Source organism: Nelumbo lutea, chromosome 6 (genome assembly GCF_056320005.1).
Source record: "Nelumbo lutea isolate HS-2025 chromosome 6, American lotus-T2T, whole genome shotgun sequence".
Classification (NCBI taxonomy): domain Eukaryota; kingdom Viridiplantae; phylum Streptophyta; class Magnoliopsida; order Proteales; family Nelumbonaceae; genus Nelumbo; species Nelumbo lutea.
The window spans coordinates 12361571-12422518 of NC_142689.1; the positions used below are offsets into that span (position 1 = coordinate 12361571).

Below are 60948 nucleotides of genomic sequence, written 5' to 3' on the forward strand. Positions count from 1 at the left end.
GTGGGTAAAATAGTATTTATGCTTAATACCTTTTAAGTTGAAAAAACAAATGAAGACCTGAATTAATAAAGATATTTTAATCATACAAAAGTTCCACATTATCATCATCATTTTTTTGATGTTGTATTTTAATCAATGTTTATTATCGGTGAAAGTTACACAAGCGTCTCAACCAGCACCACACCGATCCCCGTTCATCTTTTCCTCATCCCCACACTCTTCTCCTCCCACATGCCAGTTCTCCAATTGGTAGACCCCTCCTCTTGGTAAAAAGCTGAATGGTGAACATGGAGTGGATTCAGGAATTTTTTTTTTTTGGTGGGGTTATGGATGGGCCTAAAGGGGCAAACCATTGGGTGGGAAGCATGGTTTTTAAAATTGGACCGGACGGTCAGACCAGAAAAACCAGGAACCGGTCAGGTGATCGGTTCCGGTTATCCCCAAAACCGGTTTCTCCATAAAAACTGTTGATTTTGGTCAGCAATCCGCTGACCTGGGCGATTAACTGTTTGAACAGTTTTAACCGGTTTTCATTTTTAAATTTTTTTTATTTTTTGTCAAAACATCATTCGAATCGAACAATCAAAGCACTCGACCCAATAACCAAACCCCTGATTGGTTCGATCTCTACATCAATTTTAAAAACCATGATAAAAAATGAGAGGAGGGAGAAAACTCAGAAGAAAAATTGTATTAAGTGTGAGGATTTCTTGACCATAGGCCCGTATGGCCAGATCCACCCCATCATCATCATTGTATATTTACACAAAAGGTGCTTATATCATAATAACACTGACAGTATGATAATCACATATGAATTCATACTGAAGTGCAATGGCTTTTTTTTCTTCTTTTATTTTTTAATAAAGGGGGAGAATGGCATATGCATAACGCATTGGTGATTGAAAGTTAAAACAGTAAAATGATTTCTTTCCCTTTCCAGCATGATGTGCCCCATTTATCAAAAGTTGGGATGTGTCCAAATCAGTCCCTTCTCAGTGATTTTCACATTTGCATTTACCATTGCTTTAATTTAATATTTTGGGGTAAACTTCCAAACGGAGACATCCGTGTAAGCAACATTATCAGCTGCTTGGTCTTACTAGTGGAAAGCTAAGCAAAATTCTCTTCTGCCAGAAAAGGAATAACAAGAATGATCAATAATCTGATGAAAAAATATAGTCGGTTTCTGACCAAACAAAACCAAAATAAGAATCATGTTCCACATCTTTCAATGTGTGGACACGTTTGATCATTAATTTTTCATATTTGCAGCATTAGAAATTTCTACGGCAACAATTGATGGAGAAAGGTTTCACTTTTTTCTAAAACACTAATTATAAACCCAAGTAGAAACAAGGAAACTAATTGGAATTAACAAGTCAAGAATCCTTATAATTGGGTATGGCAATTTTTTTTTTTTTAATTTCTTCGATTCCTACTGTACCCATCCCAAATAAGGCAGGGATGAAAATGATTTCTCCTATAGGGATGGGATGGGGAAATTTTCATTTCCATTGGTGGAAATGGGGAGGACACTCCCTGCTCCGTGGGGATCTCCACTTATGTATATATGCATGTCAGCATTCAAAACTTTCTCACATACCAGCTCTTATCAGTCGATATGTTTATCGATACACAAAATAGAGGTGTTTTGGGGTCTTGGTCTATTTCAGGGGATGGACAAGCCTAGGACTTGCCCCCTAAAATGTTTTCAAGGAAAAAAAGAAACTGAAAAAAGGGTGGTGCTAGGTTTAAAATATTGATACACCATTTGCATTAATGGTTGTGTGGGCAGATTGGATTGGATTAAAACAGGTTTTGGTTGAATTCAATCCATTTAATTTTATATAACTGGGTCATTAATGGGTTGACGGATTAGATTGATTGAATTAAAGATCAACATAAACTAAACCCAATCTAACCCACCCAATTGCCACCGCTAACAACAACTACAAGTGCTTCAAACATATCTGGCTATAGAAAAGGAAGGTTGTCTGGTTGTGTGTCTGCTACGCCTTCACACTTCACAGAATTAATTTGGAAGAATTTGTGATGTTAATAAGTAAAATTTACTTTTAATTTAATCTGGATTTTTGAAAATTGCTGGAAATCCATTCTTTTTTTGGGCTTAAAACTCATTCCAAGAATTTATTAATTCCCTGAAGATTGAAAAAAAAAAGATTAATAAAGAATAAATTTGGGTTCAGAATTCATTCTTCAAGTAGTGATTCTTCGAAGAAGTTGATACCATAAAAAAGATTCTTCGAAGAAGTAGAGTTTTAACCAGACATAGTTAGGTCTTTATGTAGTTCATAATATATATATATATATATATATATATATATATATATATATATATATAGATATAACTAAGTAATTTATTTGTCATTCTCACTTCTTGATTACTACTTATTTCACTTGTTATTTTCACTTCTTCTGACTTGCTTGAAGTGCTCAATCGGATCTGACCCATATATGCAAACATGTATATATATATATATGTACACGGAATATATATGGATGCATGTGTATAAAGGGGTGTAAACGGATTGAATTTGAATCAAATCAGGTAATACCCGAATTCGAATCTAATTAGAAAATTTGATATCTAAATTCTTTTCGATATTCGATGAATATTGAAAATTAATATACAAATTTGAATTTGATTAAATATTCGAATATTCAATTGGATTCGGATTCAATTAATTAATTATTTTAGACAATTAATAAATATAAAAATAAATATTTTATTGATATAAAGTATATAAATTATATTATGTATAAGAATTAAATAATTGGTCAAATTCGGATATTTATTGAATTTAATCAGGTCATATCTGAATTCGAATCCAATTAACTATTCGATAAGAATAGAATATCCAAATTCAACCAATTATATATTCAAATTATCCGAATTTGATTCGATTATATCGAATATTGAATCAGAAATCAAATTTTCGAATACCATTGACACCCCTATGTCTATACATGTATATCAAACATGTGCATCCACAATTTTAATTAATTTTAAGCTTAAAAGCTACGATCTCTTAATTAGTGCAACACGTAAGTATAATGATGGTTGAGGGTTGAGGGTTACGTACTCAGGTTGGGTTATGATTTACTTCAACCCAACCTAATTAACCCTGACAGATTAGCATCCCTGCCATGAAAGCCTTATTGCATCCTAACTCAACGTATCTTTATTTTGCCAACAGGAAACCAATTTGCCAAAATCTCTAAGTACAGTGACTGTTCTCAAAACAAGGCCTGCACCAGTGGTGGCTTCGTTTTCTTCAAAGGGACCAAACTTAATAACACCTGGCATAATTAAAGTAAGTCGAAGCACTCAAATGTCAATATAAACACTACTAATAATTTTTGTGGTACAGATACCTGTTTTGTCATATGATATGGGTCTAGCAACTAGCAACTAGCAAGCATTGAAGAATATTAATATTGTGCATTGCAGCCAAGGCCCAAGTGTGGTTTATGGGGTATAACTTTTACACCCGGATTGTGTAAAAAATATAGCCTGCTTTGCGGCACTTGTTAATAAGGGTGTCACCTCTGGTGGGTGTATTTGTTCTATTGTGACTTCGTTGATGAGTCGGGATTCAGTGGACCATTGGATTCATGGGACGCGTGAACCCTCCAATATTAGGCATGTACATCGCCCTTTCGAGACTCTCTTATCATCGTTATGTTAAGTACTCGTTAACCGGTTCAACCGGACAGCAAGAAAACAAAAACCAAAAAATTGAAGATACCTGACAGTATTCCTTCGTTTGAATTCCCTCTCTCCCCCATTTTCACCCGAACCCTAATTCAAGAACACAGGGACACTGGCGGCATCTTCTCTTTCTCCAGCGGCAAGCAAAAAAGCCAGCGACATCTTCTCCTTCTTCAATGGCAAGCAAAAAACCCACCGGCGCCATCTTCTCCTTATCCGGCGGCAAGCAAACAACCCATCGGTAGCAAGCAAAAAACCCACCAGTAGCATCTTCTCTTTATCCGGCAGCATCTTCTTCTTATCTGCCTGCAAGCAAATACCCTCGGGTAAGCATCTTATATATGCCGATCATGCTTGATGGTCTTGCCCACCTATCTGGTTGACTGAACAATGCTATAGAGTGGGTTTCGCATCAATCCATGGTCAAGATTCATCACACGAGTACAGTGGGGGTAAGAATTCTAAGGTGGGTTAAACAATTATTCTCCTGTTATCCATGTGCGTGTTTGGTCCACACCCTATAAATGCTATAGAGTGAGGCCTATTTATTCTTATTTTACATAAATTTTTAATTTTATATGAATTTTGGTGTATACAATTGCTTATATATACAAAAATTAAATAAATTAGTATAATAAAATTGAAAATAATTGTTTATTTTATTAATATATTATATATTATATATTATTATATAATTATAATTTATAAAATATATAAATATTATATATATATAATATAAATAATATATGGGTCATGTAGACTCAGCCGCGGACCTAAAGCCCTAAGCCCAACAAGGCCCACACGATCGTGTCGGGCCTAGCATGGCCTAGGGATCTTCGTGTTAGGCCGGTCCAAATTTGTTTCGGGTCACATGTGGCACGACCTGATTTACACCTCTACTGTCGCTACCACTACTTCTTCGTTTGTCGTTGCGACTCCGACCAATTTGATGCTTGACTTTTAGTATTTTTTTCATCCCTTAGACTTTTAAACTCTTTAGATGTAGTTGGAACCAGGTTAAACTCTTAAATTTTATTTATGGTAAAACTACGGACTTAGAAGAAATCAACATTTTTTTTTGGATTGCATATATCATGCTATTTGAGCTTGCATGAAAAAAGTAATAACATTCAATTGGATAAATGTATATTTTATTATTTATTATTTTACATAAATAAATAGTAGTAATGTCAATAATTTCATAAAATAATATTAGTAATATTATTAATAATATTTTTATTAATTAATGTTTTGAATATTATTTTTATTAATATTATTAATCATTGTTAATTATTAGTAATCAAAACAATATCATTAATTATTATCAAATATTATAAATATTATTATTAATATTGTTAATATTATTTTATTAATAATAAATTATTATTGATATTATTTTATTAATGATTAATTTTTGAATTATTACTAATTTTAGTTAATATTAATATCATTATTTGTTATTAAATATTATTAAATTAATTTTAGTATTATTAGTTATTATTATTATTATTTTATTAATTATTAAAGTTTTTTATAATTTATTAATATTTTTCTATTTTATATAATCTATATATATATTACTAAAAAATAAAATATTGTTTTTAATGATTAACGACATAGATAATCTTACATGTTGTAGATGAGATGCATGTAATCAAACACAAGGTGTGGACAGAATTTGCCACACCTTGCCGAACGCCCATTGAGGTGTGGGGTGGATCGGCCCACACATTTTTGTCCATGGTGCATAACAACTATCCTGTTGGGGTGTGATGTATTTTCATCCACACCACGTAAAACACACCACCCAATATCTCATATATGCTAGAGAACACCCCCTTAATTGGCCAAGTTGCTAACCAACAAAAAAATATTAAAACCCATGTTTTGCTGATGGATTAATGAGGGCCATCTCAACACGGCCCTATGTCTTACAAATCTGCTTTTTCTCTTATATAATAGGTTTGTTCATTTTAAGTGAAAACTTGTAAATTTTGTAAATATGATTTGCGTTCTTATTTCATACAAAATTTGTATATTTTGCATCACAAAAACCGATGTAAAGTTCTCATCTTCCTTTTCCCAAGTCCGTTATCTCTCACATAAAGTGGGGATTTTATCATCATGCTTCCAATCTCACTCCCAAACTAACAACCCTCCTTTCACCTCTATTCTCTTTCATGTAAAGTAGGTATTAAGTAAATTATATTAATTAGGATAATTAAGTAAATTAAACCAATTATGTAAATTAAGCAATTGAATAAATAAATTAAATAAATATGCAAATTAAACTAATTAAGGAAGCTAAGTTAATTAAGTAAATTAGATAAACAAAGCTAATCGATCAAAATAAGCAAATTAAGCCAATTAAGCAAGGTTTTAAAAACCAACCCAAAAATAGAACCACTTTGACCACCAATTTTTGGCTCAGTGGTTCAATCATCTAATCCAAATGGATCAGCCTGTGACATTTTAGAAAATAAAAAATAAGAAAAAAAGGCCTAAAAAAACATTCACTAGGAGCTTAGCAGCACAACCATCTCAATCATCAGTTTGCTAACCAAGTTAACATTTTTTTGGAAAATTCCAAACCAAGTATAAAATGGAATCAAGCAACTAACTAATTCATAAGATGAATGGTTCAACCGCCAGATCAACAACAATTTTAAAACCATATAATAAAGTGAATTAACTAATTGATTAAGTAAAGTAAGGATTTGTTTGGTTCGCGGGAATAGGGGTCTAGAATTGGAATCAGAATGGGCTATCCCTATTCCAACTATTTGGTTGGGTGGAATCAGATTCCCATTCCCATTCCTCAATCCTTCTAGAATGGCATTCCCCACCCCTCCCTTGGGAATGAAATCCCATTCTAGTTAATTCCAGTTCTCATTTCCATTCCTATCTAAACCAAACAAATCATGGGAATAGACCATTCCAGTTCTGATTTCGAAGGATTTTGATTCCAATTGTGAACTAATTGGACCCTAAGTAAATTAAGCTAAGTAAACCCTCTTAATAATGGGATACACGAGCTTATGTGTTGTAGAACCTAATGTTAATAGGTAAGCTAATTCATAACCCTACTAACTTAACACTTAAACTAGTGGATCAAGTACTTAAATCAATTCACCTACGGTCCAATTTCTAAAAACTTGACACCTTGGATCCTTACCATCCTAAAGGCCCAAGTCTAATTAATTCAATCCATTATGTGATTATTAAGTTTAATCAACCCAATATATCACTTGTAATTAATCTCTTTGCTAGAATACTTAGATGGCATTTGATTTCACTTTTAGACATCTAAATCTGAAAATGTTGCTTTTCATATGCCACCTTTGTTTGGTGTTGCAGCTTGAAAATTTTTTTAGATCTGAAATTTTTAGACTAAGGCCAGTCTCTCTCTCTCTCTCTCTCTCTCTCTCTCTCTCTCTCTCTCTCTCTCTCTCTCTCTCTCTCCTCTGTATTCCCACCACTGCCACCGCCGCAACAAGTTGCAGCAGCGGCTCTCTCTCTCCCCTTGTCTTCTCTCTCTCTCTCTCTCTCTCTCTCTCTCTCTCTCCCTCCCCTATCTGTCCCACTACTGCTGCACAGTGGTTCAGTGAATAATAATAATATTTTTATTAATTATTAATTATTAATTAATTTTATTAAATATTAATTATTTTAATTTTTTATTAAATTTACTTGTGTTATATATTAATTATTAATTATTTTTATTAACTAGTAATTTTTAATTATTTCATTAATTTTTAAAAATTATTTTAATTTTTATTTGTGTAAATTATTAATTATTTTAATATTTTTATAGTTATTAATTATTATTTTTAATTTTAATCATTTGATTTATTAATTAGTAATTATTAATTTATTATTTTTTATTTGTATTGTTTTAATATTATTTTGAGGTTGAAAATTATTTTTATGAGATAATGCAAATTGAATTCAACATTTCCAAATAGTATGTTCTAGGGGTAAAATAGTAAAAATAGTAAATTTGATATGGTAAAAGATTGATCCAACACAAACAAACTTATGGATTCAAATCCTCTAAAAAGTAGAAAAGCATTCATCCCTCTTTTCAAATTTCAGACACTTTTAATATCTTTTTAACTATTCAAATCTGAATTTTCAGATTTATAAAACGCCACCTCAAACATTACATATAGGGGAAGACTTTTCCCCTCTTAACCTCTATGACATGGTGCCTAGGTTCCACCTCTAGTGGACCTTGAGGATTCATGTAATCCTAATATCTGCATATTTACACATCTATCATGGCAAACTATACAAAGTGTTCTCTATGTTTTAACATAACAGTAGATCATATCACATTGATAATTAGCTTGCATATCATTCTTGATTGTCCCAACATGCCCAAATTTTTAACTCCAAAGGGATCTCACTGTTTGACATGTCAAAGGCAAACAAACCTATTTATTCCACATATAAAAAAGTACATGAAGACACTAAATTTGGTCCATTTCAATGTTTCTTACATACACAATCCTCACACCTTAGATCACAACTTGACTAACTTAGTTCCACTACTCCATTACATGGGTAGTGTGAGAATGACAACATTATCAAGATAAACTCCCCTAATTTATCCATTACTTGTGAATATTTAAGTTCATATTGAAAAAATTATGTTGCCTCATATATAATACTAATATGAACTAAGAGGTAAATTAGTAGAATAAGCCCATGATACATGAAATAAACGAACTTTTATTCATAACAAAGTTATGTACCATACATCAATTGGGGTTGGGGGCATACAATGTCCAACATTTGTGAAATCCGGTTCATCCTCTCTACTTTTAAGTTTGAAATTGAATTGAGCAGATTGGTATAATTGGGCAAAGAGAGAAAAGAGAGAGTTTTGATATTAGAAACTTATTTCACCAAAAAAACAAAAAAAAAAAAAGATATTAGAAACTTAATTTCACAAAGAAAAAAAAAAAGATGTTAGAAACTCAGTATATGTTATGTTTTCCTTTCTTATAAATGTTTAGGCATTGAAGACTTTCCAAAAATTATAAAGAATGGCGGGAAACAAGGGCCGACAATGAGAAAGGAGAGGATTATTGATAATGGGTCAAGTAGAGAAGTGGGGAAGGGGAAAAGAGCAAGGAAAATGCTGTTAACCTAACTCAATTATTTTAGTATATAATAATAGATCTGCTACCACCATGGTTACAGAACTCAAACAAACCGTCAACGGAAATAAATTCAAAACATAATGTGAATCGCTTTTAAATTTTCACCATTGGTGTGCCATTTTCACTGGAGGGTTGCAAGAGAGTTTTATGACCATGGTTGCAATTGATGTGGTTTTCTCTAACCCAAATGGCTTCACATGTATTGCCACATTGCACTTGTCCAACATAACTTTTCTTGCCCTGTATAGAGTAGGGTTTCAAGAAAGGAGTTTTCTTTTCTTCTCTTTTCTTTTTTTTTTTTTTTTGAAAAAATGAGAAAAACCTGGAAAAGGATAAGGGGGGAGAAAGAGAAAGAGAGGTTTCATTAGGAGAAGAATGCCCTCAAAGCGAACCCAAACATTTTTAATTATTTAACACTTAGGCCATGTTTGGGAGTGCTTATGTTAAAAATAAGTATTTAAAAACAAGTGGTTATTTGAATAAGCACTTATTTGCATTTGGCATCCAACTTTTTCAAGTGCTTATTTTAAAATATATGCACTTGTTTTATATGGGGTGTTTGGTGGTCTTTTCCTCCAATAAGAACTTAAATAAGCAATTGTAACTCTTTTGTCCTTCACTTTGTTTCAAATTTTCAAAATATCCAATCCAAAGTGAATGAATAAAACTCTAAAAGTACTTTGATATAAGTGCTTTCATAAAATACTTTTATGAAAGTGTTTTTGTAAAAGTGCTTTTGTAAAGTGTTTTCATAAAAGTGATTTTATAAAAGTACTTTTATGGAAGTAATTTTATAAAAGTGCTTCATAAAGGTGCTCTTATAAAAGTACTTCATAAAAGTGCTCTTATAAAAATACTTTTGTAAAAGTACTTTCATAAAAGTACTTTTATAAATGTTCTTTCATATAAAAGTACTTTCATAACAGTGCTTTCATAAAAGCAGTTTTTGTAAAAGTGCTTTCATAAAAGTACTTTCATAAAAGTGCTTTCATAAAAATACCTTACTTTTGTAAAAGTACCTTTCATAAAATTACTTTTATTAAAGTGCCTTTGTAAAATTGTTTTTGTAAAAGGGTATAATTGATATTCTAAAAATTCACTAGGTACAATTTTGGGAGAAAAAAATTGAATAAGTGCTTATTGTATGAGTACTTATTCTAGGCTTATTTCCCAAACACCAATAAGTGCTTAATGGTATGGTCCCCACCCAAATAAGCATTTATTTTTAAGCACTCCCAAACATGGCCTTAATCTTCATCTAACTGCTCTCTAGGTGCAATCTGGCATGATATTATCTGCATGCCAAGATCTTTTGGGGACTCCAAGTTTATTTACACCCCTCATGAGTTTAACTTCTTGGTGGTTGATTTCCCCAAGAAAGTTTTTAGGACCCAAGTTCTAGGAGCCGTTGTTGATGTATTTAACTTTAATTTATCTAATAGTAGCTCCTCTTAATTACCAGAAAAATCTTCATCTAACTCCAGAAATATTACCATTTCTATAGTTAAATAATGTTTATAAATGATTTTTTTAAGTATATATAAATAAATGTCCTTAAGTTATAAGTTATTACCCAAATCTAAGGGGGTGTTCTTTTTTTTTTAGATTTTGAGAGGGGGGAAAATTGGTCAATGGGATTTTGGTTCCCATTGACCAAGAATTCCATGTTTTTTTTTTCAGATTTATGTAGGGACTAGGGAAAGTTTATTTTCCCACGTATCACTTACCCGCGTAAGTGATACCCATCTCCTAGGTGGGTAAATAACTTTCCCACCTAGGGGGAAATTGCCAACACTTGAATGGGACAAAATGCCCCTTTTAATAATGGATTTTCATGGCTAACATGGTCATTACCTTATTTACATGAGAAATTAAAGAACATGGGTAAATGCACTTACCCAAGTAAGTGTTTCCCAAGAAAAACTTACCTAGGTTGCATTTACCTGGTTAAGTAACTTATTGAAAAAGTGAACAAAGCTTAAAAAGTAAACTCTTTTTTGGTTCATAGGATAAATGGGTTGAGAGGAAATTCTCATTTACTTTTGTTTCAGGTTACCTTTTTTATCTACTTGTTTGCATTGCAAATGAAGCAAGGGTTCACGCAAAATGAAGGTGCCAACAAGCTTGCTAGTCAAGTTTCATTGTTGGAGCAAAAGATTTGGGATTGAGCCACATTTTTAGTAGGGTTAAGGGTTTAAGTCCCACTTTCACTAGGGTTAGGGATATGGGGAGGGCTGCCCCTTGTTGTGTAGCTCTTTTGCCTTCCAAAAGACACACACACACATATACTTTGAATGGGCTTCAGCCCTAGATCATGGATTGGATAATGGGAACTGATGGTGCACAATCTAGATGCTCCTAGCTGGAGGGTAGTTCGGACGTCGGATTGCTAGGTTGGCCAGTTGATCTGCAAGAGAGCAAAATCAGAGAACTCGGGGTGGCTTACCCAGTGTATGTACTCTGATGCTTAAGTTAGCGAATGGAGTATGCAAGCTAAAAGATTTAGTAAGCTAGAAAGCTAGTGAGCAAATAATCGTGCGTACCTTATAACGTTGGGGTTGAAACCCTTATATAAGCGAGCTGTTGTAGGTCTTACATATCACCTCCGAGATCCCTGGCCTATGCTGCCAAGAGTCTGTTCCATACTCGGAGGTGGACTCCGTGTGAGCTGATAAGGCTTATCAAGTCCATCTGATCCGGGTGGGATAAGGATAAGGTTTGTGGACGTGCGATGTAACCCCGAGAGATCAGGGATAACTGGCTAGCTTCTAGAAGTTGGTTACGTGTCACCTCAGTAGGTCGGGCCATCACGAGCTGCTCGGACCTTGGTCCTGGCCAAGGTGCCCGAGGTACCCGAGCTGACATAGCCTGGTGAGGTGGTAGGGAATGCTGAGTCATCATCCATGTCATCAGGTCGATCCACACTCTGGGTGTTGAGAGGTCGGGCCAAATTACTCCTCATCATGAACCATTATAATTAGGGTGGTATGTAAATGTGAGATAGACCTTGTGGATATAATCTCAAAATCAAAAGGGTATGGTGTACTTGCACTAAATTACATACACCACCCTCTTCCTCGATCCATATATATCTACCTTCCTTAGTTAAAATTTTTCTTAATTAATTGTCATTAACTAAGGCTTCGTTTGGCGCATCTTTTTGCATAATTTATCAGTTATTTAGAAGCTTGGTAGATCGTGTTGTGGTCTTTTTCCATTTGGTTTAGAGGAGATCTAGCCGCCAAAAGACATTGCACCAAAAAGACACGTGAAACTCATTTAAGCTATTTTCGGAAAGCTCCAAATGGAGTTTTAAGTTTTTTTTTTTTTTTCAACTCGTCTTCACACAAAAGGATGCGCCTTAACCAAACGGTCTTCAAGCTATCAAGATCTTAGCGGGTGTTCATTTTTGGGATTTTGAGAGGGGTGAAAGTTGGCACAATCCCATTGACTAAGAAACCTATGTTCTTTTTTCAAATTTATGTGGGGACCAGGGGAAGTTTATTTTCCTGGGTATTTAGCTTTCCCATATGGGGGAAAAGTTGCCAATACTTAGATGGGACAAAAATACCATTTTTAATAAGGAAATATAATGGTTAAAATGGTCATTATATTATTTACTTGGAGAATAAAAAAACATGGATAAATGCATTTACTTGGATAAATGTTTCCCATAAAACACTTACCCGGATAAATAACTTATCGAAAAGTGAATGAGGGCTTAATGCAAAAGCTCACTATGTCTTTTGAGTGTTAGAGCTTCTAAAAAATCTTTTAACAAAAGACTTGCCAAATGGCCCCTAAAATGTTAGAGGAAACTCCAAGCCACTCCATCATCTCACTTTGAATTGAGATATATATTGGTATATGATATTTTATTATTAGTATATAATATTTAAATCATTTTTTATTCATTATATTAATGAAATATATTATTTTGTCATTTTTTGTTTAGTTTATTAAATAATCTATGAATCTATGATTTCCGATTAAAATCCGAATTTGATAAAAATCCGATAAGATTCAATTTGAACATTAGCAAGATGAAATTCAAAATCCAGAATCCGACCCGTTTACAGACTATCCTCCTGCTTGATGGGTTTTGTTTTGTTGTCTCACACTCAGTCCCCCCACCCTCCGATAGGCCCCACTTCTCATGGTGATACACGCAAGCACCTACTAAAAATCGAATCAGCAAATCGAACCTGGGATGGAAAAGCTACATTCTTAATTGCTAAGAAGTCAAATCGGAGCATCCATCGAGAAATTTCCAATTATTGACCAATTAGCTCAATGCGCACCGTGCACCTTATAGTCGAAGGTAGCTGTAGTCCACAGTCGAACTCGAACTGTAGAGCTAAGCTCTTGCATGACATGGCTTATGGACTTTCCGTGTGAGGCCTACCTCGGAAAGCCAGAAGCTGCGCTGCAATTCAGCCCTCCCGAGAGAGAGGGTTGTCAATGGGTTGGTTCTGTCTGACTACTCTAATGGAACCAAATTGACTATGTTGGTTCTGATTTCATAATTTTGTCTCAATTAATAATTTGGTCAGTTCCAATTCTTACATATAGGTAAAATTGATAAATAATATATAAGTCGAAATTATTATTTTATTATTTTATTAAATATATATGATTTTTTAAATTTATTTTATAACTTTTATCATATTTTATGTTTAAAATGGTAAAATTGATAAGTAATATATAAGTCAAAATTAATTAAAAATGTTTTATTTATTAATGTAATGAATAATTTAATATTATCAAAATCTAAGTTTTAGGTATTATTCAAGTAAATAAATATATTTTTTAATATAATTAAGACGGTTCTAGATATGTGATTATGTCCAATTAATAATCAATTTAGGACTATGACCACCCCATCTCGACCCAAACCCAACCTCTTGATAGTCTCCAGGGAATGGCCATTCCACAATGAATGAAGGGATTTTTAGACTGCACTCCACCTCAGAAATCCTAGCTCCACCGTATGGTTGGAGGTAGATGCCACTTCAAAATTGATGCGGATTCATGGGTTGGTATGAATGCTATTGGTAAAGCTGTTTATAATATTGAATTGTTGTAGGTCCGCAGTTCAATCAGATTTCTAAGGTGGTGCAGTCTAAAAATCCCATGAATAATTGAACGGGAATCATAGTCTGATTCCACCAAACCAATGGTTGAATCAAAATAAGCCATTCCAATTCCACACCCCTACTCATGGGAAACCAAACGGATCCTTAAACTCACCGGATACCTTCACCAAAAAAATAAAGAAAAAAATACCGGATGCGAATTATTGGAAACCAATTTTCCATGTATCGGACCGTTAAGATTATCTGATGCGACAAAGTGGACTGGCCTGCTCTAGGAGAATCGGATCGAACCGTTCAGATGAAGGGATGAGGTTGGATTGTAGCGCTGCACAACATCCTATTTTATTCCACACAAAATCGAAATCTCTTTCCTTTCTGCGTGCTGTTCTTCGTCGTTTTTGTCTCTTGCCGATGGCACGCCATTAAAACCCCGACTCATCTTTCTTCAATCAGCTCTCTCTCTCTCTCGCTCGATCTCTCTTGCTCGCGCTCGCTAGCTTGCTTTCCCACTTTCTGTGATCTTGGTTACAATTTCTGATTGGAAACACGGAGGTTAGAAAGGGATCGACAAACAAGTTACTTGAGGAAAGAGTTCAATCTGCGCCTCCTTTTGTTTCATTCCAACTAAAATTCGCTAAATCTAGGTCTTTTTCCTGTAGTTTCTGCTCTTTCCCTTGGTTTTGATTAGACGCTTTTTCATTGAAGACATAGGCAAAAGTATCAACGAGCTTCTAGGGTTCGTCTGCAAGTTATACTTTATAAGATCATCGATTGTAAGAGGTCGAATTCTGGAATTAAGTGACACTTGGGACTTATATATTATATGTTATGTTCTGATTTGGTTGAGGATTATATGTATTTATATAGAGAGGAAGAGGAAGAGAACGGAAAAGAATTTTTCTGAGAAATTTAGGATCTTTTTTAGGTTAGGTTCTCTTGGTGGGAACTTTTGTCCTGTTTAGGGTTTGCTTTTTATGAAATTCGTTGGAATCGGAAGATGTATAGCAATTTCAAGGAGCAGGCTATAGAATACGTGAAGCAGGCTGTTCAGGAAGATAATGCGGGGAATTACAGCAGGGCTTTTCCTCTTTATATGAATGCCTTGGAGTACTTCAAGACCCACTTGAAGTACGAGAAGAATCCTAAGATTAAGGAAGCAATTACTCAGAAATTCACTGAGTATTTGAGGCGAGCTGAGGAGATTCGGGCTGTTCTTGATGAGGGGGGGACTGGCCCTGCCTCGAATGGGGATGCTGCGGTTGCTACGAGGCCAAAGACGAAGCCCAAGGATGGAGAAGGGGGAGATGGAGAGGACCCCGAGCAAGCAAAGTTGAGGGCAGGCCTTAATTCAGCTATTGTAAGGGAGAAACCAAATGAGAAAAATGAAGAGAGAAAAAATAATCTAATTTTGTATTGTATCGTGTGGAAGGGAAGTGGTTCCTGTGTCAGATACTGGCGAAGAACAACCGGATTGTCTATGATAGGAAAGACATCTGTTTTATGTTTTAATTATGTGGATACAATTTAATTCTATGCTGTTAAACAGAAGAAAGTGTTTATCTTGACTTGCCTTCTATGCCCTTTTTCCTTGTCACTCTGGATATTCTTATAAGTTAAGCAACCCTAAGTAGTGAAAGCATTAGGAGGAAAATCACTACTGGCTGCTCAAGCTTTTAAATTAACTTGGTGCTACTTGGCTTTAATTATTCCTTTTTTTTTTTATGAAAAGGTCTAAGTACAGATAATGATGGGGATTAGCAGGATTGATGGTAAAAGGGTAGATGCCACTGTCTATGGTTTATTAATAATAGTTGAGGATTGACATCATAACGGCCTTTTGTTGTATAAACTTAAAATCCACAGCTTCCTATTAATTATTATTATTATTTTTGGGTGAAACTTAGTTTTAAATAACTTGCTGCTATGTGGGTTATTATTTCATACCATCATGAAGTATTGCCTTTGAAGTCTTACCTGATCAGACATTCTCTTTAGGAAAGAGACGACCATGGAGGGCTTTTCTGTTATATGGTCCTCCTGGAACGGGAAAGTCTTACTTGGCAAAGGCTGTTGCAACAGAAGCAGACTCAACCTTCTTCAGGTAATTAACTCATCATCAGGGTTTAGCCTTTCTGTTTGATTTTTTTAGAAAACTGAATCTGATCCATTGACTTCTCTTTTTGACAGATAATGAAATTTTAAATTAATAGGAAAAAAGAGAATTATGAGTTACACTTGGACATTGTGATTACAACCAATATACAAATAAAGGATCTATGCAATATTTCCCACAATCTCCATACTCAAAAACCATCTTGAAAAGAACTCTACCCCTTCAAAGTCTTTTAAAATAAAATAAAAAAAACCTCCATTTCCCTTCATTTGTACTTAAGCGTCTAAGAGAATGCTTTTTCCTCTTTAATGTCTTTCAATTTGTCTATTTCCATGTCCCCTAAGAAACTGTTTATCTGTTTGTTGCACATAATGGACAGTTGCCTAGCTTACCTTTTGCAGGGTGTCTTTATTATCAAGCAGTATTTCAATTACCTTTTGCATTTCATAGCACTCTGGCATCTATCAGTTTATTTAACTTGTTTCTTCTACTTATCTTGTAACTTATTTAAGTTTTCCATTCATCATGTGCCTTGGCCCATTAATTGGTGGAATAGCAAAACATAACTCACATAACAGTTTAGCCATTTGGAAGATTTTGGATAAGGTTTTGTTCGTAGAATCCTTGTCTTTATTTCTTCCCTTTTTTTCTGTCGGTTGAATCTTTTTGATGGTTCAGTTGATTATATGGGGTTTAAGAATTTATTTGTATGCCTAAATGAATCAGGTCAGGTGTTGATTTTATGTCGTGTTCCCTGGTTGCAGTATGTGACTGGGATACCTGAAACGTAGTAGGTTGGGACTTGTCTTTTGAATAAGAACATGTCATTCTCAGTTTCAAGTTCTTTATAACCTTTCTATTAGGTGGAGGTTTCTATTTCTTTTTGATTGTCTATGAGCCAATCGATCGAATGAAAAAGAAATCAATGGGAAGCAATGGCTTTCTGTTATTTTATTATAATTTCAAAAGGAAAGAAGGCTGCTTGGATTTCAAATGATCTTTTATGTTTTTGGATTATGTAATTATGTTTTATATATGTAAATCGAAATTATGTCCAAGAATGGTGCAAAGTTCCAGGGTTCAATCTGTTCAACGGATAACCTGGAATGGCCGACCACATTTTTTTATTCATTTTACAGTGATGGCAGTTACTACAATTGCCTCGGGGTTGTTGTGTTAGCGTACCCCTTTTAGTCTATGGCTCTCATTGTGTTCATGTTGTTCCTTATAGAAACTTCTACAGCTACCTCCTGGTGTAGATACAGATGTTGTGCCATTGTGTTCTTTCTTTATTTATCATGATCAAAATCTCCATGATTTGTCTATGGTAATTTTTTATTAGATTATGTCCTGGTGGTGTGTGCACATGGTCTCAAAGTGGATGGGTTAAAGTGAAAAGCTAGTTTGATAAATTGACATTTGTGGCTTCCTTCAGTGTTTCTTCATCAGACCTAGTCTCAAAGTGGATGGGTGAAAGTGAAAAGCTAGTTTCAAACCTTTTCCAGATGGCTCGTGATAGTGCTCCTTCCATCATCTTTATCGATGAAATAGATTCCTTATGTGGTCAGCGTGGTGAAGGAAATGAGAGTGAAGCTTCTCGTCGTATAAAAACAGAACTTCTTGTACAGATGCAGGTATCTGTTCTGGAATTAGAGTTGGCGAATGCATTGCCTTTCTAACTGATATACAGTATTTTATTGTATCTTCTATTGTGTTTCTTTTGATTTATTTCCTAATATTTCCATTTCAATGAGTAATTGGGTATTGACATGAAATGTTACTGGACATGCTATCCAATGAAAACTACTGGACCAGTACTACCTGAAGTACACAAGATGGTATAACATGATGAGTTTGCTATAATATCATAGATGTGCAGAATACTTGTATTATTTCTCCTAATGAAACTGGTATCAACTTCGAGTTAGGTCAAAATTCTAATCTTAGTTTTTGTTTGTGAAACTGATTATTTGGTTGATCTACTAGAATCATCTGCACTTTCTATGAGTTTTGTGTTTTGCTTGAGCGTACTCTTTTATGTAGTTTTAGCCCTTAAAGTTTACAGGACAACTTTGTAACATGTTATTTCGTCTATTAATATTAACTTCTTAGCTTTATTTGATGGCTTGTAACATGATAACAATGTAAGAGGCTTGTAACATTATTCAAAAAGATACATAAATTTTAAACTAAATCTTTTAAAAAGCTAATTAACTCAAATTTAAATATATAAACATAACATATAACACATATTCAAAGTAAAATCATAAAAACAAAATTAAATATACCATATAAAAATATTCGTGCAGTCAACAATTTTTTTTTTGATGAATGAATGGTATTTTATTAAATAGATATAGAAATAGTACAAGCATGGAGCACCCTAAGAGGAGGCACGAGGTGTTACCTCCCCTTAAAGGTGGTTCCAAACCCAGCTCTTTTCAAATTGCAGTTACAAATTAGCCAAAAACAGAGAATCCCTCGAAGCCCCTTGTTTAACTAAAGAATCTGACAAAGCATTTGCCGATCTACTAACCCATTGAAAGCTAACTGACATTGTGCTCGTAAGCCATTTGACTTTTTTGATGATGTCCCTATATCTCCAAACCATAGTTTCTGTAGTCCTTGTACCACAGCTAATATCTCAGCCTTTGTAGAGTCTCCATAATCCACTGGACCTGAGAATAAGGGCAGAATGTTGCCATCCTTATTCCTCAAGATCCCTCCTATACTTGAAGGTCTTGGATTGCCTTGACTGCTCCCATCTTTTTTTGATGAATAATAATAAGTTTATTGATTCAGAAGCAAATTAGAGTGAGTTCATACATCATCCCAACGAGAGGCGCGAGCTGTAGCCCCTCCTTGAAACTTACAAGTAAATTAGGAAAGAAAAACAAGAATCACAACTGAGCCCAAAATAATTCTTCCCTATTTACCCCTTGCTTAGCTAGCACATCTGACAAGGTATTTGCTGATCTCCCCACCCACTTTACAGTGACCAACATATTCCTTGTCAACCAACTACATTTCTTCATTTCATTCTTGTATCGCCACATAGCCTCTTCAGAATTTTTCAACCAACCCACCACCAATTTGGAATCCCCCTCGATTATTAGGTGTTATACCCCCAGCTGGTTTGCAAATTGGACCCCTTGTACAGCAGCCAAAAGTTCTACCCTGATGGAATTCCCAATTCCCAAAGGACTTGAGTAGAGCAACAAAATCTCTCCCTTCTCATATCTCAAAGCACCCCCCACTCCGGATAATCCTGGATTACCCATGCTGCTTCCATCAAAGTGCAACTTAATTGAGCCTTCGGGTGGAGGAGACCAGCTTGTAATTGATTTGACCTTTAAAGATGAACACCTTGCTACTGCTAACCAATTTCTCCAAATGTCATTAAAGGAGAATTGATGAAAGATTTCCAAGGTCTTCAGCCAATGTATTGCCCTGTTTAACATACAGTCTTTCAAATCTTGGCTGTTCCTTTCCTTATCTTGAAAAATTCTGAGATTCCTTTCTTCCCAAAGAGTCCAAGTCAAGGCAGCACGAGCACATCTCCACATAATTCTCCCTATTTTTGTAGGCCAATAAAAGGTAGAATGGTTGAAGAGCATGTGAACTTCTGCTAGTAGACTCCAATTACCCCCAAACAACGAAAGTAGCCAAGCCCAAAGGTCTGTAGAAAAGGGAAAAGATACTAATAGATGGTAACAATCATCACCATGAGCTCTACAGAGGATACACCAATTAGGAGAAATATAGAGAAAAGGTCTTCTCTTTTGTAGGTTGTCTAAAGTGTTTACTTTCCCATGGAAAACTTCCCGACAAAAAGCCATAATTTTTGGGGGAACTAGCCTACACCAAATTTCTTTTGACGGAAAGGGTTTGTGAGTAGATAGTTGAGAGATGGACTTGAAAAAAGAAGCACAAGTGAAGGTTCCATTGGGTCTAGGAGTCCAAACCCTCTTATCTGGCTTGGAGGGATCCAAATAAACCTGATTAAGACACCCAAGCAACAAAGAAAGAGACTCAATTTCAGCATCCCTAAGTCCTCTACGAAACCCAAAATCCCAAGTAGGATCTATGGGTGTTCCCAAAGGTGAGACATTTTGAGACCACCTCTTTTTTGTACAAAGAAATAGAAAAAAGCGAAGGGAACAAATCCTTTAACGATGAGTCTCCTACCCAAATATCCTCCCAAAAAAGGATAGAGTTGCCAGAACAAACTTCATACTTGATAAGATTGAGGAATTGAGGAAGGGTGTTATGAATAGCCTTCCAAGGTGCTGCTAGGTTAGCTTGCCTCGATACACCAGCATCCCATCCATTCTCTGACCTCCCATGAATGCTTTCCACCACCTCATGCCACAATCTCTCTCTTTTCAAAGGCCATCTCCACAACCATTTCCCTAACAGAGCTTGATTCTTTCTAGTTACCCTCCCAATTCCTAAACCCCCCTCTTCTTTACTTCTGCAGACAATTTCCCAATTAACCAAGTGATCCTTTCTCTCTTGTCCCGGCTCCCATAATAAGTCTCTCATCAACTTCTCCAGCTTCCTAGCATCCCTAACTGGTATCCTAAAGACAGACAAATAATAGGTAGGTAAGTTAGCCAAGGTAGCTCTTATTAGGGTAATTCTTCCTCCTAAAGAGATATAGTTCCTCTTCCATGAGACTAATCTCTTCTCAAACTTTTCTAACACTGGGGTCCAAAATCTACTCTCCCTAGGATTTGCCCCTAAAGGAAGCCCTAAATATGACATAGGCCAAGCAGAGGTGGAACACTCAAGACACTCCGCAATAGCCTCGACCTCCCCTACCTCCAAATTTATACATGCTGTGCAACTCTTTTCCAGATTTATTCTCAAATTAGAGACACTTTCAAATCCTTTTATTAGCTCCTTTAGATTTGCTACATTTTCACTAAGACCTTCACAAAAAATCATTAGGTCGTTTGCAAACTGAAGGTGGGTGATGGGGACTTGGTGTCTCCCTATTCTCCAACCCTTAATGGCATCTTCGCTGTCAGCCTTAGTAATGATCCTACTAATCACATCAGCTACTAAGGTAAAAAGGAAGGGTGAAAGTGGATCCCCTTGCTTGACACCCCTGCAAGCTGGAAAAAAGTCCCTCACCGTACCATTTACCAGAATAGAGTAGTGACAAGCACTGATACACCCAAAGATCCAACTACACCACTTGTCCCCATATCCACCATTTCGCATAACCTCTAATAAAAACTCCCAGTCCACCAAATCATAGGCCTTTTCAAGATCCAATTTACAAATGAATCCTTTCCTACTAGATCTTTTCACTTCCTCCACACACTCATTCGCAATTAAGATCCGATCTGTTATTTGTCGCCCTTGAATGAAAGCCCCCTGAGTTTCACTAATGATGGTAGGGGTGACTGTTTTGATCCTCAATGAGAGCATTCTCCCATCACAGTTCAACTTCACAACTCCTTCTAGAGGGGGTAACCAACTTGCTTGTGTTCTATTTTTCTTGGATGATGTAGAGGCCACTGCTGCCCAACAATTCAAGCACGTGAAACTTTTATTCTCTTTATTTCTTTCCCAATCACATTACCCTAATTCTACAAGCCGCTTTATACCAAGCCCCTGGAGGCAAGGCCAAACAAAAATCCATGCTAGAGTCTAAATTGGACAACACTGTTATTTTTTTTATCAATGACAACACTGTTATCTCTTGATGGAAGAGTGCAAATGTCTATTTTGCCCCCTTTTGATCCATGAAATTTCCCAAGAGAAATCTACCCACCACAAATCCAAATCTGCCAGCTAAATCTTTCAGGTTTATAACCTGTGTCATTATGAGATTTCATTATAACCTCTCAAGGTTGACAAGATTTAAACTTTGATATGGATCCACAGTAAGCAAAAAATCAGAAATACGGCCAGTGCACATAGTATTCAACTCCTAGTAACAACTGCTAATAGAAACAGTATATCCATTATGGATTAACTAAACCTTCCCCTCCCCCGCTACTTCCCGGCTCATGAATAATCTCAACTGTCAAGAAAAATGGCTGATGATTCCACTTGAATTATCTGCTGTAACATAGAACACTTACATACACTGGCACATTGGTCTCAACCACCACATGGTTTCAGGTACATTCCTCAATGCATGAAACCAATAGTCATGAGCTTTCTATTCCCTTGTGTCATTTCATTTGCTACTATTGCCTTGTGCCATCCTCCTCACATTGTTCCGATAAACAATGACCTGATCAATGCTTCTGCAAGGCCCATTTGTTTGATCCAGTTAAACAATGCCGACCCCTTGATTTGCTTCCTATGTCAACACCACTCAGCCCACCCTTGACAGACTTGAATAGAATGGAAGCACTGCCTAGAAAAAAGGTGCTCAAGACATGGAACTGAACTGGGTCCTAGGCCACAATTCCTATGTATTCTGTGTAACAATTCATGATCCAGATCTATGTTAATCTAGGCAGATTTTGATAAATTCAGGTGCCACTGAAGCTGGTGGCTTTCTCATAGCAATATACTCTGGCTCAGTATGTGCTCTAACATGAAATCCAAAAACAATGGCCTTCAAAGAAACCCAAGACTCGAGATCGGAGATGAATTCTAGATAGAATTTTGGATCTTCAATTCACAACAAAAACATGCTGAAGTTGTATTTCACCCCAATAGGGGAATCGGAGAAATCCAATGACATAAGATCTTCTTTTAGTTGTCATGCAGGCACTGACGAGATTCAAGACATGAAGATTGTTGTTAGGCATCGAGATCAATAGCTGGAATTAATGCTGGCATCCTTATCAAGAATATGGATACTCACCTTTCTTTTTTCTTGCTCTTGCAGGTTCAGCATACTTACACAATCTGTACTCTTTTTTCTACCTTGCTTGTTGCTTGCAATGGCAGAAAACAATTTGTGGAATATATGTGAAACACAGAGAATGAAACAAAGATAGTTACAAAAATAGATAGAACAGAGAAAAATAAATAGAAACAAACCCTTTGCAACCTGGGTAGGAGAAGGAAATTTGCGAATTTAGATGGTTATGCAGGGGAGTCGGAGGTGTTGAAGAAAGCCCAGGTTGCAAATAAATCTCATAAGTGCATGTTACTAAAATTTTTTCTAGACTGAAAGAAGGCCTGATTGGGGCTGGTCCAACAATCAAATATAGGAGAATTTATAAGAAAAAGGGGTCAAAATTCAAGGTTCAAAGGTGGCAGTGGGGAAGAAGGGTACCAAATCTAAAATGTCAGTAGGGGTGGAGACCCAATCATTGGAGGTATCTGAGGAAAATCTAGAGCTAATTGCTGGGTCAGAGGAGAGGGAAAAGGAGGGTGAAGTTTGCTAAAGAAGAGAAGACCAAGGAGGTTATATCAGACAGCAAGGAGGTAAAGGGAGGAAAGTTGGAGCTTGAGAATCTGGCTGAAGGGATATATACAAATGTCTTTGTAAAGTGGGATTGAAGTAGGGTGACTATGTTCACCTATAAAGATGGTTGGGAAACTTTGTACATAATCTATACTTGTTTCAATTAATGAAATTTAAGTTACTGAAAAAAGTTCTTTTATTAATTGGTTGCTGGTTAGCAAAACAATGCCAAAGTGATATCATTCCCCTGAAGAACTTAACTATGCAAAATCAATGCAAACTGTTGCTACTTGAATTAAATGAGTTAATGCATCATCTGTCAAGGACTTAAAATTGGAGACCTTTTGCGGCCAGATTATTATTTTGGTTCATGTGTTTTTTAATATGAATGGGAGAATGTTGACAATCATATTCCTTGTTTCTTTTTTGTTCTTTTTCGTTTTTTTTTCTTTTTTGGCAGTAAGGTCTAATTTGATCCATATTTTTTTTCCAGGGTGTTGGAAACAATGATCAAAAAGTTCTTGTTCTTGCAGCAACAAATACTCCCTATGCTTTGGATCAGGTAAAAAGGCTTTGTAATCACCGCTAAATGGTACAGAAGTTTATTTTTCTTCCTCTAGGGTGTAATGTGTACTGTGGAAGTGTCGTCATGCAATATTGCAAGCTTCTGGCAGAATTAGAGGAGATGCACCAAAAATTTAGAAATGTCATTGCAAGGATTAGAGTTTGTTGTATAACTAGATTGTTAGTATAGGGGGCTAAAAGAGGTGAAGTAATAAGATGATGAGATCTCTGGGTCTGGGCATACAAGGATGGAGTCAGTTCGTTTTTTTTTTTTTTTCCACAAAAGTTATAAGAAATTGCAAAGCATTATTTAGAGTTTTTCAACTTGGAAAAGATTTATTTGATTGCCTTCATGATTGGAATATGTGACATTTATACTTGTTTTGACTATTATTCCCATGCCAGTTTATATTTTTAGCTGCTTTAATATTCTTTGTTCAGAAAGAAAAATATAGTAAAAACCCAGAATTGTCAAGATGCATCATTTGAAATATTGAAAATGTACTTCAACATTGAGAATATGTCATGCTATCTTGCCAAACTGCCCAAGAAACGAGGGTGTAGGTAACAGTTATTTTCATTTGAGTGATTATGAATTTGTATTGCTGTCACTGATGATAATTTATTACAGGCCATCCGACGACGATTTGACAAACGGATATACATTCCTCTCCCTGATTTAAAGGCTAGGCAACACATGTTTAAAGTACAAGAACTCTCTCTCTCTCTCTCAATTACTCCGATGACTTCTGATTAATTTATTATGCTCCACTGATCAGGTACATCTAGGAGATACCCCTAACAACTTGACAGAAAGTGACTTTGAGATGCTAGCTCGCAGGACAGAGGGATTCTCAGGTTCAGACATTTCTGTTTGTGTAAGTGCAAGACCTTCGCGTTGTGTTTTAGGTGCTATTCTTGCTTGGCTGCTGTTGAGTAATTCTATCTATTGCTGTTCTTATTAACTTGACAGGTAAGAGATGTGCTCTTTGAACCAGTACGTAAAACCCAGGATGCCATGTTTTTTGTAAAAACCTCTGATGGCATGTGGATCCCGTGTGGACCAAAGCAAGCAGAAGCAGTTCAGATTACAATGCAGGAGCTTGAAGCAAAAGGCCTTGCTTCAAAGGTATGAATGGATGGGCAAGAAACCCAAATGAGTGGAGGAATTATGACCTTTTGCTTGATTTTTGCTTACCCATTGAAGTAATATAATCTCCCTTGAAAATCTGACACATGTACAGATCCTTCCTCCACCAATCACAAGGATGGATTTTGAAAAAGTGCTTGCAAGACAAAAGCCAACAGTGAGCAAATCTGACCTTGAGGTGCACGAGAGATTCACAAAGGAATTTGGGGAGGAAGGTTGATGGATTTGAATTGGAACAAAACACTTGCTGGCTGTGAGGACAGGTATTATATTTTGTATTTTTATTACCATTGTCTTATTGAAAGAAATATCATCTTTATAGCTGTCAAGTGCAGAAGTTTCATAGAATTCCTTCGCTGCTGTATGAGTGGGAAAGTGCTTGTTTTGAGATGTGATACTTTGTCTGAAAGTTTTCTTGTTTCAACCAGAGAAGCAGAACTATAAGACTAGATAATTATATCGTTGTATATACCATTTTTACTCCAAGAACACAAGACTGCGAACTTTCATGGGTTCATGGACAACCACCATTACATTCATCACAACTTCAAACTTAACTCGATGGTTAACCATTCAACTTCAATCTTCTCTTCAATCCCTTTGTGGGACATTTCCTGGCGGTTTGTTGGAATTAGCAAACTAAGCTTAATGTAATTAAAGAAATTCCAAGCTGCGTTTTTTTTAGCTACTCAAACAGTGTCGTTTATCGATAATAACTGTGGACTCGACCAAGACAATGAGTAAGAACATAAGATGAGTTAAAACATTACGAGTATGATGAGTGTAAGAAAATGAGAACATAAAATGAGTTAAAGCATTACACATGCCATACCTGCAATCCCATTTTTAAATGTGCTATCAAAATATACAAGAATATCTGCAATAGGGGAATTAGTAGGGGCTGAAGAAAACATCATCCGATCCTATCCGAGATCCGATCTTATTTGGTTGAATTCGGATCATCCTTAATTGGATCTTCGGATTGGATAGGAGAATAGGATCTTATCAAAAATCGGATTTGAGAAGATCCGATCTGATATATATGTGTGTTATTTATTTATTTATAAATTATAAATTTGTTATATTATTTATTTTTTCATAAAAACATGTATATATAATGGGAATAATTAAAAAATATTTGTATTTTTCATTTTTATTTTATTTAAATTAGTATATTTTATTTTTCTTTTAATAATTTATTAATCTTTAAAAAAACAAGTCAGATCGGATCAGATCCAAAGATTCAGCTTACCAATAGAATTTGAACAAATCAAATCTTATCAGATCCAAACAGATCTTAGGCTTGGATTCGAATATACCTTGATTGGAATCCGATCCAATATGTTTGCATCCCTAATTGGCGCTTCAAGTAAGCATCTTTCCACGCTTAATATTAGATTGAGTAATTTATAATCAAATCCATGAAATTGTGTCTATGAAGGTAGTATGAAACTTCCATACCAAATTAGAGCCAAACTAGACTTCTTGCATGACTGGGCATAAAATAAAAAGATGGTCAATGTCTTCATCCATAGCATAACCAAAGACATGACTTCTCTGAAGTGATGCCCAAATGCTAGTGAAGAGTGAGACCATTGTGTCATAACTTTCAAATGAACAATCTAATATGTTGTAGTAGTGGTATTCTCTAAAATTTACTCCATGGGAAATGGGCAGCATTGTGTATATATATCATGTCACCACCTGACATACCTCTGGCAGTCCTGGCAATCCAGTACCCCAATTTGAAAGTATATTTCCCTTTCTTATCAAACACCCATATCCAATAGTCATTTCCTTGAGCACCTTAAAGGTATTTGCATCTTTTTAATTGCTTCACACACTTCACTATTAAACAGTCTCCACAATAGCTCCAACTTCCAACTACTTGAAGAAAGTTGAAGATGACAACTATAAAACAAACGATAATTACTTTGAGTAGTAGGCACCCTAAGACCATTCAAGTATAGTATCCAAGGCTCATCCCAAATCCTTGTATGAAGCCCATCATGTACTAAAATACAAATTGAGTTCACAACCTGTGCACATTTCAAATGTTTGGAGCTATAAAACAGGCTGTATTGGACTGGCAAAGCGTGGGCCGTCCTGGGCCGTCCCTCTCTCCCCTGGGATATTTTGGGGGATCGGCCTAGTACGATCCATGGCCCAAGTTCCCATGGGCCTTTAACGTGCCACCACCAGAGCTGGTCTGTGGGCAGAACCTTAGGCCAGGTTGGGCCATGGACCAGGCCAAAACTATGAAAGGTTTATTTGAAATTTTTAATAAATTCTTAAAATTTTTATTTTATATGAATTGTTTATATATACAATTGTTAAATAAAATAGTATAATAAATTTGAAAATAATTGTTTATTTTATTAATATATTATATTCTATATATTATTATACAATTATAATATATCTAATATATAATTTATTATATTATATATATATATATATATATGAATACTGTTGGCACGGGCCGACACACGGGCCATAGGTAGCACAATCATGTCGTGTCTGACACGGCCCGCATACCATCGTGCCGGGCTGTGGGCTTCACGGCCTGATTTACACTTCTGCAAATGTTCTTTCATGACCAAGAGGAAGATTACATGGAGCTTCCAAGAAAGACACGTGAAAATTTTTTTATTTGAGTAGAGAAACCCGTAAGGAGTTAAACTCAACAAACGCTAACCCAATTTACAACTAAGAGCTAAGTTCTGTTCATGTAGCTACTTCACTCCAAGTCTACCAAGAGCTATGGGTACAGAAATATTCTCCCACACCATAGTAATGTGTACTAGTGTGCCTTCATCCCTAAAAAATGATGCAGAAGTAAGAACGAATTTGATTAATGTAAGTTTACCAGCTTGAAAGATCAGACTAGCCCAAGGTTTTTAAAATCGAACCGGATAACGAACCATTCAGGGGTTAGGTTCCTGGGTCAAATGGTCTGATTGTTCAAACTGAACAGATGGCCCATTATGACAAAAAAATAAAAACGGCCAAGTGGCGGTTTGAACTAGGGGTTTCAATGGTATTTAAAAATCCGAATTTGAATTCGATATCCGATGTAATCAGTTTGAATTCAAATAATTTGGATGATGCAAATAGTCGAATTCAAATATATGCTTTGTACCGATTAAATAATCAAATCGAATTCGAATACATGTCGATTTGAATCGATAATTATCCGGATTAGATTATTATAATAATATAATATAAAAGAAAGATGTGTCTTAAAAGTTAGAACCTCGATCAAGTTTCTTTAACTTTTTATATTATATATTATTATATACTCTTATTTTGATATGCAAAATAAAAAAAAAAAAAGAACTAATTGCTTTTGCCATGATAAGACCACTCAGTTCAGACTTATTTTCATTAGTTGACAGGTGATAAAAATGCATTAATTACTTCAACCTATTCCGTCTCATCTCCCCCCATTTTCCTCTCTTGTATCTCTCATTTTTTCATTCCCCTACATTGACTTCCACCCCTCATCTGGTTTTGCTGATTTTTATGGAAGAGATTTAAAAAAAAATGAATAGCACATATTGAAAGCACAGATCATGTATCAATGAAGCAAAAGAGAGTTTCATAGTAAATGAGCAGGTATCATCCATTTGTTTTATGGTAAACAAAAAAAAAATGTTGCAGTCTCTCCCTCTTCTCCTCTTTCTCTCCCTCTCTCCCTGGTGCTTTCTCCTTGTTCTTTGTCCATCTTCTTCGTTGTATGTTCCATATTTTATTAGGTTTTTTGTTTTTCTTTTCTATTTTTCCCTTGTTCGTTCATCTTCTTCATTTACAAATTTTGTATATCCTTTGTTCATTCAAAAAAAAAAAAACAAGGTAAGACTTTCTCCAAAATTCATTCAAAGTGAAAAAGAGAGCTCATTTTTGGACTTCAAGAACTACGAGATAATTCATTGATTTCAAATTAACTGAATATTCGATTATTCGATTATCTAGTCGAATTCGAATTCAGTTTTTAATTTTTAATATCTGTGGAATTCGAATAATCAGTTTTATAATCAAATTCGAATTCAAATACAACGTGATTCAATTTGAAATCGCTCCGTTTACAGGCCTAGTTCAAATGGTTCGACCGCCCAGGTCAGCGGTTTGCTGACCAAATCAACGATTTTTGGCCAAAAGACAGTTTTGGGGTAAAATGAAACCAGTCAAGTGATCGATTCCTAATTTTTCTGGTTTGACCATCTGGTCCGATCCGGTTTTAAAAACATTGTACTAGCCTTCTAACCACTCAAATGATGCTACACCTGCTCCACAAGAGATTTAAAAGTAAATGGTGTTCCCAAATAGGCCCTAGTAATAGAAGGTCTTTGACATTTGAAAGACAAGGCCTTAGACTGGGCCCAATGACCCTAAAACCCTCCACCCCCGGAATCCAACGGCCCTACCATATGTCTACATCATCTCCAAAGCTTATTGCTTAACAGATTCCTTTCAATAACGCTTCTCTCCCAGCAAGGAGGCTTTTCCAACCCTAGGTTCCATTTTGTTTAAACAAACCATGATGGAAATTTCCTCCTAGAGAATACTTTGCTTTCATGACTTTGGCCTACAGACTTTCCTTGTTTGTGCAGATTCTCTAGTCTAACTTTGCCAATAAGACAATGTTGAAATCTCTTGGGTCTCTAAAGTCAAGCCCCCATTTCCTCTATTTCTATTGATTTTGTTCCAACTAACCTAGTTGATTTTCTTTTTTTTTTTTCTTTTGTGCTACCCCGCCAAAACCATCTTTGAGCTTGCTAGATCATCAATTAGTTCCTTTGGGACAAAAATCAATATATTGTATGGCTTGTGATGGCTACTACTACTGCTTTCAATAAAATCTCCTTTCTGGTTAGGACAGGCAACGAAGCGGGGTGGGGATAGTGAACCTCTCCCTATCCCCGTTTCCATGAAAATCTCCATTCCCCGTAATTTTTTATAATGTTAAATATTTTGTTTTTGTTTTTTATTTTATTTAAAAATTAAAAATAAAATAATTAAAATTTACAATCCTATTAGAAAATATTCAATCATATTTTTAAAATGTTAATATATAGATGTACGTGTACATATACACATATATAATGCAAGCATACATATATGCATATATATTAGTGGGGATCCCACGGGTGGGGATTGGGGCCTCCACGGGGTGGGGAGTGCTCTCCCTGTTCCCACCCCATCCCCACTAACGGGGATGAAAATTTCCCCATCTCTAACCCCACGGGGGAAAAATCATCCCCATCTCCACTCCAAATGGGGTGGATCCCCACGAAAATCAGGAAAATGGGGATAATTGCCATCCCTATTTCTAATAGGGAAAGCAAGTGCTTGTGCCAAACATTAGTTTTCTTCTCTATTCTTTCTCTTAGATAATGGAAAGTTTTTTTTTTTTTTTTGACCTTCCTGGAGAAGCAGGAAGGCCCAAGTAAATGGAGGGGGAAGGGATAGGTTTTAAATGAAGTAGGATGAACACATTTATTAAAAGAAACTTCAGATTTTGAGAGATTCAAGAAGCTAGGGCTTCAAAAGCTAAGCATAAATTTAAGAAATGTAAAGGGGAGTTTTCTGTCAATAGAGAATGAAGTAGAAGATGGGAATAGGTCTTACTTTCTTATTTTGTGGAATAAATCAATGTATTTCTTTTCTTGGTTTCTACTATTATTCTGGCCATAGCGCAAGAAATACAACGTTTCCAATTTTACATTTCAGTAATTTTTAATTACCTGAATGTAATTTTGACATGTGTGAAATGTATGATAACATGGAAAATTTTTTATTGAGGAATTGATATATTTCTCTATATTTTCATTATAAATATGAATAAACTTTGTTAACAACTTGTGGTGTAGTTTAGTGGTAAGAATTCTACGTTGTGGCCGTAGAGACCTGGGCTCGAATCCCAGCAGCCACATTAAATTCTTTTTGTTCGTGTTTTCCCCTTTTTTTTTTTATACGTCGAATCTAATACAACCTAAATTTGCGTTGCAGAAAGAGCTTAATTATTTGGCACTTTAGCTCTGTTACGGACTTACGGTGCAAATTTGGGTTTGTACTCGTCCCAAACCAAGCCTTTTAAATGCATTTTCAATTCAATCATAAATGAAAGCGAATCCAAATTGGACCACGGTTGTATTTGGCATTTTATCTTCTTTTTCCAGTTAAAATGTCTTATCAATATTAAATTTTTAATAACAAAAAGAAGATAAATCCTTAAAAGAATGCCAAATGCAGCCTAAATCGATTTGGATTGGGATTTGAATTCCATAAATGGATACCATTTGTAGTCGGTCCTGTGGACTCCCTCCAATCCATAAAAGCATAAACCGGGACCGCCTACTTAGGGTCCGGTTCTAATCAATCCTGGCCAACCCGACCGAATCGCTTAACTAGTCATATAACGGATGATCGGTCCGTTGAGATGAGAGTCTTGTTGGCGGCGGTGGGAAAGAACGAACCGGAGCCGGGAGGAATGGGAAAGCGCGGGAAGAAGCAGAGCCACCAACGACACACTCCTCGAACTTTCTTTGACGCTTCAGAAGACGAAGAAGAAATCGTTGCCAGAACTCTTCCTTCCTCATCTGAAGAAGAACCAGAAGAGCAAGAACAAGAAAAAGAGGACGGACAACAAGTGGGAAATGATCAAAAGGAGCACTCATTCGACTCCCCTTCTAAGTTTCTCCTCTATCAACAGTCTGTGCAGGTAGATAATCGACAAAGACCCTCTCTTTCCTTCTTTACAACTACCCTAATCACTAACCATTTTCCAGGTTTCTATTGTTGCTTCTTTTTCCTTTCTTTTCCCTTATTTTTCATGAATTTTGCACATTTTATTGATGATGGTTGGTGGTGAGTTTTGGTGGGCAGTCGCCAAAAGGAGACATAAGCTATCTCCAGAAGTTCTTCCTGATGTATGTTGGCGGGAGGGCTCCACTTCATCTCGAAGAAGATTTCTGTGGCACTGCTCTCCTGTGGTCAGATATCTCTACTCTGTTCCCTCATTTTCTCCCTTTTGCTCTTACATGATATGCAGTTAAACTTGGGCAGCGCTTATTTTCGTTTATGAAAATGGGTTTGTTCCATTTTCTGATAATTCCTAGAAAATTAAAAGAAATAAATGCAAATGCAGACCGCTAAAAAAATTCTAACGCATTACATTAGTAATCAGTTTTAGGGGACGCCAGAGCATTCTATTATCATGTTTTAACATATTTTTCTTGCCCACGGACTCGTCTGTTCGTTTCTCCATCTTCATTTCTTTCAAATTCTTCAATTAAGGCCATTTGTTCATTTATTTAACCAAAAGGAAAGCTAAAAAACAAAGCCATAACAGAGATCAGATCTCATCTTTGGGGTACAGAATGTGCTTGTGAAGAAACCTGACAAGTTTTAGAAGCTTCATAGTTCAGAAATATGGCTTACTTTTGGCTTCTTCCCAACCTTCATGGTTGTTGAGCTTTAGAATTAGCTTTCACAGAATGAATACGTCGTCTATTTTATCTTAGGCTTTCTTCTGCCTTTCTTCCCCCCTTTCTTTCTGTTGTTTGTTTACCATTGCAATTACAGAAATAAGTGAAACGTAAGACACCTGGTGCGCTTGCATAAGTGTGGTCGTGGTCTACTTATGAAATACTGGTGCTCCATTTGTACAAGCATAATTGGGCAACTGCGGCTCATCATTTGATGAATCCCCTGTATCCTTGGGGTTGTTTGTTCCTTGAGGTACATTGATTTTCTTCAACAAATTTCAGAGGCCTAATGGATCTTTCTTTCTGTCTTCTTCCAGTACAGAGTGGCTCCGCAGTGACACAAGAAGAACTGCTATTGGACTTGATTTGGATCTTGAAGCACTTAACTGGTGTCTGGAGAACAATATAAGCAAGATTGGGGCTGATGGATATTCTAGAATATCCTTGTACCACGGGAATGTCTTGCAGCCTATGGAGGCTAGATTAGTCAAGTACAAACCCCAAGATCTAATAAGAAACATCACACTTAATGACCGCGAAGAGTCTTCAGAGGATGTCATTCCGGAATCTTCTACAAATATGGATGGTCATGCTTCTGCTGATGATGAGCTTGCAAAAAGGAACAGTTCACTGCCTGCAAGAGACATTGTCTGTGCCTTCAACTACAGCTGCTGTTGCCTTCATAAGCGTGCAGACCTGGTTTTGTATTTTAAGCATGTTCTTGGTACCTTATCTAGAAGAGGTGGTATATTTGTGATGGACATATATGGAGGTATATCATCAGAGTGTGAACTAAGGCTTCAGAGGCGATTTCCAAACTTTACAGTAAGCTCCTATCACATAACCAAAAGCTAAAGGACATACAGGTTTTGCAGTAGAACCCAAAATTGTAGTTGGCCCACATGTTCCCTCTACAAACATTAGTGTTAGTGGTAACCTGAAAAAAAATGCAGATGAGCCACAATATATATTTGATAAATCTTCCCCTTGGTCGATTCTAGAATTTCCTTATAAGATAAAGCCTACAAGGCAATCATAATCTTCCTCTCCCAACTTTCTCTTTCAGAACCTCCTCATAATCTTCCTCTCCCAACTTTCTCTTTCAGAACCTCCTCATAATCTTCCTCTCCCAACTCTCTTTCAGAACCTCCTCCTGCACCTGGCACCAACTATTGCTATCTTTAACTTTCAGTAATATTATTTGCAACTGTTGTTATTTGGAGGCATGTATATATTTTTAAATAATCACTAAATAAAATACTTCTGTTACATACATATTTAGATTTATTACCATTATTGACTTGGACCATCTTTAGAAATGCTCTATTGTCCCCCTCTAGAATGCATTTTAGCATTTTGGGTATGTCCTGACATCATATTCTCAGTTTTTTCATAAACAAAACCTGGTCTAGAAGCAAGTCCCATCATTTTCACAGAGAAACAAGAAACTTGAAACTTCTCTGCAACTTAAAAAGGAAAACATGTGAAATAAATTGTGTGAAAGACCCAGATGCTAACTTATCAGTTGCTTCTGTCAGTCATTATACCATGGAGATTGCATCTTCCATTTTCCTTGCATGTTGCTGCTTTTAAGATTAACTAATTTTAGTAATGGATAATCTTTTTATATAATACTTTCCAACCAAAAAAAATTCTTTATCTAGTATTTGCATGAAAGCTTGGCAATGTGTAATTGAAGTTTCATGCAACTGTTAGTAGTTACGTTAGTTGGAGTTAAACAGTTACTGTCAATTTCTGCAGTATTTTTGGGAGCAAGCTGAGTTTGATATTATAAATCGCACAACAAGAATCAGTCTGCACTTTCACCTACGAAATCAACAGAGGAAACTTCGCCATGCATTTTCATATAACTGGAGGCTGTAAGTTGTATTACCCTTTCCACTTGCTAAGGTTTGCTTTAGCTTAGGAAATGGTGTGTTAATCACATGATCCTTGATCCCCATAAAAATTAATTATATTATTTTGCAACTTTAGCTATGCATTTTCTTTGTTGCCTACTGTTTTTTCCTTTTTTTGCTTACACTAAGTTTTCTATTTTAGACGTACATCATTGAATATAAATAGGTTTTTGATCTAATAAAAAATTAATACTGTAATTTGTGGTTCCAGCATTCCAACAATCAGTATACTTTTAGTAACCTAAACCTTTATGCTTTCTTTCTTTTTTCATTTTCCATTTTTCTTGTGTGACAAGGAAAGAAAGAAGGGCTCCTAAAAACTAGGTTTAGTCAAATGTCTAAGCTCTCCCTGTAAGAGATTATCCGCAGGTTCACCAAGTAGAGCACCAACCTCCACATCACACCTATAAGAACCTAAATGGAAACAACACCTAAATCAATAGGAACCTTGCTACAGTTTAAGTAAAAAAAAAAAGTAGAGAAGCTCCGTTTGGCTAGATTTTTACTGGAAAAGCACGTGGTGGACTATAACAAACTGGATATGTGACTAAGATTTTGGAGGCCTAGCCTGGCTGGTTCTGTTTGTCATTTTGCCCCTTTGAAGAGGTAGGAAATTTTTAACATTCAAAGATGGAATAATTGTTCAGTGCTTTTGTGGGAAAATTAGGAATATGGAGTTCTCTCTCTAACATGGGGAAATATTGAAAATACATGATTTCTTACTTAGAGTTCAAAATATTACAACAAAACAACCATGTAGAACAAATACAGTCATCTTAAAGTGCAAAGCTATTTGTTGGCAGACAAACAATGATATATTGGCATTCAACTTAAAAAAAAAAATGATATATTGAAAGTTGAAGTACGATAATTTGTGATTACATTCACAGAAAAGGGGAAATTGTGGCATCTACTTGCTCCTCGATGGTAAACAAACTCCTACCAATCTCTGTTCTAGAGCTGTGACTTTATGATGATTGATTTTATGCCTAGGTGGTCATTGCCTGAAATCAAGGACTGCTTGGAAGAAGTTGGATTCCGGTCTGTGCATTTCTGGATTAAGCAGATGCCAGACACACAAGTTAGAAACTCTGAAGGGTTTGGCTCAGGGCGAGATTTGAAGTACGAAGAGGTCTCAACATTTCAACAACAAGATGCATGGAATGCATACATCATCGGCGTCGCGAAGTGAATGTATTAGTTCCCATTGTTTTCTGTTGTAGCAACCACAAGAACTATATATTGAGAAACGCGTACGTTAATAATTGTTAGCTTTGAAGGCTTCTGAGAAAATGAGGCTGAGGCTCCCAGAGTCCCCTCTAGGGGACGATGATGCAGCAGTTAATTTGGTCGACAATTAATCTTTCTTCAGTTCCTTGACAGGAGACTATTGTGACGTGAAGGTCATTGGCAACGAGAAAGCTTGTAAAGGATTTGATTGGTGCATGGTTCAAAGCATTGACCCGCGCAATACGCAATTTTTTGCATATTGATTCAAAGGGGTGATACATATATGGATTAAAATTGTTTCAAGTTGTCAAAAAATAAAATTGTTTCAAGTTTTAAGCTTTGGACCAGGCCATCTCTGGGAAAGGTATTAACAATTGAACATTACATGGCTACCCGAGTATTTAGCATTTCAGTGAACCTGACAACCGATATCTATCATATGATATAAATACTTTGATTTGAACCGGTGCAAGTGAGTGCAGGGCTGTGAATTTGCTAGAATTTGTTACCCACTTACCCAAAAGGCCCCCAACGTGTAGTATCGCTACAAAAAAGCAATCAATAGTAGATCATCCCTTGAAACATTATCAATCAGAGTGAGCAGTGCTTAACATGGTCTAGTTAGTAATGAATGGTATCATGCTTTCACTAAGCATTTCACATAATACATGCTGCAGTACTGCACCGTGGTTCAATGTATTGTTGGGATCAAGGTCAGATCAGCAGTTGCCTTCATTTGGATTAGATTCAAGAAGAAATATGGCAATGGCACTACAGAATGATACGAGTTGACTTGTATTGATTTCTGTTCATTGGACGAGGTGAGGCCAATTTTGATAGATTATCTAATCAAAACTTGCTGCTCTCAGTGCGTCACAGGGGAAACCCAGCTGGTCAATCCAATCAGTCATGCTTCCATCCCCCACCATTCTACCTTTAAGAGTTTCCTCGCCAAAAAATAGAAAATGCGACCCCAAATAAGCCACTTAAAAGTATCGATCGGATAAGTGATTGATGGTCTACTTCTAATTTCTGAGGTGTTACCTATTTGAGTCACCAAAAAGAATTTATATACAAAACCAATGAAATTTCTTTTAACATGAAAATGCATTAAACAATAAATATTTCCCTATAAATGAAACTCTTTCCTGAGACAATATTACCAACATTGCCTGATTTTCCTCAACAGGAAGCGCAGAGTGCAAAAAATGGCCGCAGTACAACACAATCACCTGAAAAGCAACAGCATGTGAAGCGACCTAATTCTCCCATAGGTAGGTCAAGCCTAATGGTTGAGTGGTTATAAAAAGGACCACGAAAAAAATACAAGGACTAGATACAAAAGCACTAATGAAAACTAGATGCTTGATATACATTTTCACTCGGACCAGGTTATCTTCACACTCCCAAATCAGTTATATTTACTCGTGTAATAGCTAGATTAGAGCCATGCAGAGCTGACAATGAACTTGCTCCTCCCAATATTTAGAAGGTTGGCCTCGGCCGGTTCCTGCTGTATTTAGGTGGGTTTGTCTTGGCAACATCAACAACTATCATCCAGCCATTAATGATCTGCAAGCACCAGTAACAAAGATACGAACTCCACTGAATCTCTTCTAAAGAGTTGATTTCTTATATGAATAACACATCAATGCAAAGAAAAGGCTTTCTTTGATACCTTGCCATTCATCTCTTTGAGAGCAGCACTAGCAGCAGCTTCTGTTGTGTATTCAATAAATGCATAACCCTTTGACCTTTTAGATATCTTGTCCATTATAATTTTAACTGTTGGGAACAACAATAACATAATAATAAAGCACTTAAAAGGCAAGTGTAGAGAGGAAATAATTAACTGGCAATGTGAAATCTAGAAACATTGTTGGACAGGTTCGCAAAAAAAATACCTTCCACAAGCTCACCAAAACCTTCAAATGATGCACGTAATGTTTTCTCTGATGTGTAGAAGGATAGGCCTGTAACCAGCATGCATTGCAAGGATCATTAGCAGTGAAACATGTATGATTTGAGAAACTTGAAATGCAAGCATAAAAAGCTACTTCAAAACTAGTGTTTGATTGTCTTGCTACAATCCAACACATCCTAACCTAAATCCAACATAGCAAATGGCATACCAGTTACAAATAGCCTTTTTGTTTTTACATTGGGCATCTGATTTGCATCCAAAGAGCCAGGGGAGTCGGAATCACCTGAAAAATGACAACCATTAAATCAAATTCAAGAAATCTTCACTGACTGTAATTTTTTTCTGTTCTATGATACCTAAGAACTTTTTCCCTAATCCAAAAAAAAAAAAGAAAAAAAATAGTAAAAAGGCATTATAGTCATTTAAATTTTAAAATTTACAATATAATTCATGATTTAAATAGTTAATCTCAAGGATTGTGATGCAAATCTCATAACTTCCTAAAAATTCATAAACTACTTTTTGGATCTTATGATTTATATATTTCGCACAATTCAAGTCAGTTCACTAAGACCAAGTCCTCTATTCTGTCATTCCTTTATTTTATTTTTTTAATTTTTTTTCTCAAAAATGCAATGGTTTTAAAACCTTTATTAGAATAGGCTTATTTAGGTTTCTAAGACCTATTTATATAACTTATTGAGTTTAGTTTCTATCATTTCTAGGGTAAGGAGCCATATATGTGGGTTAATTGACTATCAAGTTATAATTATATCATCTAAAGTTTCTGATGTACAGATGGTAAACTCTGTTGTATTCCATAAATATTGTGTAACTGCATATTCTGATAGAAATTAAAAATCCCCATAGGTTTGACAGATATATCTCCAACCTTGTGTAAAACCTTTTTTGATCAACTGTAACTTTCATTAATAGAATTTAAACAAGTGAATTACAAAGAATCAACCATGCTGTTAGCCATCCTCTGCACCAATTGTGAGTCCCCTTCAACCTTGTTAAAACTTCCAACCTCCGTGAATAACTAATTAGTGAATCAAGTAACCAATGATTTCATAGTATAAAACTAAAATTTATTTTTGTAACTAGAGAATCAAGACCATTAAAATATATGTAACCTAGGAATGTGCAATTGATGTTAAGTGTCTATAGGCGTCCAATAGGTTGACATCTAGGATTCAAAGTGGAGGAAAGATAAAAATGTAAAAAGATTTACAATATTATAAAAACAAGAAAAAGGAAAACAAGGATGAAATGTACAAAAATGCTAAAAAAGTAAAAATACTTTTATCATGGACAGAGGCTGATAAGGTTGCTTGGTTGAGGGAAAAGGAAGGGTAAATTGCTGAAACCTCCCCTGTACTTTCTGACAGTTGTGGTTCAGTACTCTACTTTATGCTAATAGGACTGTCCTTGACTGAACTTTCTAACATTATTGCATCTACACCCCCTCCATCAACTCAACATTAAAATGTTAACCAAAACTGTTGATGTCATCAACTCAACATTTTTAAATGTGAAGATTGCCCTTAAATAAAAACATCAAACATGTGGTTCTACACTAACCAAAATACCCTGAAAAGATTCATCCACCACACTCAATATTTTTCTTAAAACACAATAAAAAATGTAGGAGACACAAAAATTGAAAAAAAAAATATAAAAAAAAAATTATACTAACAAAAAGGCCAAATTAAAAAAAAAAGCATAAAAATTATATGATTTTCCAAAAATATATTTCAACCAAAAAATCAGAATTGCAGAAAAACAAAGAAAATGATAAAAATCCAAAAATGTACATTTCAATAAAAAGTAGAAAATGTAGAAAATATATAAAATTCATAAAAAATAAAAAAAAATATATAACAATTCAACAAACTATACAGAAATTGTAGAAAAACGAAAATTTTATGAATTTTATGGCTAGTGTAATAGGGAAGGGTAAATTTAGAAGCCAATTTACCATTCAAATGGTCAAAGTTGGGTATTTTGGTAATTTTGTCCACTTCCGTTGGCTAGCTCAAAATAATGGAGGGGGTGTAGATGCAACAATGTCAGAAAGTTCAGGGGAGGACAGTGCTATTAGCATAAAGCAGGGTGCTGAACCACAACTGTCAGAAAGTACAGTAGAGGTTTCGGGCTTTCAGCAATTTACCAAAAAAGGAAACAAAAGATTAAAATAAGGGGAACTATTTAATGTTGTGGGTTCACAAGCACTATAGACCATGACTTACTCATGGCATTTTCTAAAAGTGGGCCTGACTATAATGTTCCCTATCTACTTGCTTTGGATGTCCAATGCTATGGACAAACTAAACATTTGCCTTTTTGTATGATTTTCTCTTGTTCTTTATTCCACAATTTCTTTGACTTCCCAGACAACAAAGAACGACCAAAAAAATGAATTCAAGATATTAATGATAAAACAAATAAAAATACAAAAAATAAATGGAAAAGGAAAAAAGAATATGAATTAAGTTAGAAAAACCCCACTAAAATTTTGTGTGGACATGAAAAAGAAAATAAAAATATGAGGCAACATGTAGACCTCGTTCTAATGGGTGGAGATGAGCAATGCTAAGGATACCTATAAAAAATTTAAGAATACAAATCCATCTTTTATCACACATCAGGGACATTGTGTCGATCAAGGAGGTCAGTATCTGTGCTTCCAACCAATGTTCAGAAAACCAGACCAGGCATAGAACTAGAGAAGGGAAAGGCTCATGGGTCAGAGGTTCAACTAGGGTTGAACCGGTGGTCGAACTGTGATGACATGGCATATACATATATATACTATGGATCATATAAATACTATATATAATATATTTAAATATGTTAGTTAGATGGAAAGTTTCTTAATTTTTAAAGCAAATGACTAGGGTTCAAGTCTCTTAATTTACATTTTCTTTAAAATACGTGTATAATAAAGTAATATATACAATAAAAAGTCATTAATTAACACAAGTGAAGAGGTGGACTAATGGTAATTAAGCAATATATAAAAATTAGAGGTCATGGGTTCAATTCTTACTAAAAACATTTTATAATTTCAATTGTTAAGGACCCAGGTAGTTTCACAAAACCAGGACCGGTTCACCAGTTTTCTGGTCAGCCGGTTTTCACCAATTTTTTATCAAGTGCAGTTATTGGGGTATGGTCGAACTGGCCAAGGTCCCGGGTCATGGTTCAACCGGTCTGACTGGATGGTCCAGTCCAGTCCGGTTTTCTAAGCACTGGTTCCAACAGACAGAATTATGGATATGTGCTATAAAATGGATTTGTATCCCTTACAAATAGGAAAAAGAAGAGGGAAAAATACTCTTTGCATCCTTGGCATTTTTCAGTAAAAAATAATGCTGATCAGAGAAGCCAAACCTCATGACATTTATCAGTGGACTTTCATATTCTATAAAAAAAAGTCATTTTGAGGAATGAGATTACTTGGATACTATTCTGTCATGAGAAAACAGCCTGAGAGCATTTACATCAATTCTCTTTGTAAACAAAAAGATTGCACCAATGAGGGGCAAGATCTTGTAGAATTTGGTTCCTTTTGTGGTATGTTGGGGCATATGGAAGGAGAGGTAATAGAAGGATCTTTGAGGGTAAAAGCAAGGAACCCCATGAGCTCACTGGAGCTATGGAAAGAAGCAAGTTCTATTGTGCGTCTGTTCTTGAGGATTTGACATATTCCAAACCACCTCTCCCCTCCTAACTTCATAAAACCCCGTTTACTGTAGAACAAGGCCCAAAAACCTGGAGTACATGGAAAAAGAAGAATATGTTCTTTCCTATAATGCATTGGCTACAATCAACACTCCCAAGACCGGATCATTTCAATTCTAGTTCAACCATCAGGCCCATCAAAGTCCACAGATGAAGTAGCCTATAAAAGTAGCAGAACAAAAACAGAAGAAAAATCAAGGCCGTCTAGAACAACCATTTTAATTGAACTTTCCAATTTGCCAGTTTATTCAGTTTCTGATGCAACTCTGGTTGATAACTGAACCAAAGCATTAGAGATCAAGTGCCAGTACATACTGGTCCAACTGGCAATTCCTAATATCCCCCCCCAACAACAAAAAAAGCCATTACCAAATGCTGGCCCCAGCTATACAGGTTCTTAGAAGGAATGACCTGGATAAAGACCTATCTTCCAGCATTTTTTACAAGCTGCTCTTATACCCGAGCCCATATTCTCATGATTGTCATCTGAAGATTTTAGTTTACCATCAAATCAAGCAATGGTCCCCTCCTGCATGGTTTTTAAAATCTCCATAAATAATGTGTCATGTGACTCATGTCTAGGAAGTAGGAACATCAACAACTATTTTTAAAATTTCAAACATCGTAAAATGGATAAAATATAAAATTACATGTTCACAAGCCTTTGTCACAGTTGTCAAGCATATAACTTCTAATATTAAATTCCAGGAACTGATAGTGATTATTAGCCCTGTTAGAATCCTTAACCTCTTTAGAACAAAAAACACTTATATAACCATGTTTGTTCATGAGAAACAGCAAAAAGAGCAAAACCTGTGATTCCAACAGTCCAATATTGTTATTACAAATATGGAATTGACAACAGGACCTCAGCTATGTTTGTTAAACAACAGTCAAAAACAACTTGTTTTGAAGTGAGAAAGGACAACGAAAACAACCATATTATCACAATTCACGTAACATATGACCTGGAAAACAAAACAAAATTTCAACCAGGCAAAGAAAAGCAGCTAGATAATGAAAAACTATGCATAGTACTCCAAGTCTACAACTATAAAACAAACTTTAAAAGTATGGGCAACTTAAATGATAAAACCAGTCAGACGACAAAATGGAACACCTCTGTAATCCTTGTTCTCTGACTCAAATTTTTCATCGGGTAGAACAGACAAAACACCTGGCACGCCTGCACCATATTAGAACTGTTGTTTTAATACTGGCCAGCATAAACAGCAACAAAAATGAAAAATCAAGAAGGGATAGGAGTAGATATTGACCAGCTAGCTCCCGTGAACACTTCTCATCAAGTTGACAACAGAAGCCAAAATTATTTTGCCAGGAAACATGATATATACACATTTCAGCATCCTTCTGACTGCAATACCATTTACCAGCTTTCAGGATAAATTAAAAGCAAGGAAATGAAGAAAATAATGTGCAACAAGCTTCTATTTCTTAAAGAAAATGAAGTGAATTCATCTTTGAACATGATTGACTTACTTCCCCAAAACTTTTGTTAATATTTGAGCATAATAGTCCACCATCTGGGCCTTTGTGATAACTTCAACTCCTGGTTTCTCCATTCGAACTAACCAGTACTTGGAAGTTCCCTCAGGAAACAGTAGAGGAGCCACACCATTTGAGTTTGATAGATTACTCAATGGAAAGCTTGAAAAACTATAGTCCTTTTCTGATGAATCAATATCCGGGTCGGGCCTAACAGATAACACCTCTGGCAAACCTACGTTATAAAGACCAAACTATAACATCAGAACAAGAAATAACCCGACCCATTTAACATCTCTTTCTCACTAAAATCACTGATGAATGGTTATTCTTCGTGACATTCTTATTAAAATCAAAGCCTCTTAAAGGTTGCAACTACTCTTCTACTTGTAGTTCTCTCATTTAGCCAACAACTTAAAACTATTGAAGAGATAAACAGTAACAACAGTAATAGGGAGAACAACTAACTAGCAAGCTGGCGAGAAGTCTCCTCATCAATGTCGCAACAGAAGCCAAAATGGGTCTGCCAGGATGCGTCGTAGATACACTTTTGAGCTTCTTTCTCGCTATTAAACCACAACAAAAGTCCAGTTCAGACCCAAGACGAAATATCACACACGTTGCATAATAAGTAATAACAACCACCAAATAACGAAGATACAATAGACAACTGTTAATAAAATGATAAAAATGAACTAAATACGATACCTTCCCAAAACCCTAGCTAGGGTTTTGGCATAATAATCGATTATTTCCGGTTTGGAGCGAATCCCTTCCGGAGGCTTATCCATGATAACCATCCAGTGGTGTTGGCAACAGGTAGTTGCGGATGAATGCAGAAAATCTGAGGTAGTTCTTGCGGTTGCTCTTGCTGTTGACGATACAGAAGAAAAAGAAAAAGAAAGGGATGAGGGAGTGATAGGGTTCCAAGAAGAGCTGACTCTGCAGGCATTTTTCTTCTTTGATGAAATGGGTAATTTGATGGTTATGGGGAAGGGATTAGAAGACTGGACTTGGGTAATGGGTGGCGCAACTGTAATTATATTAGCTTTATTGGTGGCTATGGCCGCGGCTGCCGTGGCCCAGGCAGTGATGGTTGCGGTGGCGGTGGCGGTGGAGGGAGATAGAAGCTTCATGGCTGCCGCTCGGGCTTGCTGCCCACGCACATCCCCTACCTCCACAAATCTACTGTTGTGTTTTTGATAATTTTGCTATTTGCCCGCCCAAGTGTGCAGTCGGTTATAGACGTTAGTTAAGGTGTACGAAGAACCAATATCAAATCATGATTAATTGGTGGATTTGTTGACATTGCTGTTGATGAATCCGGATCTGCTATTTACAGTGCCCGCCTCACACCGATCTCACAGCACGATTGGTCGCACATCGGAAACATCACCCGTCTTTGAATTTATTATTGGACAATTCAATACTTGGTGGTATCGGTACCATCGGTGTGAGAAATAATATGAAAAAGCTCGTCATGGAGGATAATATGGAAAGCAGTTAAAATGACAATGGTTTGTACTGGGAGCGTCTACGGATCATGGGCAATTTTTGCAAACTGAATCGGTGGTATCGGTACCATCGGTTAACCAGTCCATCAGTTTCGGTTTTTAATCATTTCGGCTCTTTCATTTTTTATATTTATAATATATATTATATAAATATATGTATAATATGATATTATAAATAATAAATGATATATAATATATTTTAAATATTTTAAAAATATATAATATATAACATATTTATATATAGATTATTATAAATATAATATAAGTATATATTTATATATAATGAATATATATTTATATATAATATATAGAAAATATGTGACATATATTAAAAATATATATAATATACATATAAATATACATACCAGTCGGTTTGGTTAATCGAAAACCAAACTGATCCTTCGGTTTTTCAAAAATTCCAAACCAATCGATTTAGTTTGATTTTCGTTTTTTCAGTTTTTCATGGACACCCCTAGTTTGTACGGCATGGGAAGAGACGAACTAGATGATATTCAATGAAAAAACATATCCAATGAGACAATCATATATGCCATAAAGATAAAAGTTGCACATTGGGTAAAAGCCATGCAAGCCTTTTAAACTTTATTGGCAAATGGTATAGTAAGAACTTGGCACCACAATCTACTAAATGGATAGGGTAATCATGGAATGGAAAACCTCTAACAACCAACATTGTAAAACTAAATTTTGATGGAAGCTCTTTAGGTATTCAAGGGATGACTGGTACAGGAAAGTATTTCAGGATTCACAGACAGGATGCTAACTTTGTATTGATCCCTATTGGATGAGGTGACTCGCTTGGCATTAGTGCACACGATAAGGTTTGCAAAGCAGTATGACTTCAAGCAATTGGAAGTGGAAGGAGACTCTCAAGTGAGCAACTGAGCATCATGCACACCTTTAGGAAAATTGAAAACCTATTCAGGGTTGCTTATAAGTGGGTGAGAAGAATTGCAACTAGGACCAAAGATTCTCTAGCAAAACAAGGCAACAAATGTTTTGGGCAAAAGTTTAATTCACTATGTATTGTGGGATGGCTGAATCAGCTTGTTGTACTCTTTTATTTTGCACATTTGATAAAATCTTATTCAATGTCTCATTTTTGGGTTAGTTTTAATTTTTGTATTTCATTTTCCACCATAAATAAATACTTCTTATTTATCATACATTTATTCTTATTTAATAGGATGGATATATAAGAGTAGAGATGTGCCATTTTTTTCTATTTTTTTGAGTTTGTATCTATTTAAAAAGATTTAGTATTTAATTAAGGCATCATGAGTTGACCCATTTAACCAAAATGGTTGAATTTCTTAATTGCACACTTGATAAAATCAAGTATGGCTTTTATGCTATTAAATTATTGTTCACAAATTTAATCAATTGAATTTGACAATAAGAAACAAATATACCTTACACATAGGATTCAAAGAGAGTAGTAAAATTAATACCTTAAATATAAGACTCCGTGAGATAGAATAGAATATACGAAGTAGTGGTATTCAAATTACAATTTTTACTCTCACAATAGAGAGGACCAAATTATAAAAAAAAAAACACAAAATCCTTGGGAGCTTTTTTTTTTTTTTTTGCTGCAAACATTCCCACTTTATATGGTAGAATAAATATAGATTATGTATGCCAAATGACCATCTCAGCTATTGGGTCATTGGCATGTATACACTATTCATCATGTTTATTTATTTCTTTTTTTTTTTTTTTGACATGGTGAAAGAATGCTTAGAAATAATGTTGACATGTTAAAATTTTTTCGTGTATTCTCTTGTAAGATGTTTGAACGTCAGTGGCATTGACAATACATGGAGAAGTGAAGAAGCAATTCCCTATACTTTAATAATAAAACCAAGAGTTCAGTACCAAAAACAAAGAAAAAAAGGAAGAAGAATAAAACCATGAGTGATTAATTCTTCTACTGGTCTTGATCTTTTAGGCATTGCCTTACCAAATGTGATTTCCCAAAGTAATTTAGGGCTGTTTGACAATGTCCATGATTTTGTTTTTCAAAACAAAAACAACTGCCACATCAGTAACATAAATATATTTTTGCTACGTGATAATTATTTTAGTCTTAAAAAACAAAACCAACCATGGAACACCCCATAAATCAGCAAATGTAAGTGGAACTAAATGGAACCACTAATAGGAAATAAAAGGCCAATTCCTTCCGAGGTTGGTGTTGAGTCATCAATTTAGGAGGTGTTGGTCTATGTGTATGGTTTTGTTTGCTAAAACAAAAATAACTACCATGGTTTTCACATTGGCCATCATGGGATGCACTCTCTGTTTTTAAAAAATGCCCCAAGCCTACTAGAAGAGACCTGTGTGACGCGTAGGCTGGTGGTAAAAGACGCCCATGTTAAGGGAGAGTGATTACACTCAGTTTCCTAATAAAAAGCAAACTGAATAATTTGTGAGTAGCCCCCATTTGATTTTTTTTTTTTATTTTTTAAATAAAAAACCACAAAATTCTAAAGGGGTTGGGAAGCAAATGAGAGCTGATGTGGACAACCACATTTTAGAATATGGTATAGATTTTGCCATGTGGCACAGCTGAAAGTGATGACCAATAAAAAAAAAAGAGGGTGATGAGAGGAATAATACATTTGGCCCCAACTTTTGTTAGTGGGAACTCGAGTAGCTGCCAGTAAGCTCCTATTGTTTTGTCTTGGAAGCGACCCTGATGCAACCACTGGAGTATAGGTGCCACTTCCCTTGCTGTTAATACCACAAGGTGACCAAAAGTAAAACCTGGTCCTGATGCAACCACTGGAGTATAGGTGCCACTTCCCTTGCTGTTAATACCGCAAGGTGACCAAAAGTAAAACCTGGTATTTCTGGCAAACAACAATGGGTGTTAAAAATTGTATATGATGAGCCAATCCATTCATCTTGTGTCAGTAGGATCTCTAAAAGGGGTTTGTGAAAAGGCTAATAAAATTAGAAAGGAGAAGGTTTCTAGTTATCTTTTCTATGATCCATTTAGTGGCCAAAGAATCCCCATACTGAAGGCAACACTGTCGGAGCAAGGATCCTCGAATTGGATGCGTTGGAAAGAAAATCATTACACTTTTGGTACACTTGGCATCAACCTGGTTCAACATCATGTTGTCTGACCTGGTCGAAAGACTAGATATTCTCTAGAAACAATGAGAAAATGCCTATTGGTTTTTCAAAATAGCAGATTTTTGAACAGGGAAGGAATACAATGTCAAGTAAAGACATAAGAAAACTCTGACTCAAGATATTAGTTGATGGATCAGTCTTTCAGATAATATTACTGCTCTCTCCAATCCCTTCAATTTAATCATCATGGACAAAATTCATTAGGTACATTATCACTTTGATGAGCCATAGCTCAAAATCTGTGTCCACAAAATGACCCTAACTTGGATAGTCAATGGGTTGTTGGAGGTAGCTACTATGGAATTGGGTAAATCATATTCATATGCTAACAGAAGAAATCCAATCAAAACCCATATATGGGTTAGAAAAAGGCTTAAAAAAATTTATAGCCATCATTCCTCAAGCACAATTTGGAATTAGTTTTTTTCCTTTTCAAAAAAGGAAAATTCAATCCTCAAGTATGCAATATGTATTTTCTATAATTCCGTAGCTGTCTATCTGTTTGCATGTTTGCATACATTTAGGCATGCAGCTACCTACACATCATGATCGCATGCATGTTTGTGTAAATGTGCACAAACTCTAGTCTCTAATACAGAGAACAAAATTTCCCAGGTAAATAAGACATACGTTACTGAATAGATGACAAGTCCAAGAGCCACGACACCAAAAGCAAGATAATATAGCCAATCAACCTGAAATAAGATTGGTAGATACAGTTGTATCAGATCACAATACACAATATAGCATACATTCAGCATGGAGTGAACACATACAGCATAATTAAAGAAAAATACACATACATATATGTTACATACCCTCTGAATATGAGAAGTAAGTTAAATCATCAGCCTTGCATATCTAAATATGTGTTGCATACCCTCCAAAAATAGAGTTAGTTTGGAATAATACCTTTTGGTGGTAAATAAAGATACGAATGAGTACTGCCCACATATCTGATGTGAGAAGAGAGAGATTGAACATCGTGGCTCCACTCATCTGTATGTGCCAGACAAACTCATTAAGAAACAGTAGGTTGTTCATTTCTCTAGATGAGATTGTGCACTTGAAAAAGAAAAACTTTAATCTGATGTGTGCTCCAAGACGAGATTCTCGTTTGCTTTTAGGTTAGCTACTTAGCTTTTTTATAATATATGTATAGCCATACACATAAGTACATACTATCTATATTAATAATTTCATACTGTATGTATACTATTTATAAATTTTAAGAACATTATTTTCATTGCTTATAACAACGTTATGAAGGCAACTTAGTTTACCATAATATACCCATATATGAGAAAGACCTTCCAACTTTTTAACACAACATGAAATGGCTGATAATAAGTAAGTCTTCGGACAGAAATTGGGCCAAAGTTTGGAAGGTCAGAAAGAAAAAAATTGCAATCAATTGAAAAGATTTACAGATTAAGTTCATTCATTCAACTCATCTTTAATTTTCTTTGATAAATAACATTAAATAAAACCAAGCTACCCCTAAAGGGTAACAGGCCCAGAAGTACAAATCCAAACATGGTTCACACTAAATCATTGTGTTGTATTAAATAGTTACAAACTGAATCCCAGTCCTGGTCCATACCAATCCCAAAATTCCTTGATTGCTCCCGCTTTAGTAAAAACATCTGCGGTGCTGTTTGCACTTCTAGGAATCTACTTGAATGAGGCATTCGAATTTCAATATAGCAAGCAGCAAACAGCATATTGAAAGCCCACAGCTCCGCTTCTAGGTAATTTGTAATTCCTACTGGTCCTGAAAAGCTTAACAGAATGTAACTGTTGCACTTCCTGACTACTGCAATTCCTGAAGCTCCCAGATTTTCTAAACCGCACCCATCAAAGTAAAACTTCAGCCTTCCTGTAGCAGGAGATTCCCATTGTTCTCTTCGTTGTGTTTCACCTCATTGGTCAGAAGCAACAATTTTCCATCCTCTTAATAAATTGTTCATTGAATACTCCTTTAATGTTTAAGCTCATCAAAATCATTACCCAATTAGTCAATTTGTACTGTTACATTTCTAAACATGCCCTTCTTGAACTATTGATTTTAGATGGAACATGATTCCAGTCTTATTACTTCAATTTCGTGAGTTTATTTCTAGTATTAACATATTTGAGTATTTTTGTGTTTATCTTTTTGTACCAGTAATTTTATATCTATCCCCATTTTCTTGTTAGTGATTAATTCACAACATGACCCCATTACACAAGCCTGTCTATATCCCCTATTGAAAACCAACTTAATATACCCAATCTTAATTTTATTGCCTAGTCAACTCGAACCAGAAGGCAGGCCTAAATTCCAACCATATATAAATAACAATTTCAAAACATAGGAAATTCAGAAATCTTATTCAAATCTCTGAGCACTTTTTGGGCCAACCTACAAGTTTTGCTGTTGAAAAATCCAGAAAGTGGTATTTATAGTGGGTTGTTCTACATCAATCTGGGACCTTGGGTACGGGGTGGTAGGGAGTTGTGCTCCTTCCACCATTTCATCTTGTCATGGACTTGTGGTGTACCTAACCTTTATAACATATGAATCTTTTATTCACTTAACAACTCAAAGGAAATATTTACTCTTTTTACCTCCATGCTATCTCTATGTAGGAAGCAGTTTCTACTATAAACCAAAGTTTGATGGTTAAATCATCAACTTCCACGCTTAACTTGGCCAAGAAAAAGAGAAAGAAAGAATGAAAAAAGTTCTTTCTAAATCAGAGTTTGAACTTGGCACTAGGAGTGATGGAAACCACATTGATATGGACGAGTTCCTCCACATTGATGTGGGAGTCACTAGGAATATCTAATCATTATGAATTAAGAATTTAAGACATAGGAAGCAATTTATTTGGTGATTAGTGTTGTTTAATGCAAAGGCTAGTATAACAATATTGATCCAAAACTTAAAGTTGTTAGACTTACATGCACGGAAAAATATTCTACTAAAAAGAAGGAAACTGACCTTCAAAACAAAGGGAACAATTGAGTAGAATATGAAAGTTGACAGTGCATAGCCAGCAAAAAGCAATATCTGAAAAGAAGAAAGAGGAAGCAATTTAATTTATAATATCTTTTACCTTGTATGCAGGGTAACGAAAAGGCATTAATCAATTTATAAGGAAAAAAAGCTAAAAAAGGAAAAAAGGATAGAGGAAATCACTTCAACCTAAATGAAAGAATTTTCTCAAGTAAAAATCCACTAAACTATAGAATGTCTTTTGGTCTTTCAATTCTAAGACAATTCAAATTAGATACATACCCAAGTATTGAACCGTATTTGAACTTTGAGATGCAAAATTTGGGAAAGTATTTAAATAAAATCCCCCATGCAAATACTTGCATCAACCATATTGATGCATGTTTACTAGTAAGAAAAAGAAGCTGTAATTACCATATATAAAAGATCATATACTGCCCAAGGTGTTAAAAAAACCTCAAAAAAAATCATTTAATCCTTTAATTCCTCTTCACTTGTCAAAGAAATCTCTGCCCAACACTTTTGTTAAAAACACTTCACTCTTGATTTGTGTTTGGGAAAAGCACAAATTAACAGCTTGTGTTTAGCCTCTTGCCCAACTTTGTTTTGATCAGTAATGGTAAAATTTATTAGGAAAAGAAAGAAGAGATGAAGAAGAATATACAAATCTAGGAGGATGGGGAAAAGCAAAAACACCCACTCTCCCAGCTGAAAGAGGCCTGGGAACCTCAGAAATACAATTAACACATATAATCCCCCAAAAGACAACCGAAGAAGACTTTAAACAGAAATTACAAGACACCAAAAGAGAAAAAAAAATACAGAAACAAAAATCACTAAACCTGGACTTAAGAAACTAACTTGACAAAGCAGTCCCAGAAAGAGAAAAGTGGTAATTGGGTTTTCCATTTTTTTATCTTCAATTTCCACAACAAACTATTTTGTTGGATGTCTCCAAAGAGACATTTCCACTACAAACCATGTGAATCTAGTGATCCTCCTCACTTGACTGGATATGTTTACCCACCAAAAGAAAATTCTCTTTGAGCACTTAAATGGTTAGCATAATAAATTGAATTAAATTTCTGTTGAATGATATCCTTTTCTTTTTAATGAAAGTTACCCTTTCTCAAAAAAAAAAAAAAAAAAAAAAAAAAAAAAAGAACCTGTTGAATGATATCTTATTTAGACCATTTGCATGTATTTGTTGCAGTCTAAGTGTCTAACAGAAAAAAGTATCATGTTCACAATCACCATTCCTCTTACGAAATGCTTTAGTTGTAGAAACCCATCTAAGATAAGGAGAGTGAAGAATGTTCATTTTTGCAGAGAACAGGTAATGGAGAGCATAAGTTTTAATGGCAAGTGCATAAGTCAAGGTTTGACAGGTGTGAATGTAGATTACTTACAATATCTGTAGACCACTGGACTGCTTCGAGATCCTTCCTCTCAATCATCGATCTAAAGTAAGGTTATGGAATGAAATAATTTTTTTTTTCTCAAATAAGTGTGTTCCCCTGTCGCAAACATAGTTTCTTTACATGAAAAAGATACATCTGACATATACTGACCAGCAATCCAAAGACACCAAGCATTGCAACTACTTCAACACGATCTTTCTTTTTAACACAATATTCCTACACAAAGTAATTAAAGAAAAGAGGAACTTTTAAGAAGCAAGTATATGGTTATGATTTATATTGAAGTAGTGAAACTTCTTGAACTTGGCATGGAGCATAAAGCCACTGGAACCAATTACTATCTGTGGAGAGAAGAGCAGTGAATTCACTAACCTCACCAACATTGCTCATTGCATAACAAAGGGTCCCTGCGATAACAAGTACGTCACCCAGTAGGGGTTTCTCCCCACCTACAAGAAAATCCAGGCAATGGAAAGATAATTCAGAAAAACTAAAGCTAATTGATATTCAAACATAAACACCATGACCGTGAAAAATGAACAAATCCACTTCTCTTTTTTTTTTTTTTGCTAAAAACAAATATACTTCTCTGTATTCCCTTCTTTCTTCTCTCCTTTTTTGTTTCTATTGCAAAAGAAATGGGAAGTAAAAATGAATAGTTGGCAGGTGGTTGCTGAACTATGATCCATGAAGGAATCACAAAGATACTACTGAAGCATAAACAGAAAATTTAAAGCTACAAAATAGATAAGTAATAAAATAAATAAATAAATATTACCTCCACCGCCCACCCCTGCATCTGATAGCAGCACCAAACCAAGCCCTATGACACACGCAGCTGCACCCAGGTACTGCCACAAGGAATATCGTGTTCCTATGAAGATCCATGTGAGAATAATGACCCAGGGTATGGTCCAGCAATCCAATATCGTCACACTAGTAATTGAAGAGTATTGGAATGCCTTAATTACTGCATCCAAGAATCTGACATTTAGTAACTGTGTAGGTAGGAATATATAAGCCATAAGTTATAATTTCTAGAAACCAAATTACTAAATACAGTTCCCTTTTCTTCCTCTTCCAGGAGGAGGAAGTGAGGAGTTAAGCATCCAAACACATCAGCACAGGAAAAGGAATTATCAGGAAACAAATTTGCTCTACTGTTTCACTATTTACGTAAGGCTTAGCTTGTTTGCAGTGCGAATTTCATTTGCACTGGTGTAAATGCACGGGAATGCAAATAGGCTAAGTGTAGGATGCAAAATGATGTGGTCCTCATTCCTCACCTTATGTGAGAAAGAATTGAGGTGAGAGGAAGGTGGTACAAATTTTATATCAGTTTTTGGGATGCGAACTTTGCACTGTTAATGAGTTCAAATGAGACAAAAAGTACAAGTTTTGCTTCAGATAAGAATGCAAATCATGGTTATAAACAAACAAGTGCAAAACTTAACCAGGTACAAAATTTTCATCCGGTTCAGATTTGCACGCAAACAAACAGAGTATAAAAATCCAAGAGATAATTTGCTTGAAGAAGAAGGGTAAGAAACCAAATAAAATCTGATATGGATCAAACCCACCAAGATAATTTCCTTGAACATCAATAAATCCCAGAGGAATGTACCAATACCAAGGAACCTGCCAAAAAGCCCCAAAAGAGAAATTATTTTAAACCAATTTTCATAAAATTCCAACCCGCTCACTTTGAGATCAGCAGACAAGTAGTCCTTTGTTTAAAACTTAAAAACAAATTACAATTAAAAGTGCTATAACTTGAGTTTACAAAGCTAATTTGGATAACAGGGGAGTCACAACCTGCAGCTTTTGACGCCGATACAAAAGAATGGCACCGTATACCAAAGCTAGTAATAGATAGGTGAAGAATGACTGCGTAAGAGGCGCATCGACACCTGCGAGAACCAACACCAATTCAATGAAAACCTAAAGAAGAAACGGGAAGAAATCAGGTGGGTATCATGGGCATGGGTTTGTGGGGGTTACCGACCGATATCAGCCAAAAGAGATGCAGTGAGGGCAGTGAAGGCGAGGTTGAGAGAAACGACCTGGCCCAGAAATAGAATGTACAGAACTCTCAAGGTCTCCTTGCTTCCCCACCTGTTCATGGCGGGAATCAGAGCAGAACAGTCTTTCAATGAGGAAAAAGAAGAATTAGCAGAAAAAAGAGCGTGAAGTGAATCGAACTACGAACCTGGTTTTTACTGATTGGAACTGGAGAAGAATTTTCAGTACGGCAATTTTTTTTTTTTTTTGGATTTAATTATAGATTATCAGATCTGCAACCACCAGTCTCGACGGTAAGAATTTTATAATAAAATTATTATAGAATTGGAAGGAAAGGGAGCGAAGTTATTGGGGAAGGCTGAGAGGGGTGAACGGTTGGTAGAAAGAGAGGGCGGGAGAACTAATAACCAAACTGCGAGAAAGAGACAGCTAAGGGGTATAATGGTCATTTGCTTTTGTAACCATATGATTATTTCTGTTTCTCAGGTTCGTTATGGGCCGTGCCTTGCATTTATAAAAAATATTTTCCAAATACTTAAACCTACGCATTTTTTTATTTTAATTTTGTTTTTTTTTTTAAGAATTGAGAGTCCATTTTTTAATTGGAATTGGAATGGAAATCAAAATCCCTCAAATTTCAATCGGAATGGTATATTCCTCTTACTTGCTTACCTGTTTGGTTCAAAGAATAATTAGATAAGGTGGAATGGGAATGTGATTCTAAATCAAGTCCAGATCTTTTGCCCACACAAAATTCTGCCCACTTTTATCCACAAAACATTGTAGCGAATTCAAATCTGCCCCCCATAGAATGCGCCTCAAAAACATACGGGTGATGTTCTCCATGCACACTGAGATGTGCATGTGGGGCGTTTTGAGGGTGCATTCTGCGAGGGACAGATGTGAACTCTATTGTAGCCACACATGGAGAACATCGCATCCTCCTACATGGTATTATGCAGGGGAATATGTTTCCAATTCACAGGGGTATTGTATTGTGGGTAGACGATCCGGAGTCTTCTAATTCTGCCTGAGCAGGAGAGTTAATAACCAAATTGTAAGGCTGCATAATTGAATCAAATTCGATATCGGTAGATCTACATTTTATTTGTTTATATCTAATTCAATCGTGCCCATCATATATTTAGCGGATTCAAATCGAATTAGGATTATAATCCAATATTAAATTAGTATATATATATATATGACTAAAAATGATCAAAATATTATTTATTATTAAACTAAAAATATTATTTATTAATAAAATAAATTAAAAATGACTTTAATATTATATTTTATGAACAATTTGAATTGAAAGTTACTTGTATGGAACTTGAAACTATGACAATTTAATGAAAATACTACATTCAAACCAATTTTATTGATAGATATGATATGAATTTTAAGTATATTTGAGCACGTATATTTAAATCGAATTGAATTGGGTAGGGTGCATCCATATTTGAATCAATTATAAATGGTGTTGAATTCATATCACCCTTAATAGGATCAAATTTGAATTTGAATTCAAATTGGGACATGGAAGATATTCTCAAATGCATGATTACAATGTGTTGTGAGGCTGGTGTAATGAGCAATTTCAAAATCATCTGAGCATGACTCGTGCTCAGGTAATGGGGTGGGGCACCCCCTCCCTCTCCCCACCTCATAGCCAAGATAGTCTACCTCATCCCCACCCTGCCTTTGGTGGTAGGGCGGGACACCCACTCTCCACCCCCCAAAATTTTTTGAGGATATTTTAGAAATAGTAATATGGGAATTTGGGGGATATTTTAGGAATTGGATTATGGCAACTTTGGGAGTATTTTAGAAATGAAATTAGAGTATAATAGGATTTTAGGAATTTGGAGGAAACTTATAAATATTTTAAAATTGATATTAAACTTAGCGATATTTTACTAATTTACCATTATATTCATGGCAGATTCAGGAAATTATATGGAAACTTTATCTCTGCTCTGTCCCCAACTTAGAGAAAAAATATATATTTTTCTCGTCTCCACCTGTCTCATTTAACACCGGAGAACCCACCCCCATTTGGGGTGAGGCGGGGCCCTGATTTTAGGGGGGAAATTGCCATCCTTAAGCATGAGGTAGGATGTGGATCTGATGAGTTTAGTGGTTGGGCCGTTGAGTGTAGCCCACCACAAATGAAAGTTAAATCGGGTCCTAATGCTATTTCTTTTTATAACCATCAAATCTCTTTTACTTCTTCAGATAATTTTTGGGCCATGCATCATGGATTGATGCCAAATTCACTAGGAGCCTGAATTATCTAACAAATACTTAATGGAGAAAAAGTCGATTTTAATTTTTACACCCCCTCTTCTCATGTCCTTCTTTTTTATCTCAACATCTCTCTTTTCTACCCTTAGGTTGTGTGGTTTGAAGGAAAAAGTAGGGAAAGAAAGGAAAAGACAGAGAAACCTATACAAGGTAGGCTTCCCTACATTTCCCTTCATTTCCCTGCCTTTTCCTTCAAACCAAACATAGCCTTAGTGACATGGGGTGGAAACAGTCCAACCACATCCCTTATTCACTCAACAACTACAACCTAAAACCAGAAGTTCAATGCTTAAAAACAGTATTGAAAATCAGTAGCCTTATTAGTTGATTTTAAATTTTTATTAATGCAATTGTTTCTAAATTCAATGGGTTTTAAAATAATGTAATTACAATTTTTAAGATTGTAAAAAGCAAATAGTATCTATTTCTCTGAATTAAATTAAGATTCAATTGGTTAATTTGAGGCAACTTAAGTCAAATCCAATTAATATTTGTGGGTGAATTGTTTGTATATGAATTTTAATTTTTTATCAATCAATTTTGAAAATTCGTTGATATAATTATTTCTAAATATACATATGTTTTGAGTTAGTACTGTTAGGATTTAAGATTTCAAAAGATATATATTTGTATGCATTCAAATTGAGATTCAATTGGTCTAAGGCTCTAAGCAAATTCAAGTCCAATCCAAAATGTGAATGAAACCATGGTTAGCAATGGTTTTGTGAGGCGGGACAAATCTGGTGTCCTCCTACCCTATAGGGATGGGGCTGGGGCTGGGCAGGGTACATGTGTTTGGGGAGATTACATCTTCGCCTCACAACGCCTGACAATACATCCCTGCTGTGTATTAAGAACATCTCTCGATAATGACATCATCGGGGGGTGTTCCTAATACATGGCGGAGATTTACCATAAGGTGTTGTAGGGCAGAGATGTGAACACGTGTTTGGGGTCGGAAACAGGATATGAAAAACCCAACCCAACCCTACCCCACCCCTAACCATAACTAGAGTCAACAACAATCCAATTTATACATGGATGGTCAAACTGTTGCAGATATGTGTAAACTTTGTTTCTCTTCAATCTGTTGGTGATATCCTCGTTCTCATTGTAGTCCTATACAAATAATAACCAAACCCCTTAAAAGCATGCAAAGACACTCAAAACAAAGTATAAAGAAACAAAGAAAAGGACAAGTATAAAGAATTAGTTATGCTAGAATTAGCAGGTGCTATCTACTAGACAAGTCGAAGAAGATTGTCGATTTGGAGGATATTGTCGCTGACATTTTATTGTTGGTGTTGAATCTCTTATCCTGTTATTCCTTTCTTTTTCTTGGATTTGGATTTTAGCTCTAGTGAGTTTCATGAATTTACCGAGTCTTTGTTCAGTAATAAAAAAATCATTGGGGTAAATTTTCTAGATTAATTCTTCTATTTTGTTTACTCGTTGTGGTCTACGATACACTCATACAAATAAGAAATAGGGAAAAAGGGTGGCAATTGGGCAATTGGTTCTATGACCTTGATATATGGGCAACTAAAGCGAGAGGAAGGTAGGTAAAGAAGGGAAAGAAAGAGAGGTGAGACCAACGGACTGTGTTGATTCACATGGTTAGTTGCAAAAGATAAGGAGGAAAGAAAGAAGAAGAGGAGGGGTAGGAGGAGGAAAAGAAGTATGACTAGTGGGTAGGGTTGGTTCAAGAGGAGAGAGAAAAGAAGAAGAAAAGAGGGAGAGGCAGCTAGTTCGGTTCTACTCATGTTCTCCAAAAATGTGAACTATTAAGAAGAACTTGAAGCCTTTTAATATTAGAAAAAACTTGAATCATTCCTTCCATAGTTGCTTCTGTTTTATTATATTTTGTTTTATTAAAAAAGTGGGTTTTTTGGTGGAAGAAAACCTAAGATTACATACGATTTTGATCTAATTAGGAAGATCTGCTTTGACTTGTACTATTGTAGATGCCAAGGGCACTAGTGTTTTCAACCCATTGTTGATCTGCTCAAACCATCACCCAATCAAGATTTCAGGTTTTGATGGAGCAAAATTTGGAAGGAGGTCAAAAGCCATTGACTTGGTCGAAAACCATCCAACCCGAATGGTTGGACTATTAACCCGTTCAACCCGATGGCTAGGTCACATTTTGCACACTAAATGTGTATGCAAACTTTGAGAGGCCATAACTTTGCACTCTGATGTCCAATTGAGATGATTTTTTTTGGTAATTTTTCAAGATATATGTATCCTGAGAGGCCGTAGCTGCCATGCCCCGATATTTTCACCAAAAAACCCTTTTTTGACCTCAAATTGCAAATTTTTTACTTTTTTACAAATAAAAAATTTAAAACTGAATTAAAAAATATAAATTAAATATAAAATAATGCATATATTACATATGAACATAATTATACATTATTTATTGATAAAATATATGTTTATACATATTTACACACACACACACACACACACACACACTATATATATATATATATATATATATATATATATATATATATATATATATATATATATATATATATATATATATGTTTGAATTTCCATATGGCTAATGTGGCATGGTCTAACCTACTCGACCCGAACAGTCAAACCGGTGACCCGCGATCTAAGGCAAAAATGGTTCGGCCTCCGGGTCTATTTTTAAAACATTGGCCAAGAGTGATGATAGTTATTTGTGTGGAGGATGATTGGACAGGACAGAAGATATCATCACTAGTATTCCAATAATTGTTTCTTGTATGACCTTTAAAGGGTAATTTTGAAATTTTAAAATGATATCACATGCAAAGGGAATAAGACAATGCCCAAAGTGACATTATCCAATAAGGGATGTCAGAGTCTTTTCAAAATATAGAGAGGTTTAAGAATTTGTCAGATACATCAAGGGAGGTTTAAGGTGTTTTTTCCTCCAATAAATTAAAAGCCATTATGAGCATTCCAAATGAAAGATTAATTCTTGCTAAAAATTGATTTGATCTCTATAAGGTTATCAATAAAAACTGTCCCTCTTAACCTAAATTCTAAAGGCCTACTTGGGAGCGCAATATTTGGTTTAGTTGGATAAGTAGCATCTATTTGCCTATTTGGGAGGGCTGAGATGAAGATAATTTTTTGTTAAATTATGCATAAGTAACATCTATTTGCTTGTTTGGGAGGGTTGATCCTACATTGGCTTCTGGCTTTCCAAGGTGGGCCCCACATAGACAGATTATAAGTTATATATGGTGAAAAATTGGAATAGCCCAAATTGGTTCTCAATCAGTCATTTGAAAGGTTGTCGACTTTGACCTCTTTGAATAGCTTACCCCAGAAGATTTCATTCATGGCAGCAAGGTTCAAAGTATCAATACGTATTATGCCGATAGCTTTCTGATGTGTCTTTTCAGGGGTCGTATCAGGTCAGACCATAGTTCAGAGAGTAACCAGGACTTAGACCGACCCCTCCAAACCAGTTTAAAAAATAAATAAAACAAAAAAAGAAAAACACCAACACAGACCGATAGTTGTATCAATACTTTGAACCTTGCAAGGCAGTTAAATTAGCTTAATTAAATCTTTGGCTCAACCCTTACAAACAAGTGCCGTGTCTGCTGACAACCGGCTTACTTAACTACCTAGAAAGCCACAGACGACAGATAATCCTACCAAGATGCTCCGGATAAGCCATTCAAATAGGCTGAAGTGGTTCCAGCTCTTCAACTAATTGGTCAATAGTCAATTCAGTGCCCATTTAGGAGGGCTGAAAGCACAGTGGCTTTTACATTCTATAAGCTTTGTTTATTGTTGAAAATCCAAAGAGCCAAAATGCTTGTAGATCAGCCATTTGAAGGGCTGTCTACTTAAGCACCTTTGCCCTTATTGTTTACTTTTGGAAGATCAATCAACAAGTCCTCTAACGCAGACGTGTATTTCTTTTCTTCTTCCCTTTCTTTCTTGAAAAAGAAATGTCAGCATTGATCGATCTTTTCTCCTTCAAACAATTTTCAGCAATGATCTAGATATTTATTTTCAAATGAGTTTCAGCGCCCCCCCCCCCCCCCCCCCAAAAAAAAAAAAAACACCATTAACAAGCCATACATGTCTAGTTAAAATTAAAAAATATGGAGAGCATATGAAAGAAGAGCATGTAAGTGCCCATTTGGGAGGGCTTTCGCTTAGTGGCTTCTTGTGTTAAATGAGTTGAAAAACCTAGAAAACCATTATGTGATGTTTGCCAATAAAATATAAAGCTGAAAAATCGGCTTTTTGATGAAAGTATCTTAGGCAGCTTTTCCAAAGAAATTCAACATCAATGCAAAAAAACCCTCTTAAATAGACCCTAATCACCTAACTGTCATCAAATCCAAAACTGTATAGCTTACAAAAAGAAGCGGGCTTGCTACCCTCTTTTTTCTTATTTTTTACTCAATTTCATCCTTAATTTCTCTTGTTATTGTCTGAAAAACAAGAGGATATCCAACTGCTAGGAAA

At 35.5% G+C, this 60948-nt stretch overlaps 4 protein-coding genes across 4 annotated transcripts; 2 read left to right on the forward strand and 2 right to left on the reverse strand.

The window, feature by feature from the left end:
- Positions 1-14269: 14269 nt before the first annotated feature.
- On the forward strand, positions 14270-25728 carry LOC148847372 (protein SUPPRESSOR OF K(+) TRANSPORT GROWTH DEFECT 1-like). The gene is made up of 8 exons (XM_088947940.1): positions 14270-15436; positions 15969-16101; positions 17549-17747; positions 23991-24059; positions 24693-24767; positions 24841-24939; positions 25035-25190; positions 25306-25728. The coding sequence occupies exons 1-8, from the start codon at positions 14998-15000 to the stop codon at positions 25429-25431; spliced, it is 1296 nt and encodes a 431-aa protein (XP_088804066.1). The 5' UTR covers positions 14270-14997; the 3' UTR covers positions 25432-25728.
- Positions 25729-31529: 5801 nt separating this feature from the next.
- Positions 31530-36186, forward strand: LOC148847373 (S-adenosyl-L-methionine-dependent methyltransferases superfamily protein). Its single transcript, XM_088947941.1, has 5 exons — positions 31530-31935; positions 32100-32206; positions 33019-33526; positions 34463-34581; positions 35614-36186. The coding sequence occupies exons 1-5, from the start codon at positions 31654-31656 to the stop codon at positions 35810-35812; spliced, it is 1215 nt and encodes a 404-aa protein (XP_088804067.1). The 5' UTR covers positions 31530-31653; the 3' UTR covers positions 35813-36186.
- A 711-nt stretch (positions 36187-36897) lies between these two features.
- On the reverse strand, positions 36898-44455 carry LOC148847374 (RNA-binding (RRM/RBD/RNP motifs) family protein). The gene is made up of 9 exons (XM_088947943.1): positions 43736-44455; positions 43496-43593; positions 43022-43262; positions 42799-42896; positions 42642-42707; positions 37983-38057; positions 37755-37823; positions 37529-37635; positions 36898-37422 (listed from the first exon to the last, which is right to left on the reverse strand). Exons 1-9 carry the CDS (start codon positions 44161-44163, stop codon positions 37336-37338), a joined length of 1269 nt encoding a protein of 422 aa, XP_088804069.1. The 5' UTR covers positions 44164-44455; the 3' UTR covers positions 36898-37335.
- Positions 44456-47876: 3421 nt separating this feature from the next.
- On the reverse strand, positions 47877-54326 carry LOC148847375 (uncharacterized). The gene is made up of 10 exons (XM_088947942.1): positions 54134-54326; positions 53944-54038; positions 53709-53766; positions 52907-53098; positions 52501-52577; positions 52262-52344; positions 52117-52168; positions 50693-50761; positions 48619-48705; positions 47877-48401 (listed from the first exon to the last, which is right to left on the reverse strand). Exons 1-10 carry the CDS (start codon positions 54249-54251, stop codon positions 48243-48245), a joined length of 990 nt encoding a protein of 329 aa, XP_088804068.1. The 5' UTR covers positions 54252-54326; the 3' UTR covers positions 47877-48242.
- Positions 54327-60948: the final 6622 nt, after the last annotated feature.

Coding starts and splice junctions, on each gene's coding strand:
- LOC148847372 (XM_088947940.1), top strand. CDS start 14,998: ATGTATAGCAATTTCAAGGAGCAGGCTATAGAATACGTGAAGCAGGCT. Junction 24,060..24,692: donor CTCCCTATGCTTTGGATCAG/GTAAAAAGGCTT, acceptor AATTTATTACAG/GCCATCCGACGACGATTTGA. Junction 24,940..25,034: donor GTTCAGACATTTCTGTTTGT/GTAAGTGCAAGA, acceptor TTAACTTGACAG/GTAAGAGATGTGCTCTTTGA.
- LOC148847373 (XM_088947941.1), top strand. CDS start 31,654: ATGAGAGTCTTGTTGGCGGCGGTGGGAAAGAACGAACCGGAGCCGGGA. Junction 31,936..32,099: donor TCTATCAACAGTCTGTGCAG/GTAGATAATCGA, acceptor TTTGGTGGGCAG/TCGCCAAAAGGAGACATAAG. Junction 32,207..33,018: donor TGTGGCACTGCTCTCCTGTG/GTCAGATATCTC, acceptor GTCTTCTTCCAG/TACAGAGTGGCTCCGCAGTG.
- LOC148847374 (XM_088947943.1), bottom strand. CDS start 44,163: ATGAAGCTTCTATCTCCCTCCACCGCCACCGCCACCGCAACCATCACT. Junction 43,594..43,735: donor CTAGCTAGGGTTTTGGGAAG/GTATCGTATTTA, acceptor GTGGTTTAATAG/CGAGAAAGAAGCTCAAAAGT. Junction 37,423..37,528: donor TCAAAGAGATGAATGGCAAG/GTATCAAAGAAA, acceptor TGGTGCTTGCAG/ATCATTAATGGCTGGATGAT.
- LOC148847375 (XM_088947942.1), bottom strand. CDS start 54,251: ATGAACAGGTGGGGAAGCAAGGAGACCTTGAGAGTTCTGTACATTCTA. Junction 53,099..53,708: donor TGTTCAAGGAAATTATCTTG/GTGGGTTTGATC, acceptor TCTTGGATGCAG/TAATTAAGGCATTCCAATAC. Junction 52,169..52,261: donor CTGGTCAGTATATGTCAGAT/GTATCTTTTTCA, acceptor ACCTTACTTTAG/ATCGATGATTGAGAGGAAGG.